Raw genomic sequence first — 60,948 nt, 5'->3', positions numbered from 1 at the left:
CCCTGTTGTTCCCCTCATTGAGAGAAGGGCCCTGACGCCTATCAAAGCACCCAGAGAGTGATGCTGGCATCATCGGAGGCTCCGCCCTCCCCCTCCCCTCCACCCTCTGTCCCATTGGTAGACCAAGGCCAATCCACGAGATTCCGACTTCATTCTCTCCCTACTGCCACTGGCTTCACCCTAAACTCACACTATTTGGCCGGGGTATCGTGACATCCACGTCACCAGCTCCTGGGCCCTGCCCCTCCGGCTGGTTCTCCATAGGGAGCCAAAGGCTTGCATGAACTCCTTCTCATGCAAACCTGACTGTGCCCCTCTTTAGCTCAATGCCCTTTGCTGGCTTCCCACTGCCCTCCAGGCCCCGCCGGGCCCTCTGTGGCCTGGTCCTTTCCCACCTTTCCAGCCAGACCTTATGTTCCGTCCAACTCCCCGGGTTCATCACTCCTAACGGTGCCTCACTGATCCTCACTCCATCTTCTCCCGACCATCACTGCTGCCTGTAATGAACCTTCCTTCACTATTCCACAAACCACCTTGCCAAGTCAAAAGACTCTGTTGGAACCTTACTCAAGATTCCTGCTTCGGGACGGGGCCGCCGCCAGAGACCACACGACACGGAGATCACAGCAAAGAGACACTATTTATTACTAGCGCGCTAGGGTCCCCAGCACATGAGGCCAGGAGACCCCGAATGACTGTTACAGACTGCTTATAAAGGCAAAAACCACAAATTCAAACAGGGGGAGGTTACAATAAGCTGATTGGGTCACACATTTGAACAGTTTTAGGGCGCGAAGTTTGGAAGCAACTGATTGGTTCTAATTATGGTCTGAGCTAGCTGGCTCATACTGGTTGGTCAGGGGGCTTATAGGCGGGAGGAGGTATTTCCTGGAAATGTTTTTCTGCTTTAGTTCCGGGAACATTGTGGGTGGGGGGGGGGGGCTCCCTGTCTTACCCTGGGCATCTGGTGTTTTTGATAGCCATTAACGCACCCTGACTCCTGGCCATCTGGTGTTTTAGTGGCTATGTTTTCTCTATAGTTTCTCATTCCCTCCTCTTTTTGTGACTTAGAGGCTCAATCTTGAGTCTCTTCGTCAGTCTTGACTGCCTGGTACCGCTAAGTCAGGACCATGGCATGCACTATGTTTAATTTATCTTTAATTAGGGTAAGCAAGCGGTTAAAAATGCAGGGCCCGAAAGTTAAAATGAGCATAAGCAGGATCAGGGGCCCTAGGATGGTGGAGATGAGAGTACTAAACCAGGGGGATTGGTTGTACCAGGTTTCAAACCAGCTTTGTTGGGATTCTCTCTCTCTTTGTCTATCATCTAGTCTTTTTCTAAGTTTTGCCATAGAATCTTTAACTACTCCTGAATGATCAGCGTAAAAGCAACACTGCTCTTTAAGGGCTGCACAGAGCCCGCCCTCTTTTAGAAAAATTATGTCCAGTCCCCGTCGATTTTGGAGTACTACTTCGGACAGGGAGGTTAGAGATTCTTCAAGTTTGGTAATGGAGTGTTCTATGGCCCTGAGGTCTTCATCTACGGCTGCCCTGAGTTGTTGTAGGTGGTAGCTGCCACGCACTAATGCCGCGGTTCCTGTCCCGACCCCAGCCGCTACTCCTAATCCTAGCATAACAGCGAGGGTGAGGGAGACAGGTTCTCTCTTTATTCTAGTGAGGTATCTTTGCTCAAACTGGGATTCAAAAGACTCTCCAGTTTGATAATAAACTCGGGGCACAACTTGTACTAATATACAGTAATCTTCACTGTTGTTGAAGACAGCTGCGGATACACAAGGGGTAAGTCCAGTTTTGCAAGCCCACCAGTCTGGCCCGGAGGGTATTAGATAGTGACTAGTTCTGGGTACTGCCAGGGTTTTATTACAGAGATGTTGGTGACTGGGGGGCACCCGGCCTATACAGGTTCCCGACCCTGACACTTCTGCTAGGGTAAGTTTCTTGTGCTGGTCCCATGCACATCCAGAATGACTAGTGGAGTTAGTAAGATTACCAACAGAGGCAATACCTTCATAGTAAGGGGGGCCTGTGGCCAGGCAGAGCCAGCAGGAGGTGGTGGATTCAGGCGTTGTCTGGTTCAGGGCGAGGTAAGCGCCTCTGACGAGGTTGAAGAGTCTGTTGCTTGTTTCCGGGTCGGGAGGCAGGCCGGTGGTCCCCGGGAGCGTTGATGGGGCCCTCGGGAGTGCCGATGGGGATTCGGATGGTGGAGGAGACGGGGAAACGGTGGTCGGGACTTTTTGCTGGCTCCCTGACTAAGAAGGTGCTCTCCCTGTTAGAACCGGGTTTGGCCCTACCGGGACCGAGGCTGAGACCGGGTTAACTAGTAGCCTAATTTGGATAGGGAGTCCAGATGCCGGAGTTTGGTATAAATTTAGGCCCCAAATTAGTCCGGTTGTCCAACGGGGGTCAGTTTTTGCGGCCTCCTCAAATTTGACACGGATTAAGTTACAGGTGGCCGAATACCGTGTCCTGGTGCAGGGCTGGACATAGGACATGGTCAAATACCAGGGTTGGGTTTCCCATTTCCATTCCCCATCATTAGTAGTTACACATGACCAACTTGCACAGTACAGGGACATTATTTCACCACAGGTCTTTTTCATCGGTCCCGTCCGGAATCCAGGGCAGACATAAAACCCGTTTCGACTTAGGGAGACCCTTCTCGCTTGCTTTCTCCACTCGCCACCCTCCATTTCATCTATCATGGCTATTTTGTCAAGATTGAAGTAGAGGTCAGGGAACCAGGTGTTTAAAGGGGCTACATGTGAAGTCTCGTTGAGGACTTCATGGGTTTCAAAATTAGTTATTTGCCAAGTCAATCGATAGGGCTGATGGGGGTTGCTGCTTCCGATAACCCAGGGAAGGAAAAGAGCTAACAGTAGGTGGGGGGTTAGACACGGGCGAGTCTTATCTTGAGGGGGTCCCTGGAGCGACGAAGTCTCCATTTCTCAGGCGATGCTGATCCTGGCACCTTCGGAGCAGCTTTTACGTGGGATGCGTGGATCCAGGCGGCGACCCCGTCAACTTTCACGGCAGTGGGTGTGGTGAGGAGAACGATGTACAGTCCCTTCCACCGGGGTTCTAATCCTTGGGAGCGATGTCGTCTGACATAGACGGAGTCTCCCACTTGGAAAGGGTGACTGGTTTGTGGGTGTCCAGGCTGGTACAGTTCCGCCAAAGGAGCCCAAATTTGGGCTTGCACCGCCTGTAGTCCTTTTAGCCGAGCCTGCAAGTCAGTTTTAGGGTTAGAGGGGGAGAAAGAATCAAGCAAGGTTGACAAGGGAGGTGGTCCCCCGTAGAGGATTTCATAAGGGGTGAGCCCAAAGCGATTAGGCGTATTTCGGGCCCTCAAGAGAGCTAGGGATAGGAGACGTCTCCAATCTTTTAAGCCAGTCTCTAAGGTCAATTTTGCTAAGGTCTCTTTGATAGTTCTGTTTACCCGTTCTACCTGTCCTGAACTCTGGGGCCTATAAGCACAATGAAGTTTCCAATTAATCCCCAGTATCCTGGCAAGTCCCTGACTTACCTGGGAGACGAAGGCTGGCCCATTGTCTGACCCGATTACCTTGGGGAGTCCAAACCTGGGGAAAATTTCTTCTAATATTTTCTTGGCCACTATGTGGGCCGTTTCTTGCCGGGTGGGGTAGGCTTCTACCCATCCTGAAAATGTGTCTATAAATACTAACAAATATTTATACCCCGCATGGTGAGGCTTTATTTCAGTAAAATCTACTTCCCAATAGGTCCCAGGGCGGTTGCCCCGTGTCCTTATCCCCGCCGGGACTCGCGTGGCCCCGGCGTTTACTTGTTGGCAGGCCTTGCAAGCGAGCGTTATTTGTTCCAGGAGGGTGCCGACCCTGGGGATTAGGAAGTCAGTCTTTTCAATGAGCAGTTTTAGTTTCCCACTACTTAAATGTGTCCAGGCGTGCATCTGCTGCACCATGGCCATGGCCTGTTTTTGTGGGAGGACTGTTTTCCCGTATTTTTCCCAATTTTTAGTCTCTTGGTTTTCCGTGGCTCCTAAGGCTATTGCCTCTTCCCGGTCCTCTGGTGTATAGGTATAACTTGTGGAAGGGGGTATCCGGTCAGCCTTTTTGGTTTCCGAAATTAAGGTCAATGTCTCTATTCTAGCAACCTGCCTGGCCGCTTGGTCAGCTTGCCTGTTACCTTGGGCGACGGGGTCATGTCCTTTTTGATGTCCAGGACAATGAATTATGGCCACCTTTTTAGGGAGGAAGAGGGCCTTTAATAAGGCGATTATTTCGGCCTTATTTTTGATTTCTTTTCCTTCTGATGTTAGGAGACCTCGCCTCTCGTAAATGCTCCCATGGGTGTGGGCTGTCGCAAAGGCATACCGACTGTCTGTGTAGATGTTAGCCTTTTTTCCCTGCGATAGCTCTAAGGCCTTTGTTAGAGCAATTAGTTCAGCCTTTTGAGCAGACGTTCCGGGAGGCAGTGCCTGCGCCCATATCGTGGCATGTCCATCCACTACCGCCGCCCCCGCCCTCCGGGTACCTGCGTCCATGAAGCTGCTACCGTCTGTGTACCAAGTATGGTCTGCGTCTGGGAGTTCGTAGTCCTGGAGGTCTTCACGAGTCCCGTGGGTCTCCGCCAGCACTTGTCGACAGTCGTGGGGGCTCAGCGGGACCTCCGGTACAGGTAGCAAGGTGGCAGGATTCAGAGTGACCGGAGGGCCAAAGCGGACGCGGTCCGTGTCTAGTAGGAGGGCTTGGTAGTGGGTTAGACGAGCGTTGGTGATCCAACGGTCCGGGGGCTGTCGCACTATGGCCTCCAAGGTGTGCGGGGTAATGACAGTCAATGGTTGCTCAAGGGTTAACTTAGCAGAGTCTTTGACTAGCATAGCGGTGGCTGCCATAATGCGGAGGCAAGGGGGCCACCCAGCCGCCACAGGGTCCAGTTTCTTAGATAAGTAGGCTACCGGTCTCTTCCAGGGCCCCAGTTTTTGGGTTAAGACCCCTTTGGCTATCCCCCGTCTCTCGTCTGCATAGAGGGTAAAAGGCTTGGATGTGTCAGGTAGCCCGAGGGCTGGGGCAGAGAGGAGTGCCTTCTTTAAAGTTTCGAAGGCCTGTTGGTGTTCCTCCAGCCAGGTAAAGGGGTTGTTCCCTTTGGTGAGGGCATAAAGGGGGGCTGCCAACTCAGCAAAACCGGGTATCCACAGGCGGCAGAACCCAGCAGTCCCCAGAAACTCACGCACCTCCTTGGGACTCCGAGGTGGCGGAATGCGGGCTACAGTCTCTATCCGCCCAGGGGTGAGCCACCTTTTTCCTTCACTTAAGATGTATCCCAGGTAGGTTACCTTAGTCTGGCAGATTTGCGCTTTTTTGGCAGATGCTCGGTATCCTTTTTCACCGAGCTCCCGGAGCAGTTGCCTGGTGCCCTGTAGGCAGGCTTCCTTAGTGGGGGCGGCCAGGAGAAGGTCATCTACATACTGGAGCAGAGTTAAATCTGGGTGCTGGGTGCGAAAATCAGTCAAGTCCCGGTGAAGAGCCTCGTCAAAGAGGGTAGGAGAATTCTTGAACCCTTGGGGAAGCCGAGTCCAAGTTAATTGGCCTGAGATTCCCCTCTCAGGGTCCCTCCATTCAAAAGCAAAAAGCTCTTGGCTTTGGGGAGCCAGGGGTAAGCAAAAGAATGCATCTTTTAGGTCTAGTACTGTATACCAGTTGTGGTCTGGTCTCAAGGTACTGAGCAGGTTGTAAGGGTTGGGGACTGTGGGATGTATGTCCATGGTTCTCTTATTAATTTCCCTCAAGTCCTGGACGGGCCTATAATCTTGGGTACCAGGTTTCTTTACTGGAAGGAGTGGCGTATTCCAAGGTGAGCGGCATGGCCGTAGGACCCCTAATTCCAGAAATTTATTAACATGCTGTTGGATGCCCATACGGGCTTCTCGGCTCATGGGGTATTGCTTAATGGACACGGGCACTGCGGTGGGTTTGAGGTCAACTATAATCGGGGTTTGAAATTTTGCCAGTCCAAGTCCCCCTGTCTCTGCCCAAGCCTGGGGAAATTCTTGCAGCCAATTATCAGGAGGGCTGGTGAAAATAGGAGTCTCGAAAAGCCGGTACTCATCTTGCAAGGATACGGTCAGAATTTGGATAGGCCGACCATCCTCACCCAGCACCTGGGCCCCTCTCTTCGAGAAATGTATCTGGGCTCCGAGCTTGGTCAACAGATCCCGCCCCAGAAGGGGATATGGGCATTCAGGTATTACTAAGAATGAATGAGTCACCATACCTCTCCCAAGGTTTACTGTTCGGTGGGTGGTCCACTTGTGCAGCTTTCCTCCTGTTGCTCCTTGGACCCAAGAGGTGCGGGATGAAAGGGGCCCGTCGGCTTTTGTCAAAACTGAATGTTGGGCCCCGGTGTCCACTAGAAAGGTGGTGGGGCGCCCCCCTATAGAAAGGGTTAACCGGGGCTCGGGGGGAGCTTCAGAGCCCTGACGCCCCTAATCGCTGTCTTCTCCCAGGGTCAGGACGGGGGCGGGTTTCTTCCGGTCCTTAGGGCGTTTAGGACAATCTTTAATCCAATGTCCTCGTTCTTTACAATAGGCACATTGGTCTTTATCCACCTTTGGGTGCCTTCGTTCTCCCCCCTCTCTCTCTGGCCCTTTCCCTGTCACTACTGCTGCCAGGATTTTAGTTAAATGCCTATCCCTCTTACGATCTCGTCGATTTTCTCGTTCCTCCTGTTCCTTTGCCAGCCTAGCTTCTTTTTCCTCAGTAGTCTCTCTTTTGTTATAAACCTTTTCTGCCTCTCTAACTAGTTCTTGCAGTCCATAGGTCTGGATCCCGTCCAATCTTTGGAGCTTTCCCTTTATGTCTAGCGCTGCCTGGTCTATGAATGACATAGCTACGGTGGCCTTGTGCTCTGGGGCCTCGGGATCGAATGGAGTGTACATTCGAAATCCCTCTAGGAGCCTTTCCATGAAGGCTGCTGGGCTTTCGCTCTTTTCCTGAGTAATAGTTCTTACCTTAGCCAAATTGGTGGGGCGCTTTCCGGCCCCTTTGAGACCTGCCAACAGAGCCTGGCGATAGATTCGGAGACTCTCCCTACCTGTTGCTGTTTCATAGTCCCAATCTGGGCGGGCGAGGGGAAATCCCTCATCTATCTCGTTGGGGAGCTGGGTCGGGAATCCTCCTGGCCCTGGCACATTTTTCCGAGCCTCGAGGAGGACTCGTTGCCTCTCTTCTGTGGTCAGAAGAACCTGTAAGAGCTGTTGGCAGTCATCCCAGGTGGGTTGGTGAGTGAGGAGAATAGATTCTATCAGAGAAGTCAGGGCCTGCGGGTCTTGGGAGAAGGGGGGGTTATGGGTCTTCCAATTGTAGAGATCTGAGGCCGAGAAGGGCCAATACTGGACCGTGCGATTTACGGTGCGGAGGGGAAAAAGGGAGGACTGCCAGGTGGACTGGTCGCCAGGGTCCTTGGCCCGCCGTAAGCGGAGGCGGGGTGTCTGAGGCGGGGTCTGAGGGGTGAGTTCGGGTGGGGCCGGAGAGGGGGATGGGATCAGAGAGGGGGTGGAAGAAGAGGTTGGAGAAAGAGTAGGAGGCGGAGGAGGGAGGGGGTCTAGGAGGAGGAGGTCCCTCTGACCCTCATCCGGGAGGACAGGTTTCAGGGGGACCGGGGTCTGGTTTCGGGGGGCTTCCAATGCGAGGAGGGTCGACTGGGAAGGGGGAGCTGAGGGGAGGAAGGGCTTCACCCAAGGGGGGGGATCCCGAACCAGGTCTTCCCAGGTGAGGACATAGGCCACCTGGTCAGGATGGCCGCGTGGCCCTGGATCCATCACTTTTATCTTGACCTGTAAGATAATTGAGAGGTCAAAGGTCCCACCTTGGGGCCACCCAACGCCGAGGGTGGGCCATTCAGAAGAGCAGAAGGCTTGCTATCGCCCTTTGCGAATTTCCACAGAGAGATTGTGGGCTCGTGCCCGTACGTCAGGGAAGTGAGCCAGGGTCAAAGATAGAGGAGTCGTCAGTGTCTGTCCCATAGTCGTGTCTACAGATTCCAATGCACAGGCAAACAAGACAACGGTAAAAACAGAGACTATACACACACAGAGAAGCCGCGCGGCGAGAGATCGGCGCCACAGTCCTACGAAGGATTCAGATGGCAGGGAGAACCTGCCTTCAGATGTGAGGAGATTGACGGAATCGTCAGTCTTCCTCCAGACAACCGCCAGGGCGTCCCCCGGGGCGTAAGTGGGAAGGTGCCGGGCACGTCTGCCCCCCTTCCACACTTATACAGACTGAGTACTCATCCGGTTTAGCCGGCAACGCAGATAGACGATCAAAACAAAACGAAAGTACCTGAGGGTGCCTGGTCGTCAGTCGATGGCCCGGGCCGAGTGGGTCTTCGCCGTGCGGGTCGGGGGTCGTCAGGCGGCGACCAATCCCGGACGAGCCCCCAAATGTTGGAACCTTACTCAAGATTCCTGCTTCGGGACGGGGCCGCCGCCAGAGACCACACGACACGGAGATCACAGCAAAGAGACACTATTTATTACTAGCGCGCTAGGGTCCCCAGCACATGAGGCCAGGAGACCCCGAATGACTGTTACAGACTGCTTATAAAGGCAAAAACCACAAATTCAAACAGGGGGAGGTTACAATAAGCTGATTGGGTCACACATTTGAACAGTTTTAGGGCGCGAAGTTTGGAAGCAACTGATTGGTTCTAATTATGGTCTGAGCTAGCTGGCTCATACTGGTTGGTCAGGGGGCTTATAGGCGGGAGGAGGTATTTCCTGGAAATGTTTTTCTGCTTTAGTTCCGGGAACATTGTGGGTGGGTGGGGGGGCTCCCTGTCTTACCCTGGGCATCTGGTGTTTTTGATAGCCATTAACGCACCCTGACTCCTGGCCATCTGGTGTTTTAGTGGCTATGTTTTCTCTATAGTTTCTCAACTCCTCCTTGGTGAAGCGCCCCAGGATCTTTCCCATTCCCGTGGCACCCTTTACTTACCATGCCGGATGCCACCGCTGCCCCACGGTGTCCCCCGCTGCATTGGGACCTCTTTGAGAGCAAGGCTGTGCCTGATCCTTCTGCTCTCTCTGCAGGCTTGGAGCAGAGGGAGAGCAAGAATTTACTGAACAAGGCTGGGTGCAGTGGCTCACGCCTATAATCCCAGCACTGTGGGAGGCCCAGGTGGGTGGATCACTTGAGGCCAGGAGTTCGAGACCAGCCTGGCCAACATGGTGAAACCCCGTCTCTACTAAAAATACAAAAAATTAACCAAACGTAGTGGAACATTCTTGTAATCCCAACTACTCTGGTGGCTGAGGCAGGAGAATCGCTTGAGCCCCAGAGGCGGAGGTTACGGTGAGCCGAGATCTCGCCACTGCACTCCAGCCTGGGTGACAGAGTGAGACCCTGTCTCAAAAAAAAAAAAAAAAAAAAAAAAGGAAAGAGTTTACTGAACAAACAAATGAAAGAATGCATGAATAATGAATGAATGATTCCCTGAGGGTCGTAGTCCTCTCTCTCGGGACCCTCCTGAAATGGTGCCATCTGAGTCCAGGCTGCACTCCCAGCCCTGGGCCCTAGCAGGTCCAAGTTCTCAATGTTTCTGAGCACTGGTAAGTGTGGAAAACTTTTGCTCCTCCAGGATTCTTAACTCCATGGGAGAGGGCAGGGTGGGTGAGGGCCTGGGAGCCAGGAGGGCTGGCAGCCGAGGGAAGGGAGGAGGAATAGTCAGGGGACCAGACACTTGGCTGTGTCTCTGGGAGCAGCAGGGTCTTGGAGCCCAGGGAGGGGCATGAGACCTACCTTCTCACCCTTAGCCAGCCCTGCCCTGGAAGCCCAGGCCAGGAAACCAGGGAGTAAGGAAGCCAGGGGAGAGACGGAGTTTGTGCAACAGTATTCAACGTGTTTGCAATAAAGGGGAAATGGAAAAAATGTTAATTTACTTTTGATGGTGCCCTGGGGGGTGGAAACATACATGACTGTGAAGTCTCCAATTGCCACCCATTCAGCCCTGCTCTGGACACTCAAGGGAGGGAGGGAATGTGAGGGTGAAGGGTGAGATGTTCCAAATACCCTGTCCCCGAATCTCCCCCTTACACCCTGTCACTGTTGCAAATGCTGTCCATGAAGAAGCCCGCTCAGGGCTTCTAGAACAACGTGCCTTTCAGCTGAGTGAAGGCCACGGACCAGGGAAGTGGGACCAGCCGGCTCACTGCTTTTTTCCCCCGCTAGGAGGCCCTGGGGCTCTAGAAAAGATCCCCAGCAGGGAGGTGCCAGCCCCTTCCGGCATGGGGGGCCTTGAGCCTGGTATTACCTGAAACTCCCATGATCCTTGCCTCAGCCCTCAAGCCTGGGGGGTAGGGTCCAGCCAGGACGTAGGTGCCAGGAGCCAGCTGACTTCTCAGCAGCTGTGTGGACTCTGTGGAATCACTTCCTTTTTTGGAGTCTCCATGTCCTCCTTGGGAATGTGGAGGTTCCTTAGGAGGGAGTTCCCATCCTAGGCTCAGGGGGATGTAGGACATCAGTGCTTGGCTGCAGAGAGGGGTGGGTGGGAGTTTTAGGTGGGAGGCGGGTGGGGAAGGGATGACCAGGGCCTCTGACTTCCCAATCCCACCACTTAGAACTGGAGGGGCTGTACTGCTCGGCACCAGATCTCAGGATTGTTGACCTTCCTGTGCAATCTCTGCCCGTCCCTTTACCTGTCACTTTTGGAGAGGTGACGGCAGGAACACAGTCCCTCAGCTCCTTCATGGTGATGGTTTTGGGTAGGAACAGCTGGCAGGGCCACTGTGCCTTGGAGCCACCCCAGCTGCCCCCACCTCACACCAATATCACTCAATGCACTCGCTGAGGTTCTTCTTACCTTAAGACAATGCTGTAGGTGCAGAACTTCTACATGGGAGGAGATGCCAGGAAGCATGGGTAAGAGAGGGAGGCAGGGAAAGGAAAAAAAGCCAACAAAGGGTCTGCTAATGAGCAGCAGAGGCCCAGTGCCCAAGGGACCTTCCGAAACAGCACTGCCCAGTTGAACTTTCTGTGATGATGAAACTTCTTAATCTGCCAATGCAGATTGTTCAGTATGGCAGCCGGTAGAGCTACCGAGTGCTAGAAATGTAACTAGTGCAACTGCAGAAATGAAACAAATTTATACACTTTTATTTATTTATTTATTTATTTATTTGTTTGTTTTTTAAGAAAACAGGGTCTTGCTTTGTCACCCAAGCTGGAGTGCAGTGGCACCATCATGGCTCACTGCAGCCTCAACCTCCTGGCCTCAAGTGATCCTCTCACCTCAGCCTCCACAATAGCTGGGACTACAGATGCATGCCAGCACACTTGACTAATTTTTTTTTTTAATTTTGTAGAAATGGGATCTTGCTACATTGCTCAGGCTGGTCTTGATCTCCTGGGCTCAAGTGATCCTCCCGCCTCAGTCTCCCAAAGTGTTGGGATTACAGGTGTGAGCCACGGTGCCAAGCCTTAGCTTAGCCTGTCTTAAACATGCTCAGAACACTTACATTAGCCTTCAGTTTGGCAAAATTATTGAACACAAACCCTATTTTGTAATAAAGTGTTGAATTTCTCGTGTAATTTATTGGATACGCTACTGAAATTGAAAAACGGGAGGGTTTTATGGGTACTTGAAGTACAGTTTCTACTGAATGCATATTGCTTTTGTTCTATCATAAAGTTGAAAAAATCCCAAGTCAAACCATTGTAAGTCACAGACCATGTGTATATGTTTTTTGGGTCCAATTTTTTTCACTCAGCATATTTTTTGACACTCATTCATGATTCTACATATATTTTGTTCTGAGTACTATCCCACTATATGGATATACCATCATTTATTTTCCACTCTTCTGGGTACAGACATCTGGGCTGTGTACAGTTTTGTACTTTTAGGAATAAAGCTGCTTTGAATACTTGTGTTCAAGTCTTTGTGTAGATGTATATTTTTAATTTCTCTTGAGTAAATGCCTAGGAATATATAGAATTATGTACAGTATGGGAGGTGTACAACTAACTCTTTAAGAAACTGTCAAACTGTCTGTCAGTGTGGTTGCTACTAGTTTACAGTTCCACCAACAATATATGAGACTTTTCATTAATCCATATCCTCTGCAACATTTGGTGTTGTCATTTTCTTTTTGTTTTTTTGAGATGGAGGCTCGCTTTGTCGTCCAGGCTGGAGTGCAGTGGCACGATCACGGCTCACTGCAACCCCCGCCTCCCCGGTTCTGGCGATTCTCATGCCCCAGCCTCCAAAGCAGCTGGGATTATAGGCGCTCCCCACCACACTCGGCTAATTTTTTTTTTTTGTATTTTTAGTAGAGACAGAGTTTCACCATGTTGGCCAGGCTGGTCTCCAACCCCTGACCTCAAGTGACCCACCTTCCTCAGCCTCCCAAAGTGCTGGAATTTTAGGGGTGAGGCACCGCACCTGGCCTTATACAATCCTTTTAATAACATTCTGCTAAGTTCAATTTGGCAGTGTTTTCTCTTTTTGTAAATTTAATTTTTTAAAATATTTATTTATTTATTTTATAAGATGATGTCTTGCTCTGTCACCCAGGCTGCAGTGCAGTGATGCAATCATGGCCCACTGCAGCCTCAACTTCCCAGATCCTTTCACCTCAGCCTCCCAAGTAGCTGGAACCACAGGCATGTAACACCACACCCAGCTAATTTTTGTATTTTAGGTAGAGATGGGGTTTCACTATGTTGCCCAGGCTGGTCTTGAACTCTTGAGCTCAAGCGATCCACCTGCTTTGGCCTCCCAAAGTGCTGGGATTACCAGCATGAGCCACTGTGACCAGCCAGTTTGGCAGTGTTTTCTTAAGAATTTTTTATCAGGCCGGGCGCGATGGCTCACGCCTGTAATCCCAGCACTTTGGGAGGCCAAGGCAGGTGGATCACGAGGTCAGGAGTTCAAGACCAGCCTGGCCAAGATGGTGAAACCCCGTCTCTACTAAAAATACAAAAATTAGCCGGGTGTGGTGGCACTTGCCTATAATCCCAGCTACTTGGGAGGCTGAGGCAGAGAACTGGTTGAACCTGGGAGGCAGAGGTTGCAGTGAGCCAAGATCGCACCACTGCACTCCAGCCTGGGCGACAGAGCGAGACTCCGTCTCAAAAAAAAAAAGAATTTTTTATCAATGTTTATAAACAATATTGATCAGTTGTTTTCTTGTAGTGCCTTTGTCTGGCTCTAGTTATCAATGCAATGCTGGCCTCATAGAATGAGTTGGAAAGTATTTCCTCCTCTTCAAGTTTTTGAAAGAGTTTGCAAAAAACTGGCATTAATTTTCCTTTAAATGTCTGGTAGAAGTCACTGGTAAAGCCACCCAGTCAGGGGTATTTCTTTGTTGGGAGGATTTTAATTAGCAATTTAATCTTCTTACTAGTTATAGGTTTACCCCTATTTTCTTTTTTTTTTTTTTTTGAGACGAAGTCTTGCTCTCATCCCCCAGGCTGGAGTGCAATGGTGCAATCTCGGTTCACTGCAACCTCCGCCTCCCGGGTTCAAGTGATTCTCCTGCCTCAGCCTCCGAGTTGCTGGGATTGCAGGTGCCTACCACCATGCCCAACTATTTTTTGCATTTTTAGTAGAGACAGGATTTCACCATGTTGGCCAGGCTGGTCTCGAACTCCTGACCTCAGGTGATCTGCCCACCTCGGCCTCCCAAAGTGCTGGGATTATAGGCGTGAGCCACCTTGCCCGGCCAGTTTACCCATATTTTTTATTTATTTGTGATTTAGTCTTGGTAGGTTTTGTGTTTCTAGAGATTTGCCGTTTCATTTGGTTATTCAATTTGCTGCTGTACCTATGTTTATAGTATTCTCTTATAATCACTTTAATTACTGTAAAGTTACAGTAATGTCCTCATTTTCATTCTGATTTTGGCTATTTGAGTTTTCTTTTTTTTTTTTTTCTTAGTAAATCTAGCTAAAAACTTGTCGATTTTGCTGACCTGTAAAAAACTTTTAATTCTACCTATTCTCTTCTTTTCCTATTCTTTATTTATTTTCACTGTAATCTTTGTTTCCCGTATTCTGCTAGCTTGGGTTTAGCTCTTCTTTTCTAGATCCTTTAAAGTGTATAGTTAGGTGACTGATTTGAGAGCTTTCTTTTAATTTTTATTTTTATTTATTTTTTGAGATGGAGTCTCACTCTGTCACCCAGGCTGGAATGCAGTGGTGCAATCTCGGCTCACTGCAACCTCCCTCTCCCAGGTTCAAGGAATTCTCCTGCCCCAGCCTCCCAAGTAGCTGGGATTACAGGCCTACACCACCATGCCTGGCTAATTTTTGTATTTTTAGTAGCAATGGGCTTTTGCCATGTTGGTTAGACTGGTCTTGAACTCCTGACCTCAGGTGATCCTCCCGCTTCGGCCTCCCAAAATGCTGGGATGTTGACATGAGCCACCACTCCTGGCTTTCTTATTTTTAAAGGTAGATGCTTACAGCTATACATTTCCCTCTGAGCACTGCTTTAACTGCATCCCATAAATTCTGGTATGTTGTGTTTTCATTTTCATTCATCTCAAAGTGTTTTCTAATTTCCTGTATGATTTCATCTTCAACCAGTGATTGTTTAAGAGTGTGTTTACTTTCCATATATTTGTGAGTTTTCGAGTTTTCCTGGTTACTGATGTCTAGTTTCATTCCATGATGATTATAAAATACTTAGCACTTTGGATACTTTCAATCTTTTAAAACATTAATACTTGTTTTGCAGCCTAATACACTATATACTCTGGACAATGTCCCACATGCTCTTGAAAAGAATGTGTATTTTGCTGTTGTTGGGTGGGTATCTGTAAATGTCCATTAGATCTAGTTGGATTATCATGTTGTTCAAGTGCTCTCTTTCCTATTGATCTGGTCTCTGATTGTTATAAAGTTGAGGTAGTGAGGTCACCAATGATCACTGTGAAACTCTATTTCTCCCTTCAATTCTACCCTTTCTTGCTTCATATGTTTTGGTGCTCTGTTGTTAGGTGCATATATGTTTAAATTGTTATATCTTCTTGTTGGATTAAACTTTTCATCAGTATAGAATTCCCTTGTCTCTCATAACCATTTTTGGCTTAAAACCTATTTTGCCTAACATATGGCCACTCCTGATGTCATTCGGTTACTATTTTTTTTTTTTTTTTTTTGACACAGAGTTTCACTCTTGTTGCCCAGGCTGGAGTGCAATAACACGATCTCAGCTCACTGCAACCTCTGCCTCCTGGGTTCAAGCGATTCTCCTGCCTCAGCCTACCGTGTAGCTGGGATTACAGGCATGCACCACCACGCCTGGCTAATTTTGTATTTTTAGTACAGACAGGGTTTCTCCATGTTGGTCAGGCTGGTCTTGAACTCCCGACCTCAAGGGATCTGCCCGCCTCAGCCTCCCAGAGTGCTGGGATTACAGGCATGAGTCACTAAGCCTGGCCTCATTTGGTTACTTTTTGCATGGAATTTATTTCTTCATTCTTTTGTTTTCAATCTCATTGTGTCTTTGTATCTAAAGTGAGTCTGTATTTATAGACAGTATATAGATGGATCATGTTTTATTTTATTTAACTAATTTTTTTACATTTCCCAAGGCTCTGTCATCCACCTATTCATTTAATACATTCCACCAATCTCTCCTGGGCTCAAGAGATCCTCCCACCTCAACTGCCTGAGTAGCTTGGACTGCAGGAACATGCCACCACTCATAGCCTATATTCTTCTTCTTCTTTTTTCTTTTTTTTTTTTTTGGCTTAAACAACAGAAATTTACTTCTCTTGGTTATGGAGTCTGGAAATCCAAGATAAGGGCTGGGCGCGGTGGCTCATGCCTGCAATCTCAGCACTCTGGGAGGTCGAGGAGGATGGATCACCTCAGTTCAGGAGTTTGAGACTGACCTGGCCAACAAGGCAAAACCCCATCTCTACTAAAAATACAAAAACTTAGCAAGGCATGGTGGTGCATGCCTGTAATCCCACCTACTGGGGGGGCCGAGGCAGGAGGACTGCTTGAACTTGGGAGGCAGAGGTTGCAGTGAGCCAAGATCGAGCAACTGCACTCCAGCCTGAGCAACAGAGCAAGACTCCGTCTCAAAAAAAGAAAAAAAAAAAAAAAAAAGCCGGGCGTGGTGGCTCGTAATCTCAGCACTTTGGGAGGCTGAGGCTGGCAGATCACGAGGTCAGGAGATCGAGACCATCCTGGCTAACACAGTGAAACCCCGTCTCTACTAAAAATATAAAAAATTTGCCAGGCGTGGTGGTGGGTGCCTGTACTCCCAGCTACTCGGGAGGCTGAGGCAGGAGAATGGCTTGAACCCGAGAGGCGGAGCTTGCAGTGAGCCGAGATCGCGCCACTGCACTATAGCCTGGGCAACAGGGGAAGACTCCATCTCAAAAAAAGAAAGAAAGAAAAAAAAAGTTCTACTATAAATAAAAATTAGACTTCCTATCCCACTGACGGTCACTTCATTGAAAACAGGAATTTCACAGGAAACTTGAAAACAGCACCAAAAACTATAATGTTTTCCTACAGCATTTTAGGAGCTTTATCCAACATCAAACAAATAAACATAAGTTAAATAGTATTAAATAGGATAGCTGTTGTTTCACATGTTTACGTATTATAACAGTCTAGATTATTTAAACTCACTTCAGCCATGTGAAATAACACACGTTTCTACAGTGCTCTATGATAAAAGTGTATATTTAATAAGATTTTCAAAGTGTTCGGCCTGTACTATGAAACTTCTTTTTATGGAGACGGGGTATCACTCTGTCACTCAGGCTGTAGTGCAGTGGCTTGATCACAGCTCACTGCAGCCTGGAACTCCCGGACTCAAGCGATCCTCTGACTTTGGCCTCCCAAAGCACTGGTATTATAGGCATAAGCCACTGCACCAGCCTGAAACTTTTGGTTTTAGTGTGATCACTTTTTTTTTTTTTTTTTTTGAGACAGAGTCTCACTTTGTTGCCCAGGCTGGAGTGCAGTGGCACAATCTCGGCTCACTGCAACCTCCGCCTACTGGGTTCAAGAGATTCTTGTGCCTCAGACTCCCGAGTAGCTGAGATCACAGGCACACACCACCATGCCTGGCTAAGTTTTCTGTATTTTAGTAGAGACGGGGTTTCGCAGTCTTGATCCAGGCTGGTCTCAAACTCCTGGCCTTAAGTGATCTGCCCACCTCAGCCTCCCAAAGTGTTGGCATTACAGGCGTGAGCCACCGCACCTGGCCTATAGTGCGGTAACTTCACTGATGGGCTAAGAAGCCACTTGGTACCATTTCTATTCTGAGTCACAGGTGTTAGGTTTACACAGGTATTTCCTACATTTGAGGGATAGGTCATCTCTGCTAGAGATGTTTGCTCTGCAGCCGATAAAACCCCACGTGCCAGAAATTAAACTCACACAGTCAAGACTGAAATTCTATGTCTCTAGCCAGAGACTGACATAGGTAAACAGAATCTTAGTTGTATATGTAAACATCACAATGAGTAAGTGCTGGTAACATTTTGTTCACTGAAAACCAGCAACAAAAATCAAAGAAATCAATGAATTTATTCTTATCAAATCAGTTAAATACTCATTAAACACTTGTGTGCCCAACTGGGGTTGAGAATGCAAAGACAGAAATGAATGCAGAATTCCTGTTTACAAATTAGCTGGGTCAGACATCCTTACAGAAAGAAACAACTAGGAAATGAGTATACATTCACTTCAAGCATCTTTTTTTTTGTAGAGATGCAGTCTTGCTATGTTGCCCAGGCTGGTCTCCAACTCCTGGCCTCAAGTGATTCTCCCACCTTGGCCTCCCAAAGTGCTGGGATTACAGGCGTGAGCCAACATGCCTGGCCTCACTTCAAACATCTAAAGAGCAGAGAAGATTAAAATACAAGACAGCAGTAATTAGCTGGGCATGGTGGCGCGTGCCTATATTCCCAGGTACTCAGAAGGCTGAGGCAGGCGAATCACTTGAACCCAGGAGGTGGAGGTTGTAGTGGCCAAGATCAAACCACTGCACTCTAGCCCAGCGACAGAGCAAGACTCCATCTCAAAAAAAAAAAAAAGCAAATAATCCAGCACTATACCGAAAACATTTGTCCTTATCAGCCATATAGCAGCCTGTACGTAAGAGCTACATAAAATTCCATTTTAAGGCCGGGTGCAGTGGCTCATGTTTGTAATCCCAACACTTTGGGAGTCCAAGGCTAGAGAATCACTTGAGGCCAGGGGTTGGAGACCACCCTGGGAAACATATAGGGATTCCATCTCTACAAAAAAATTTAGGCCAGATACAGTGGCTCACGCCTGTAATCCCAGCACTTTGGAAGGCCGAGGCGGGCAGACCACGAGGTCAGGAGATCGAGACCATCCTGGCTAACATGGTGAAACCCCCGTCCCTACTAAAAATACAAAAAATTAGCCGGGCATGGTGGCGGGTGCCTGCAGTCCCAGCTACTCGGGAGACTGAGGCAGGAGAATGGCATGAACCCTGGAGGCGGAGCTTGCAGTGAGCCGAGATCAGGCCACTGCACTCCAGCCTGGCTGACAGAGTGAGACTCCGTATCAAAAACAAACAAACAAACAAAAAATTTAGCCAATCAGGCTAAATTACTAGGTGGGAGGCCTGTGTTCCCAGCTACTTGGGAGGCTGAGACAAGAGGATCACTTAAGCCTCGGTGGTAGAGGCTGCAGTTAGCTGTGTTCCTGCCATTGCATTCCAACCTGGACGACAGATAGAGACCTTTTTTTGTTTTTGTTTTGTTTTGTTTTGTTTGAGACGAAGTCTTGCACTGTTGCCCAGGCTGGAGTGCACTGGTGCAACCTCGGTTCAGACAACCTCCGCCTCCTGGGTTCAAGTAATTCTCCTGCCTCAGCCTCCTGAGTAGCTAGGATTACAGGTAGGCGCCATCATGCCCATCTAATTTTTGTGTTTTTAGTAGAGACGGGGTTTCACCATGTTGGTCAGGCTGGTCTTGAACTCCTGACCTCGTGATCCAACCGCCTCAGCCTCCCAAAGTGCTGGGATTACAGGCATAAGCCACCGCAGCTAGCCAGGGAGACCCATTTTAACCACATAAGGACCCAGCTAAAAACCCTTCCCTGGTTCTGTCACCATCAGATTAAAGCCTAAGCTCCTGCATCTCTGTCCCGTACTTTTTCTCTTTAATAACCACCCTCCAGGCTCGGGAGCCGATGCCTGTAATTTCAGCACATTGGGACACTTGAGGCGGGAGAATTGCTTGAGTCCAGGAATTCAAGACCAGCTTGGGCAACACAGCAAGACCCCATCTTTACAAAATCTTTAAAAATCAGCTGGGTGTGGCGGCACCCATTTGCAGTCTCAGCTACTCGGGAGGTTGAGGTGGGAGGTTCACTTGAGCCCAGGCAGTTGAGACTTCAGTGACTCGTGATCGTGTCGCTGTACTCCAGCCTGGGTGACAAAGTGAGACCCGCTCTCTCAATAAATAAATAAATAAATAAATAAGCACCTCCTTGTAGTTACTGGCCTCCCCTCCTTTGGTTCCCCCCTCTCCCTCACTCCACCCTGTTAGTCTGAATGTTACTCATTCTTCAAGACACATGCAGAAAGTATTCCCTGATCCCTTCCAGGCTCCACGCCCGACAGCACGGCCTAAATGCCCGGCTCCTTCCTCGGTGCTCCATCTTAGCTCACACTCCTTACCACACTGTTTTGAAAGTATCTTGACTGTCCCTTCTCCTCAACTGGCTAACTTCTAGAGAGCAGAAACATGACTGCTTGGAAGGTCATTAAAAATTCAAATCCTGAACATTTCTTAATCCTGCAGATATGAATCAGTAACTCTTAAAAGCAAAATGTTATTTATCATTAAATATTAACAATATAATCACATTTTCTTGCATCCCTGGCAAGTTTCTTGGTACAACAATTTTAAGGAACGGACTCTTTAACAGCAGTTAAAGCTGCGCGATAGCTGACGCCTATAATCCCAGCACTCTGGGAGGCCGAGGCGGGAGGATCGCTTAAGGCCAGGAGTTTCACACCTGCATGGGTAACATTGTGAGGTCCCATCTCAAAAAATATAATAAAGAAAAACAAAGCAGTTCTAGGTTTAGGGGGGAAAAGTAGCTCTCCAAGCCAAAAACCAACTCCCAAGGTGCTCCGGTAAACTCGTCCTGGGAAAATTCCCTATTTAATCTCAAAGGCAAAACGAGCCCACGGGCGCCCACGACACATTTCCCAACCGCAAGGACTGGTCACCCGCGCTGAGACACCGCCAGCTGCCTATGACCTAGCCTCCAAAGCGGCAGAGTCCCTCCCTCTCTCTCCCTAAACTGCCGTGATGGACATCCCTCGGCTCTCCTCCCAGACGGTTCGGAAGTAGGGACTTCTGCTCCTAACCCCAGCCCCGCAGCCTCGCCCTCAGCCACGGGGTGGAAGTCAGGACCACAGGCTTCAAATCCCCTCCCAACTCCGGGACGCTTCTGCCCCCCCAGGGCGACGCGGGATCAAGTCCCGGCGCCCCTGTCGCGGCCAAGAGCTGTGGTCTGGGTCCGAGCGTCCCAGCTCGGCGCGTTCCGGAGAGGTCCTGGGAGGGGCCCCGCGCGACCACAAATGTTGCTTCGGAGCCAGCGTCCTGGACGGGGAACTGAGAGCCGGGACGAGGCGAGCCGCCGAAGAGGGAGGCGGCCGGGAAATGCTCCGCGTCAGGCCTTCAAGGGCTTGGCCGGGCGCTGGAGATGCCGGCAACGAGCACGTTAGACGGAGAAGCCGCGCACTGTGAGGATTAAGGGAGCCGAGGGCGGCCTGGAACTGGGAAGGCGGAGCTGACGGGGCTGGAATGTGGGAAGAAGGACAGCGGGAGGCACCGACGCGCAACTGCCCCAGCCGCGCGGAGGGCACGGACCGACCGCCCCGCCGCCCACGGCCCGAGACGCCCGGCCGCCCCGCTCCCGTAGCTGACAGCCGCGACGCTCTTACACCAGTCCGTCCGTTCCGTACCTCGCCCGCGGCTTCGCCGACATCCACACAGCCGCTCGCCCGCGTGGCTGCAGTAGGTCTAGTCTCCGTTGTCCGCTCCCGCCCCACACAAACCCTCCTGCTAGCCCCGCCCTCGGCACGGCCTGCGCACGCACGATACGCAAGCCGCGCAAACGTCCCTTCCGGGGCCTTTGGCTCTTCACCGGAGGAAATGCGAGCCGGATCCAAAGGGTCGAGGGGACTGGGGTGTCCCCGTGACGTGTAAGAGCAAATAGAAGAGGGCGGCCTCCAGGCTAAAGCTAGGGCACTGGGGAGCCCCGGAGAAGCCTGCCTTTCCTAGTTTGTGGCTCAGTCCCTGCTTCCGGCTTCCGGCGCGCAGCAGCGGGAGGGCGACGCTGGCCCCCTGGCGATCCTGGCGCTGCGACCGCGGTAGTAGCGCGAATGGGAGGTGGAACGGAGCCACTGCGCTGAGGGACGCTTCAAAAACTCTTTGAGTTTCAGCCCTTCGCGGATCCGAGGATGTGACAGTTGTTCGAGTTAAAGGGTCTTAAGGCGATCGGTTGATCCAAAAGCAGCTGAATCTTTAGAAGGCCCACGCAGGAGGATTCCTTGAGGCCAGGAGTTCGAGACCAGCCTGGGCCACAGAGCAAGATCACTGTCTCTACAAAAGAAATTTTACTTGCTGGGCGCGGTGGCTCACGCCTGTAATCCCAGCACTCTGGAAGGCCGAGGCGGGCGGATCACGAGGTCAGGAAATCGAGACCATCCTTGCTAACACAGTGACCCCGTCTTTTCTAAAAAATACAAAAATTTAGCTGGGCGTGGTGGCGGGCGCCGGTAGTCCCAGCTACTCGGGAGGCTGAAGCAGGAGAATGGCGTGAACCTGGGACGCGGAGCTTGCAGTGAGTCCAGATCGCACCACTGCACTCCAGCCTGGGCGACAGAGCGAGACTCTGTTTAAAACAAACAAACAAACAAACAAACAAACAAATTTTACAAATCACCCGGGCATGATGGCGCGCACCTGTGGTCCCAGCTACTGGGGAGGCTGCGGTGGGAGGATCGCTTGATAGCCCAGGAAGTTGGGGCTGCAGAGATCCCTCCACTAAACTCCAGCTCCGGTGACAGAGCAGAGCGAGACCCTGCCCTCCCCTCCCCCCAAAAAAGCATAACCGAGACCCAGAAGTGCAATAAATTAGCCAGTGTCACAAAGTATTAATGGTTGAGTCACAAATTGAATCCTGTTGACGTGATTCCCATGTAAGGAATGTTAAAAACAGTACCTAAATACTGACTGCTCTGCGTCCTGGATGCCATCTATGCCGTAAGGTGCAGTCACAGCAAGAAAAAAAAGAAAATACTATGCTGTGGCTGTGAGATAGGCCTGGGTTGGAATCCCAGCTTTGCTAATTATCGCTGCTGTGTTTTGGGGCAGGTTGCCTAATTTTTGTCTTTTTTTGGTGGGGGAGTCTCGCTTTGTGGCCCATACTAGAGTGCAGTGGTGCGATCTCGGATCATTGCCTCCTAGGTTGAAGGGATTCTCCCACCTCAGCCTCCCAAGTAGCTGGAATTGCAGGCGCCCACCACCACGCCCAGCTAATTTTCTTGTATTTTTAATCGAGACAGGGTTTCACCGTGATGGCCAGGCTGGTTTCGAATTCTGACCTCAACTGATCCGCCCCCCTTGGCGTCCCAAAGTGTTAGGATTACAGGTGCCCGCCACCACGCCTGGCTAATTTTTGTATTTTTAGTAGAGACGGGGTTTCACCGTGTTAGCCAGGATGGTCTCGATCTCCTGACCTTGTGATCCGCCCGCCTCGGCCTCCCAAAGTGCTGGGATTACAGGCGTGAGCCACTGCGCCCGGCCAATTTTGTATTTTTACTACAGACGGGGTTCCTCCATGTTGTCAGGCTGGTCTCAAACTCCTGACCTCAGATGATCCACCTGTCTCAGCATCCCAGGCATGAGCCACCAAGCCCAGCCTCATTTGGTTACTTTTTGCATGGAATTTATTTTTTCATTCTTTTGTTTCAATCTCTTTGTTTCTTTGTATCTAAAGTGAGTCTCTTATAGACAGTATATGGATGGATCATGTTGTATTTTATTTTACTTATTTTTTTTACATTTCCCAAGGCTCTGTCATCCACCTTTTCATTAAATCATTCTACCAATCTCTCCTGGGCTCAGGTGATCCTACCACCTCAACTGCCTGAGTAGCTTGGACTGCAGGCACATGCCACCGCTCATGGCCTATATTCTTCTCTTTTTTTGGGTGGGGGGGTGGTGCTTAAACAACAGAAATTTATTTCTCTTGGTTATGGAGTCTAGAAATCCAAGTTAAGGGCTGGGCGCAGTGGCTCACACCCGTAATCTCAGCACCTTGGAAGGCCGAGGCAGATGGATCACCTGAGGTCAGGAGTTCCAGACTGGCCTGGCCAACATGGCAAAACCCCGTCTCTACAAAAAATACAAAACTCAGGCATGAAAAACCAAAAGAAATCCAAAATCAGATCACAGAATTGGCAGGTTTGGTTTCTCCTGAGGCCTCTCTCCTTGGCTTATAAATGGTCACCTTTTCACTGTGTCCTCACATGGCCTTTTCTCTGTGAACATGCATTCTTGGTGTCTGTGTGTGTGTCCAAATTTCCTCTTTTTATAAAGTCACCAGTAGAATTGGACTAGGGCCCACCCTAATGGCATCACCTTAACTCACCTCTTTAGAGACCCTATTCCTAAATACAGTCACATTCTGAGGTATTGGAGTTAGGACTTCAACATATAAATTTGGTGGGGATCACAATTAAGCCTATAACATAATCATAGTTACTTAAAAAATAAATAACATGGTGATATAGAATAAGCAGGCAGGAGCGAGGGTTTGGGAGCCTAGGGAGAACCTGATAAGATGGCACCAAGTTGACACCATAAGGGACTGTGAGGGTGAAGCCACCTGGGAAGGAAGAAGAGAAGGAAGATGCCAGACAGTCTTGGAGGTTAGGCAGGACTTAAATGACTTTGAGACTGGTCACTCATCCAAATATGAAAACTCTCGGGACTCAGAAAATGATAGGACTAAGCAAAAATCCAGCACCAGGGCGGGTGGCTCATGCCTGTAATCCCAGCACTTTGGGAGGCCGAGGTGGATGGATCACCTGAGGTCAGGAGTTCGAGACCAGCTCTGGCCAAATGGTGAAACCCCACTACTAAAAATACAAAAATTAGCTGGGCATGGTAGTGCACACCTGTAATCCCAGCTATTCAGGAGGCTGAGAGAGGAGAATCGCTTGAACACGGGAGGCAGAGGTTGCGGTGAGCTGAGGTTGCGCCATTGCACTCCAGCCTGGGCGACAAGAGTGAAACTCCCATCTCAAAAAAATAAAAATAAAAATGCAGCACGAGTGCAAATGTTTTGGCTTCTTCTTGTGTAGCTCATCTCATATCTCCCAGTTAGAAACTTTCCTTGTAATGTAGAATCCCTATTGCTGGGATATAAACCTGTATCCTCCCTGTTCTGTCCCCAGGGAAGAGATGTCACAAGTCTCTTCATTCATTAGAATACTATTATTTATCTTTTCTGTAGACTTATTTTCCGCAAGTTGTTTTGGCTTCTTTTCTGTAACTGGATCTGGGTAACCTGACAGTGCAGAACCAGGCCCTGGGCTTCAGCACAGGGACATGCCGAGGCTCGGGACACAGACACGTCCCCACTCTGCTACCCACTAGCCTAGGGACTCAACTGGGCTAGTTAGTCGGCTTTCTCAAACTCTTCATCTGGAAGATAATGTTAGATTCTGGTTAAATTTAGCTCTGAATATGATCATATCTATTTAAGCATTATTATTATTATTTTTTTTTTGGAGATGGAGTCTTGCTGTATCACCAGGCTGGAATGCAGTTGTGCAGGCTCTGCCTCCTGGGTTCAAGCGATTCTCCTGCGTCAGCCTCCTGAGTAGCTGGGATTACAGGCATGTGCCACCATGCCCGGCTAATTTTTGTATTTTTAGTAAAGATGGAGTTTCACCATGTTGGCCAGGCTGGTCTTGAACTCCTGACCTCTTGATCCGCCCACCTCAGCCTCCCAAAGTGCTGGGATTACAGGCCGGAGCCACCGCGCCTGATCTATTTAATCATTTCTAAGGTTTTCTAAAACTCAAGCCCTCTGTATTACTTCTCTCAAGCTTTGGAGCCTAAACTAGAAGAAATAAAGGTCTGATTTCTGCCTCTTATTTTTCTTTACATTCTATTTCAGCTCATGATGCTTGTTCATTTTTTGGACAGTTAAATAGCAGCTTGGACTCAAGTTCACTATAAAGTTCACAATTACTCCTCGGCCATTTCTAGCCAACAGTGGTGTGGTCCAGCCATTCCCTTCCTCATTTTGGTCACCCACTGACCTCCAGGTTGCTCCTCAAATCCAATAGTTTGTGGGCACTTGGCACATAGTGGGTCTCCATGCTGGACATCCATGACAATGGCCCATTTGATTTTGTTTTGTTTTGTTTTGTTGTTTGAGACAAAGTCTAGCTCTGTTGCCCAGGTTAGAGTGCAGTGGCGTGATCTCGGCTCACTGCAACCTCCACCCCCTGGGTTCAAGCAATTCTCCTGCCTCAGTCTCCTAAGTAGCTGGGATTACAGGTACGCACCATCACGCCCAGCTAACAACGGCCCATTTGATATTCTCACCTTCTGGCTTCTAACTGCCACCTCCCCTCATAGAGTTAGATAGAGTTGATCCCATCCAAAATCCAGTCTTGTAGAATCCGCATCTGATGACCATCATCTCACTCCCTCAACACCCTTGTGTCATAAGCTTGCTTTCAGACCCTATCAGGCTTTGGACCTGTACACCTTTCCCAGTTGCTGAGTCCAGAAACTGGCCCCTGTCTTATTTCTTCTTTACTTCATCCAGGTCCCATAATTCCAACCACACTCCTGCAGGTTAGCCCCATCCTTTGATGCTCACTGCTTGAGCACTGCCTCTACTCGTCATCTTGCCAGGACCCCCCAGCTATCTGGCTTTCTCGCTCTCTCATGCTGATCGCTGAGCCTTGTGAGACAAATGAAAAGCTGATCTGATCTGAGTTACTACAACTCATCAGAGCTGGTTTTCTCACTTCATCCAGGTCCTCAGTGCTGCTTGGCAGTTACTCTGTTTGTCCTCATGCAGTTTCCTCTCTCTCACTCCCACAATGGCTAGCCCAAAATGTCACCAGTTTACTCCAGCCCCTTTCTTGACCTGCCTATTTCTTTATAGTTATCTTTATTTGCTGATCCCTCACTTCTCTAATTAAAGGTATAAGTTATTCAAATTACTCTGTGATTTCTATCTCCTAATACAAATGATCCTAAATACAATACAGGCCAGACGACCCAAGGAGACAATGACCAATGACGGTGTAGACTTTTTTTTTTTTTTTTTTTTTTGAGACTGGGTCTCACTCTGTTGCCCAGGCTGGAGTGCAGTGGCCTGATTACAACTCACTGCAGCCTCGACCTCCTGGGCACAGGCAATCCTCCCACCTCAGCCTCCTGAGTAGCTGGGACTACAGGCATGTACCACCACACCCAGCCAATTATTATTATTTTTTGTATTTCTTGAAGAGACAGGATTTCGCCATGTTGCTCAGGCTGGTCTGGAACTCCTGTGCTCAAGCAATCTGCCCACCTCAGCCTTCCAAAGTGCTAGGATTACAAGTGTGAGCCCCTGCACCCACCCCAATGTGTAGGCTGGTCTTACATGTCAGATACAAGGTTCCAAGAATGCCATGTTATTTTGAATGGGTGACACGTGAATGCACATGGGATGCATTTGGGCAGAGCAACAGCGCCTCAGCTCATCTTCCTCTCTTGGGTGGGACATCAGGAATAGTCCCCGCTGGTGTCCACTTTGGGAAGCTCTGGGATTCAGCTGGCCTCTGCTGCACATGGGTACCTAACTGCAACTTCCAGTGGCTCTTCTCAGTCAGGCATAAGAGCTGGAATTTGTTAATCTCTCAATATTTGCATGTGTAATGAAGTGTATTCTGAAGCCAAAATATTTGAAAAAGAATGGCCCCCCCTTATTGTGTGGGTCAAAATCTCAGGTTCACCTTGGCTGCTCCAGGCTACTGTGGATAGATATCCCTGAAGGGGTTCTTTCAAAAGGTACCTCTAGATCTTGAAACTGTTAATTATATTGCAACTGTCACACCTACAAGGATTGCTGGCCTCAGTCAACCCCTCATCATGGAGCTGTAGAAACAAGGGAGAGGCTGCCCCTGCTCATGGCCCTCTCTATAGCCTTACTGAGGGGTTCAAGTGTGTCTTGGGTAAGGCAGAATAGGAGAAAAGCTATAACAGGGTTTTCAGCTATTGGAATTCTGGATCCTTTGCCAGGGATCGGGTAAAACCATGTCCTAAAAAGACAGAATGATTAGGTAAAAAACAGGGTCACAAATGGCCAGTACTGCTTACAAACCCCAGAAATCCTGGGACATGGTGAGAGCCTTCCACTCTGGAAACATCACTTGATACCTTGGTTGGACTGTCTGGAAATTCTACCTTTGGATCTCAATCTACAAATCTGGGTTGTCCCAGGGGTGTTGTTGCCATAAAAGGGTCAGAATTGCCATGCAGAGAACAGTGCTGACAGGTGTTCAAAATCAAGACGTAAACCCCATCTCAATGGAATCCTCTAGCCCATGAAGTGTTGGAATACTCCTGCAGGTAACTGGACAGGGGATTTCTTCTCATTGTTCTGTCTCTCTGGACCAATGGGAGTTTCCAAATACAGCCGCCTTTGAAGAATAAAATTAGATAATTGGGTGGAATATCCCCTGAATATGTCTGGAAGCAATTACATTCTGCCTTGACTCCTGGGAGTGCTGAGTAAATAATGCCACCCTCATTTCATCTAATAGCGATGTGGTCAGCTCATTGGTTAAGTTCATATTTTTGTTAAGAAACTCATGGTGAACTCGGTTTCCAAGCAAAATATTTATTTATTTTACTTTTTATTTTAGAGACAGGGTCTTGTTCTGTCACTGAGGCTGGACTGCAGTAGTGCAATCATGGCTCATTGCAACCTCAACCTCATGGGCTCAAGTGAACCTCCCACCTCAGGCTCCCAAGTATCTGGGACTGCAGGTGCACACCACCCTGCCTGGCTTATGTTTTTGAATTTTGTTTTTTTGGACATAGGATCTTGCTATGTCACCCAGGCTGGTCCTGGACTCCTGGCCTCAGGCAATCCTCTTGCCTCTGCCTCTCAAAGTGCTATAGGATTACAGGTGTGAACCACCATGCCTGGCCAGGCAAAATAGATTCTTCCTTTCTGGTGCAGAAGATGAAACTAGTGTGTCTGCTCAGTGGGATCCTGCAGGCATCCTCTGCAGCTGTTGTGGAGGTAGATACAGAGCTTCCAGGATGTGTATCCACCCTACCTTAACTTAGGTGGATACAGAGCCTGCAGGATCCAATGCTGCTGCTATGAAGACTGAAAATGCTCTCCAGTTCCTAGCAGGCTAGATGTAAAATAAAAGCTGACTTGGAAAGCAAGAGACATCAGTGCTGAGAGCACCTACCTGCCTGAGAACAAGAAGCAGACAGTCCTGGGTATGGCATCACTGTCATGGTTGGCTAACAGGTACCAGATAAGGCATGGCCAGAAGTGGCCAACTAGCTTTTAAATATCAAAGACAGGACAGTTACAAACAGAGGGGAGAGGTGGAGGAGGACATGGTGAGAGGGACAGTAAACACCTGCAACGTGTGCACACATGGGTGGGCCCTTGGGGCAGTCAGCTGAGGTACAGTTGGTGATGAAGATGCTATGTTGAGAAACTGGATACCCAAGGCATTTATAAAAGTTCACACAGACTGTAGTGACTTAAGCCTACTCATGATACCACCCTGACCTCTTTACAAAAATACTGGAGATACAAAGATTTCTTCAACTGGACTCTGAACCTGTAAGTTTCTTTTAATGAGGGTCAAGCTCCAAGTTTTGTGTTGCTATGTGATTCTATTTCTTGATTTTAATAATGACTGAGAAAAGTATGGATACCTCCATTCCAAAAATCTACTGGGGCTGGGCCATCTGCCAGGATCATATGATACGGGGAAGAAATGAGGGTCTGTATTACATTAAGAGAATCCTGGCCAAGTGCGATGGGTCACGCCTGTAATCCCAGCACTTTGGGAGGCCGAGGTGGGTGGATCACAAGGTCAGGAGTTCAAGACTAGCCTGGCCAAGATGGTGAAACTCCATCTCTACTAAAAATACAAAAATTATCCGGGTGTGGTAGCGAGCACCGATAATCCCAGCTACTTGGGAGGCTGAGGCAGGGAATTGCTTGAACCCGGGATGCGGGGGTTGCAGTCAGCTGAGACTGCACCACTGCATTCTAGCCTGGGCAGCAGAATGAGACTCCGTCTCAAAAAAAAAAAAAAAAAAAAAAAAAAAAAAAAGAGAATCCTCAGAAGTCATGGTTTGTTGAGGTGTGAATAAGGTTGACATAGAGGCCAGAGGTGGCTAGAAAAGGTACATCATAATCTGATGACAGGCCCCTGTTACGGAGTATTTCTGGATGGTTCATGGTTCAGTCTTTCCCACAGTTGACTGGATCTTCTCCTGGTGTACAACAGCTCTGTGTCCACCTGGTGTCAAGTGGTTGGAGAAGGGGGATACCTAGGATCTCCAGATCATGTCATTCCTCAGGAAAAACAAGTGTGTGTGAGAGAAGCAGTCCTTTGCAGTCCAGGAATTGAACTGCCCTCTTCCTAAGGCTGCTCTGTTTATTATTTCGTGTGTGTGTGTGTGTGTGGTGTGGTGGAGGGTCAGGGGTACATTTTGGAAGAAGACATAAAATTCTGTCCTTTGAATATACCTAGATAATGAACATCTATGGATTTTATAGTAATACTGTCACTCTTCCTTTGCATTTAGATTTTAGAAGCAGGTATTCATCTGAGAAAAAATGAGGTACCTAAGTTCACAGCTAATAAGATCACTGTAGACATGACTGGGGAAGGGAAAAGAAAAGCACCTAACTATTCTTTCTCAGAACAAAAACTACTAGGCTCGGTGTGGTGGCTCATGCCTGTACTCCCAGCACTTTGGGAGGCCAAGGCGGGTACATCACCTGAGGTCAGGAGTTCGAGACCAGTCTGGCCAATATGGTGAAACCCCGTCTCTACTAAAAATACAAAAATTAGCCAGGCTTGGTGGCGCGTCTGTAATCCCAGCTACTTGGGAGGCTGACGAAGGAGGATTGCTTGAACCCAGCTGGTGGAGGATGTAGTGAGCTGAGATTGCACCACTACACTGCAGCCTGGGCAACAGAGCAAGACTGTCTCAAAAAAAAAAAAAAAAGAAAGAAAGAAAGTTTAAAATTATGTTTAAAAAACAGAGAAATTAAGCTAAAGTACATGATAGGAAAAACAATGTGGTAAGGAATTAAAAGAAAGCTAAAGGTAAGTAAATAAAAGCTAAGGGAACATGCTATAAGTTCAACAAACCAAAATTAAGTAGTGAAGAGGTCATCTACACAAGAATGAAGATGGGACACTTGGCAGTATAGAGATCTAAGTCCAAGGGCCATGAGTCCCAAGCCAGGCACATGGCATCCCCTGAACTACACTAAGGAGTCTCCCATTCTGTTATGCTTTTGATGTTGGAAGTAGGCTATCCAGCTTGTCTATGCAGGGATACCTGCAAGGCTTCAGGAGTGTCATTAACTCAGGTGGTTCCAGATCATCCCACCCTTGGGGTCTAGCCAAGGAGCCATGACTCACCTACTCTGTCATACTCCATTCATCATCCTGTGAGCAGGGCCTCCTTCACCTAGCGGATATGTGTCCCTCACTAAGGTCAGTAAATCGGGAGCCCCATCTACCCCCTTAACACAGGGGCTACATAAGGACTACACATTTGATATGGTTTGGCTCTGTGTCCCCACCCAAATCTCACGTTGAACTGTAATCCCCACTTGTCAGGGGAGGGACCTGGAGGGAGGTGATTGGATCATGGAGGTAGATTTCCCCTATGCTGTTCTTGTGATAGTGAGTTTTCATGAGCTCTGATGGTTTAAAAGTGTAGCATTTCCCCACTCTTTTTTTTTTTTTTTTTTGAGATGGAGTCTCACTCTGTTTCCAGGCTGGAGTGCAGTGGCATGATCTCGGCTTATTGCAACCTCTGCCTCCTGAGTTCAAGTGATTCTCCTGCCTCAGCCTCCCGAGTAGCTGGGACTACAGGTGCACGCCACCATGCCCAGCTAATTTTTTTGTATTTTGTTTTTTAATAGAGATGGGGTTTCACCATGTTGGCCAGGATGGTCTCAATCTCTTGACCTCGTGATCTGCCTGCCTCGGCCTCCCAAAGTGCTGGGATTATACAGGCATGAGCCACCATGCCTGGCCTCCCCATTCTCTCTCTCTCCTGCCTCCATATAAGATGTGCCTTGCTTCTGAACTTCGCCTTCTGCCATGATTATAAGTTTCCTGAGGCCTCCCAGGGATGTGAACTGTGGGTCAATTAAACCTCTTTTCTTTATAAATTAACCGGTCTCAGGTAGTTCTTTACAGCAGTGTGAAAATGGACTAATACAACATCTATGGGAGATTTTTTTTTCCTTTTTTCCTAAAATCCTTTCCTGAAGTATGAAGACTTTCTAATACTTGTCCTAGATATGTGCTTTCAAATCTTCACAGGTCAGGTAGAGTGAAGCCCTAAACCTCAGGAGGAGGATACGAGCTGTCAAGAGGAAGGGAGGATCATGCTGTTGAACACCTCTGAGGATTTCAGAAAGGGGCTCTGGGTTTGAATCCTGACTCTTCCACTTACTAGCTCTGCACTCTTGGGGAAACTACATACTTCTATGAGCTTCAGTTTCCAGCCTGTATTATTAGTGTACTATAACTATGTGACTGTACTCAGTAATTAGTCAGGGAATACATTTGGCACAGATGATACAGTGCTTTTGTTTAAAAGCCAGAATAATCAGAGGTTTAAGGGAAGCAGTTGGAGGGTATGAAGCTACTCAGAGCTTCAGAACTCACCTTTCTGCGTTAATCCATGATGTGACTCCAAGGGGCATCTTGATGAGGACACTCATTAGCCAGGAAGGTGTCAAGCTCTGCTTTCAAAGGAAGGGCAACTTACGTCCATTTTTCTTAAGGAAGGGTCTTAACCACTGAGGCTTACATAAATTTAGAGCTACTTATTTCCCCCATTGAAAAGGAAGTGGTGATATGACAGGAGGAATTTATTTTAGAACTACCTGACATGGTTGTGAGCCACACACGTGACTGCACCTGCAGTCTCTTCTTTCCTTGGAGAACTCCCAAAAGAAGAGGACAGAGATTTTGCCTAGGCTGGGGTGGGCACATGCCTACATGAAACAGGGACAAGTCTAGAGTAACTCTAGAAGGGACCTCAAGAGGCCCACCTCCCTTTCAGGGCAGAAATTCAGCTGCTGGTCTCAGGAAAAAGCCTGTCTTGTTGTGTGGGGCATCCCCAAACATACCACATTTTAAGCAGAAATAAAAAATATTTGCTGGCAAAGTGGGGGTCAGAGAAGAGATGAGAGCACATCTCTAAAAAAGAAAGGCACAGCACCCAGGTTCTAGTTCTTGACTTTAATGCCCTTGGAGTGTACTGAGGCTCAATACACCAAAGCACTCACAGACAGGTACATGAACTCACACAGGAAGTGTTATAGTGTGTACATAAACCCAACACCATACAGAAGGAAGACGACGGACCCAGGTGACCTCCCACACTCGAGGTGACTGCCTGTTCCCATACTCACTGTTTGTTCCCACCTCCCTCAACCCCTGCCAACCCCCATCCTTCCCCACTCAATATGTATATACACAGATATGATTCTTTGAGAATTCAAAAAAGTGCCTCTCCCACCCCAGTTCCCAACACTCCAGCTTTGGATGAAAAAAGCCTCTCTCTTTTAAGGATCATGAGACAGGCACCACCTTCACGCAAGAGCCCCAGCAAAATAGTACCCAAGAAAGCTTAATAATGTATATTGGAATCAAATATGGATAGAACATATGCAGAAGGACAATATTTGAAATATTACTAGGATCAAAACGCTCAGCATCGGTAGTTTTTGTTTTGTTATTGCTGTTTGCTTTAACCTGTTCAAGAGCTGGTTTAGACCAAGACCACACATGGATGCTCACACCGCCTGTGTCTTATAAATGTCACTTCCTATTCCTCCAGCAAGCAGCCCAGAACAGGAAGATTATATCACCTGATAAGCCTTAGGCACAAGGCTCAGACAGCTCCCAGAATATCCTAAGCCCCAGGAAAGAAGAACAGAAACTTCCAGAGTACAGCTGACTGCTTTCTGCATGGTAAGCACTGGGCAGCCTGGTGAACAAGGCAGAGGTAAAATAAGGAAGGTGATGATTCCTTCCATTTATTTAGAGTGTTACGCTAAGAATTCCTCTCCTGGAGTGGGATGTATTTCAGTGTGGTTTTGCTTCAGTCTTTTTTTGTTGCTATAACATTAACTTTTTTATTTTTAAGGAATTTTGTTATGGCGAGCATTGCACCATTGGTCCCATCTCCTGAAACTTTCACTTTGCTTTGACTCACTGATAACTACTGGCCCGTCTCAAGGCAAGATGAATCCAGTCCCTTGTCAAGTGAGAGGGATTTACTGACATTATGCACAACAATTCTATAAAGATGCACTTCCTTATGATCAGGGAGAAGCTTTCATCCTTTGGAGCCTTCCTTCCAGACCCAACCCTTCTTCTGCTCTGGGCCGGGCCATTTAGAGTTGAAAAGGGATCAAATGGGGAAAAGTCACTTCCACAGGGATAACCCCTTTATCTGGAGGCCGTTACCACAATCCACCACATCTAATTGCACTTTTCAGCCTGGCCTTGGTTTCTCATTAGAGAATGGCGAAACTAGGCCACTGAATTCCTTCACTCCATTTAGAAAGAGCTCTCAGCTTGCTGCCCAGTGTCACCTCTCTGCCTGTTCTATTGGCCCAGAGCCTTGTGTCCTACAGTGGCACAGAATACATTACTGTGAGGATCACAAAGGGAGTCAGAGAAACAGGGATTTCTCCAGCGAGAGACACAGGAACGGTGTTCTTACCCAGCATCCCTGTAATCCTAAGCAAGCCTTCAGGACCTGTTTTTGAGCAAACTTGCATTTGAGCAAACAAGTCTCTCAATGGCTTGCATGTATGGACTCTAAATAACCAAGCCCTGCCATGCTCCATGGGAGAAGGGGGAAGCAGAAGGGGTCAAGGCCACATTACTGAAAGCAATGGGCTTAATGAACTGCTCTCTGTTCACACAGACTTTTTCAATAGTCTGCCTCTCTGTCAAAAAATGAACACATATTAGGCAGTAGGTAACACCAATCAGAAGAACCAAAATGAAAGACTTTTCTCTTAGAACAATACAAGAGCCATGTTTTGGGGCTAACCTCCAAGCAGGGACATCAGCTCCAGAAAAGAGACTATCCCTTTGTGTATGAGAACAATAGAGAGAGCGCATATCTCAGAACGTGAATGACTATCCTTTCCTCTTAGATCTCAGTATCCACCTCTTTTCCACCGCTAAAAGAGTACAACAGGAGTGCAAAACCACGCCCTGGAATCTTTGTTTACACATAGGGAACAGAAGATCACTGCCGTCCAGCCCCACGGAGGAATTCAGCCAAAGTCCCAGGGCTTGGTCTTCTCTTCCTCATATGAACACAGACTTCAGCTCCCCTTATACCCATCTTGTCTATCTGGTCCTGTAAGTCTGATACCAGTGAGGTTGTCCTCCCCAATTTATTTATTTATTTATTTATTTTTACGATGGTGTTGCCCAGGCTGGAGCACAGTGGCTAGCCACGGGCACGATCATAGTATACTACAGTCTTAATCTCCTGGGCTCAAGTGATCCTCCTGCCTCAGCCTCCAGAGTAGCTGGTACTACAGGTGTGTGCTTGAGTGGCCTGGACTACAGGCGTGTGCCCAAGTAGCTGGGACTACAGACATGTTCCTGGCTCGCATCAATTCTTTACACATTAAAAAAAAAAATCTCCCTTTACCCAGGAAGAGACAGGTACAATCATGATTAGAGAGAGACACCCTTAATGCAGCATGGAAATGTTACATTGTGATCAATGGTGCTACACAGTTCTTCCTTTAGGAGATGCATGTCCAGACCCTGACTAGTTGGCCCAGGCTGTAGACAGAGCAAGAAGGAAATGCAGTAGTAACAGATCCTTGGGGATCTTTTTCAATTTCTGAAATAGAGGAGTAAGTAAACCAAAATATACAGGAGTGAGGAGTAAAACAAAATATAAAGAAGTGAGTAAAACAAAAATAGAGGAGTGAGGAGTAAAACAGAAGGGAAGTTTTGTCTTCCTACGGCTCCTAGGATAGCTGTGTGTCTCACCCAGCCCTTCCTTTACCTTCTCAGAAGAGATGCTCTCCTAGAAGGAGAATGTTACCAGGACAGAGCAACAGGGTTTAAAGAGAGGGGGTCCCCTTCCAAAGAGGTTCACCACAAACTGGATTCTAACACGAGATAGCAGCCAAGGAGGTGTTCTGAGCCTCTAAAAAGGATGTTACATGTCAAAGATAACAGAAGATCTAGGCATCTTGCCTGCTTGACTTGGGGAATCTTCAGAAGAAGCCTCTGAAATTTGCATTCCAGCCCTGTGAGAAGATAACCCTGCAAGCAAGGAAGGTGGTGGAAGATAGGAGAAGCCGCGGCCCTAAGACAGGGCTGTAAACATTGTGGTTTTCTAAGGCCAACTGGGTGCATAGCTTTGGCAGCTATGGTTAAATCTCCAAAAGGTGGTGAAGAACATGTTCCGGAAGGAAAAGAAAAGTCTTTCCACATTTTGGGAATGTGGGCAACTATTCTTGGAGGAGAAGGGGTGCAGTGGGAGAGAAGATGCTCTTTCTTCTTCAGCCAGGGGCTATGGGGTGGCTGGTCAGGTAAATCCCCCATCATGTTCCGTGTTCACACCAACATACTGAGCACAAGGGAGGGACGCTTGAACAGGGTTGAGGAAGTGATTAGGCCTACATCGATTTGGTAACGTGGCTCTAAAATGGGCAGAAACTCTCTTGCAAGGTCAAGAAGGTGACAAAACTTCTCGGGACTTCTGGTCAAGCCCTAGCTATCAGCCTCAAGGAAAGACTACCACGCCTTGAGGAAAGGCCAGGTGAGCGCTGGCTGGAGTGCCTGCAGGCCGCAAGCCCTGAGCCCAACCCTGAGGTGCAGTCAGGGAGATTGGAGCTACACCTCTGTCCCCTGGGAGTTGTGCCTCAGGATGCTGTTCTCACCTGGGCAGATTCTGGGGCAGTCAGCAGCCCCTTCAGGGATCTTACTCCCAGAGCCAACAAGCAGGGTGGACATCCTCCCTGATGGGACTCTCGCCTACCAGGGCTACTCACCACCATGTGATCTTGAACTCATAGATGGGGCGCTTGCAGTAGTAGTGGTTCACGAGGTGCTTGTCACACACCCCGATGCACTGGTGGTCCACGGTGAGACCCTGGGCCGAGAGGTCCGTGACCAGGCAGTGCAGCAGGTCATAAACATCAGCCACAGCCTCCCAGGGCCCAAAAGACACATCCACTTCACAGTGGTGCTCAAAAAGCTGCCCGTCACTCTCACTCCGCTCAAAGCGCAGGGAGTTGAGGAGCGGACACTCATAGGGGGTGATGGGCATCTCCTCCTTGAAGACACAGACCTTGAGCTTGGCAAAGCGGGCCTTCCGCTGGACCGCACGCAGCCGGGCGATCTCCACAATCCGCTCCAAGTGGTCTATAAGGATGAACACAACACCTATCACTAGGGTGAAGAGGCAGGACAGGGCGGCAGAGATGCACAGAGAAACAGTCCTGAAGATGGCAGGATGCAGGAGGGGAAAGACAGATTTCCCGGGGAAGGGACTCAGGGAGCCAATGAAGGGCACAAACTTAAACAAGGGTCACGGTTCTCCACAGCAAAGGGAAGCCAATGGGACGAGGGCTGTCCTTCTGAAATACAATTTGCTAACTGTCATAGGCCAGGTAGGCCCACCTTAACCTGAATCTCCCCAGCGTGACTGGGAAGGGATGACACTCCATCGCATCTTGAGTAATCTGGATGAATGCTGCCCCCGGTGTTCTGATGGAGACCTAAACACTCACAGATGCCTTGCAGACCTCCTCCCACATACCCACCATCCTGGGCAGCTGACCCTCACCTTTGTAATAGGGCATGAGTCCCAGAAACGCTTGGCGCACCTTCTCGCCCTTCAGTGGCTGCATGTTCTCCAGCTGCTCCAGGAGGGGCCCGATGGCATAGTACTGGGCCTCTTTGTACACAGCTCGAACACGCTCCCTGGGTGGGAGGTCCCCTGAGCGCAGGAAATTCAGCACATCTCTAAGCAGGAAGGAAAGAGGGTCGGTGACAAGGAGCTTATGCTCCTGGGCAGTGCCACACAGTGTGCATTGGACAAAATCTAAAACCAGACTGCCAGCTGTGTTACACTGGGTAAATGAACTTAACCACTCCATGTCTCAGTTTCCCTGTCTGTAAAATTGGAGAAAACAATAAAACCTCATAATGTGTTAGGGAATTAAGTGATTAGAAAATCCCTGGCACAGAGTAGGGCCTCAATAAGTGTTATTAGTTGTTGTTATCAGTAAGCAACTATAATTACTATCATTAGGTATAATATTAGGTATTATTAGGTATATGTAAGTATAATGGAAAGATATGACACCTAGCCCTTTATATATATATAGTTTTAGAATTGAGGTGACATATTCAATGAATGTACAAATATTAACTGTACAGTTCAGTTGTTTTTTTAAGTATGAATATACCCATCCAACCATCACCTAGATCAAGATGAAACATTTCCATTCCTTAAGGTTCCTCATGCCACTTCCCAGTTAATCCCTACGGAAGCAACCACTCTAACTTCTCCTTCGATCAGTAAAGATGAGTTTTGCCTTTTCTTGAAATATATATATAAACAGAATTATATAGTATGTTCTCTTTCATACCTGGCTTCTTTCCTTTAACATAATGTTTTCGAAATGCATCCACCAAATACATAATAAAAACAAACCAGTAGTTTGTTTGTTTTTATTAATTATTATTCATTATGTAAGTATACCCTTGCATGAATATGGTATAATTTATTTACCCTGTTGTCTTATTGATGGACATTTGGGTTGTTTCCAGTTTTTGGCTATTATGAGTAAAGCTGGGATGAACATTCCTATATAAGACCTTTAGGCCAGGCACGGTGGCTCACACGTGTGATCCCAGCACTTTGGGAGGCCGAGGTGGGTGGATCATCTGAGCTCAGGAGTTTAAGACCAGCCTGGCCAAAACGGTGAAACTCCATCTCTACTAAAAATACAAAAATTAGCCGGGTATGGTGGTGGGCGTCTGTAATCCCAGCTACTCTGGAGGCTGAGGCAGGGGAACTGCTTCAACCTGGGAAGTGGAGGTTGCAGTGAGCTAAGATCACGCCACTGCACTCCAGTCTGGGTGACAGTGTGAGACTCCATCACAAAAACAAACAAACAAAAGAAACCTTTAGTGGACACAAGCACAAATTGCTTTTGAGTAAGTATTAGCAGTAGAGTCATTCAGTCATAGGGTAAGCATGTGGTTAACAAAGTGGTTGCAGCATTTTACATTCCCAGCAGCAATGCAGAAGAGTTCTAGGTGTTCCCCATCCTTGCCACTAGTATTATTCTGTAGCTATGCAGAGCAGGTAAAATGCCTAACTCTAATGTCTGAACAAACTGGTTCCAGGGCTGAATAAAATCACATATTGCATTTTCTTAAAATAAAAATTCAGTCCTTCTAATTCACTTTTCAGATTTTTTTTTCTTCTTTTTTAAGAGATAGGATCTTGTTGTGTCACCTAGGCTGGAGGGCAGTGGTGCAATCATAGCTCACTGCAGCCTCTAACTCCTGGGCTCAAGCAGTCCTCTTGCCTCAGCCTCCCGAATAACTGGGACCATAGGTGCAAGCCACAAGCTTTTTAGATTATTTAGTGCTCAGAGTAATCAGATACATCACCGGTACGTGCGGAAGACAGTGAGTAAACCCCAAGATAATGCTGCTACCTCAATAACAGCTTAGTCTATGACCTAATACAACACCAGCTAACACTTGCTAAGTATTACTCCGTGCCAGCCACTATTCATGGGTTATCCCATGTAATCCTCTCAATGACATTGGGGGTGTGTGCTATCTTATCTCTATGTCATAAATGAGGCTCAAGTGGGGCCCAGACAGGTTCAGGAACATGCTTGCTCAAGTAGCCACCGCTGCCAGAGGCTCAGATCCAGCCATGGCTGATTCTACACCCACATCTACCATGGTCCAGCTTCAGCAGAAACATTTAGACCAGAGTGCAGCAAGCTGATGACAATGGGGAACGACCCCAGATTGAGGCCCAAGCAGCCTTCACGGTGGACGCTAGGGATACATAAGCTGTATAGTAAGAAATGTACCCTACGAAATGCCCTGAACCGCCTATTTTATCTGAGTCATTCAACAACTTCATCTGCTGCTGATGAATCATAGGTCACAGGAGCTCATCAGCCAAAGTAAGAATGTCGCCGTCTCCTGCTTTCTGCCATGCCCTTGCCTGGCGCTGTCACTCTCTAGCTGTGGCCACCTGGGCATGGGCACATCCACCTCAAGTCAAACCCAGAACCCCTCCCCAAAATCCCTTCTAGATCTTCAGCAAACCTTGGTGAGCTCTGAAAAATAAAACCCTCGGGCAAGGCCCAGCTAAGGGTGCTGTGGGAGCTGCTAGCTGGGGCTGGCACTTTCCTTCCCCAAACAGCCTGCAAACAAACATCTTTTTATAGTTCTGCAGAGCGATGTGACACTTTGTTTTCTCAGCATTGGAGGCAGCTGATAGCCCACTGGGGGAACCCAGATGCTTCCAAGCAAGTTATTTGACCAGCGTCTCCTTTCTGAGAATAAAAATGATCTTTCCCACAATGTGGGCAATCCTTCTTGGAGGCCAGCACAGAGATGTAGTGGTTGGAGAGTTTCTGCCTCCTGGGCACTTGGTTCAATGTCTCTAGTCATCTCCAATGTCAGACTGAAGGAGCTAAGAGTTCCAGCCACGTACTCTGAAAAGGACATGGCTAGGGGTCACACCAAGGCTCTTTATATAATCCTCTTTGACAAGCCTGTGCAGCAGCTATAATTATTTCTCATTTCACAAACATGGAACCCCTGAGACATAAAGTCTTTAAATTGTTTACGTGTAAGACTGTCAGAAGTCCTTTCTTGGGAAAGGTTTTGTTTTCTTTTTTAAGACACAGAGTCTCGGTCGGGCCGGACACAAACTACAGGCTGGGCCTGTAATCCCAGCACTTTGGCAGTCTGAGGCAGGAGGATCACTTGAGTCCAGGTGTTCGAGAACATCCTGGCCAACATACTGAAACCTCATCTCTAAAAAACATCAAAAATTAGCCAGGCGTGGTGGTGTGCACCTCTAGTCCCAGCTACTTGGGAAACTGAGGCAGCAGAATTGCTTGCACCTGGGAGGTCAAGGCTGTAGTGAGTTGTGCTTGCATCACTGCACTCAGCTTGGGCAACAGAGCAAGACGCTGACTCAAAAAAAAAAAAAAAAAAAACAGTCTCACTCTGTTGCCCTGGCTGGAGCACAGTGGTAGGATCATGGCTCACTGCAGCCTCCAACTCCTGAGCTCAACCAATCCTCCCACCTCGGCCTCACAAGTAGCTGTGACTACAGGCAAGTACCACCACGCCTGGCTGCTATTTTGCTGTTGTTGACATTGTGTTTTTCCACATTTTAGTGTTAAGTGACAAGAACAACAGAGGGTTTTTTTTTTTTTTTAAAGACTTTCCTTGGCAAAATTAAAGGAGAACAACACTGTATCAGTCTTTCATCTCTTTTTATTCCTTTAAACTACTGAAAGAAGTCTGGTAACCACTGCTACACACCATGCCTCCTTCCCATGGCAACGCTGAGCCCCAAAATCCAGGTCAAAAGGTACTCTCCATGTTGTTTTAGACTACCCCCCTATGTGGGATTACACTTATTCCTCTCCACACAGATGACAACTTCCTGGTCTCATATTGCATAGGACAGCCAGGTGCGGTGGCGCACACCTGTAGTCTCAGCTATTCAAGAGGCTGAGGGGAGAAGACTGCTTGAGCCAGGAGTTTAAGGATGCAGTGAGCTATGATGGCACTGGTGAACAACCACTACATTCCACCCTGGGCAACATAGCAAGACCCTATCTCCAAAAAAACAGCCCCCCCAAAAAAAAACAACACCTAAAACTTAAATAAATACTGTAATACCAGCATTTTAGGAGGCCAAGGTGGGAGGACTGCCTAAGGCCAGGAGCTTGAGACCAGTCTGGGCAACACAGCAAGATCCTATCTCTATTTTTATATATAGATAGATAGATAGATAGAATCACACACATCAAGACCAGTGGAAGCCTCAGTGCATCAGAGCTCATATATATACATATACATATATATATATATATATATACACACACACCCATATATACATATATATATGTGTGTGCATGTATGTGTACATCTGTGTGTGTGGATGTATAATGAGATAAATAAATAAATAATAAATAAATAAAAATGAAATTTTGTTTTGTTTTTTGAGATGGAATCTCGTGTCACCCAGGCTGGAGCGCAGAGGCGTGATCTCGGGTCACTGCAACCTCTGCCTCCTGGGTTCAAGCGATTCTTCGACCTCAGCTTCCTGAGTAGCTGGGATTGCAGGTATGAGCCACCACACCCAGCTAATTTTTGTATTTTTAGTAGAGATGGGGTTTCACCATGCTGTAATGAGCTGGTCTGGAACTCCTGGCCTCAAGTGATCTACCTGCCTCAGCCTCCCAAAGTGCTGGGATTACAGGCATGAGCACCGCGCAGAGCTGAAAATAAAAATTGTTTAATTGTCTATGATTGAAGCAATTTCATCCAGCCAGTGTGTGTTATTTCGAATTTCTCTGGCTGTCTTTGTCTCCTTTGGCAAAAAAAAAAAAAAAAAAAAAATTGATCTCTTTCAATAAACCCATTTATTAAATTTCATCAATATGCTATCTCCTCTTCTAGGTACTATGGAAGATATCAAGGTCCCATACTCAAGCCTACACTAATCACCTGCTAGGACTACAAAGTTGATTGTAGAGGGAGAGACATACCCAAAGTGTGTGCCATCTCGGTCGATGAAGTACCGGCCCTCGGAGTCCGTGGGGATGTAGTGCCGTCCACTGAACATGGCTGCCAACATGGTGTCTTCGTAGCACCGCAGTGTGGACAGGCGTGTAGTGAAGTGAGTCCCTCCGATGTTAAGGGGAACAACCTCAGGAAACTGGAAAGAGATCACCAGGGCTCTCAGGCAGGCAACGGGGAATGAGAGCTGGGGCTGCTCCATCTTCAATCCCTGGGGTCTGATTGGTGCCACACCATTCATTCAGTCACTCAAGCCCAGAGGTCCATCTGAACACTTTCTTCTCTCTCCTCCCTCTGCCCCACCCTCATCATCTGCCAAGTCCTACCCATTCTAACCCTCATAGCTCTTTTTTTTTGAGATGGAGTTTCACTCATCTCCCAGGCTGGAGTGCAGTGGCGCGATGTCGGCTCACTGCAAGCTCCGCCTCCCGGGTTCACGCCATTCTCCTGCCTCAGCCTCCCCGAGTAGCTGGGACTACAGGCGCCCTCCACCACACCCGGCTAATTTTTTGTATATATATATATTTTTTTAGTAGAGACGGGGTTTCACCATGTTAGCCAGGATGGTCTCGATCTCCTGACCTCATGATCCACCTGCCTCGGCCTCCCAAAGTGCTGGGATTACAGGCATGAGCCACTGTGCCTGGCCCCCTGATAGCTTTTAAATCAGGTCTCTCCACCTCAACTCCATTATCGCTGCTCTAGAGCTCAAGCCTTCAGTGTCCTTTCACTTCCTGAATTTACTATCTTAGTGCTCTTGCTCACATTGTCTTCTTTGCCCAAAATGCTCTTACCAGTCTCCTTCTTCTGTCTATATGGCAAGTTAAATGGACCCATACAGTGTTATAGGTTGTTCACTGCATAAAAGCACCTGGATGAGAGTCATCTGCTATGTGCCCTTTTTCTTTTCTTTTTTTTTTGAGACAGAGTCCCAGCCTGTGTCGCCCAGGCTGGAGTTCAGTGGCGCGATCTCGGCTCACTGCAACCTCTGCCTCTCAGGTTCACACCATTCTCCTGCCTCAGCCTCCCGAGTAGCTGGGACTACAGGTGCCTGCCACCACGCCTGGCTAATTTTTTGTATTTTTAGTAGAGATGGGGTTTCACCGTGTTAGCCAGGATGGTCTCGGTCTCCTGACCTCATGATCCGCCCGCCTTGGCCTCCCCAGGTGCTGGGATTACCGGCGTGAGCCACCACGCCCGGCCTGCTATGTGCCCTTTTTCTAATTCACACCAACACACCATACAGTTTAGTGGCATCTACTCATTCTAGAAATTTCTATTCAAGTTCCCCTCATCTGTGAGCATTTGTCTACTGTCCCTCACCTGCCCCTAGGACAGAGTTAATGACACATTCTTCGACTGTGCCTTCACCGTGTGTCATATTCTCCTCTATAATAGCACCTAGCACAATACATCGCCAATTATTTCCCTCTGTCAATTCACTCCACTAGACCCCAAGCTTCCCAAAGACAGGGAAAGCATCTTGGTCACCAATCATGGGCTGCCCACAGCAGAGCTCAGTAGTTGTGTGTTGAATACTTCCAGGCATCTACTCCTCTCCTAATCTGTAGAGTGAGCCTGGTTTCCGGTCCAGCTAAGGTTCTGGAGGTAAGGGTTGAGTGAGGAACATGAAAATGATGGTATAAATGTGCCCTAAGAAGCTCGAGGTTTCCCTTAAAATGCAAGGTGTTTTTTTTTTTTCCCTGTTTTGCACTGCTTGTGGTTTCTACCAAACTGCATTTGAAAAAATGAGGTCAGTTTAAGTTCTCTTTAATCTTCCCACAAACTTCCTCCAGATCAATTCAAATTGTATCGCTATGCATCTTTTTTTTTTTTTTTTTTTTTTGAGACGGAATCTCATTGCAACACCCAGGCTGGAGTGCAATGGCACGATCTCGGTTCACCGCAACCTCTGCCTCCCGGGTTCAAGAGATTCTGCTGCCCCAGCCTCCAAAGTAGCTGGGACTACAGGTGGGCATGGCCACACCCAACTAATTTTTGTATTTTTAGTAGAGATGGGGTTTCACCATGTTGGCCAAGCTGGTCTCAAAGTCCTAACCTCAAGTGATCTTCCTGCCTTGGCCTCCCAAAGTGCTGGGATTATAGCCATGCATCCTTTTCAATATTACATCTCTCCTGCTCCAGTGAAAGTCTGCTTATCTACACAGTACCTTTCCCAGCTTTCAAATCCTTTGTGAAATAAAATAGGGTACAAATACATTAAATAAAGCTGACCCAGGGCCTTGTGCAGCGCCTGGCTCAAATAAAGACCCAAAATTCACTGAATGAATGAAAGAAATAGACAGGTAGTTACACTTCCGTGTGTGTATGCACTGTTACTCTTCTGCACCCACAGGACATGAAAATGCCTTGCGCTTATTCTGTAGGTCCTCTAAAACCATTTTATGTGTATATCAAGGGCTCAGATATCATTTTGGAATAACAATACTTAACATTTCTGGAGCTCTTTAAACCTTTTCTAAAGATACTTCATACCAATCCAAGTGCTTGCTCCATATTAGAGATGAGAGGATTGAAGCAGAGAGGACAAAAGCCATTGGAAACAGTTTTGGAGCTCACATGGGGCAATGTCATCAGTGGGGGGAACTGGTGGTGGGGCCCTGGTCTGCAATCTGTGGTCTTGTGCTCTTTACCTCAAATCACATCATTTTCCCAATGACAGTGCACAAAAAAATAGCACCACTGTGACTAATGACTTTTTTCCAATTGCAGAGATTACTTCTAGATTTTTGCTCATTTTCCCATGGCATTGTGTGTATGGGGCTTGCAATCCCAGCACAACACTATCTGCTTCCCAAGAGCATCACCTAGCCCAGCCTATTGAGGGCCTCAATTGTTGAGGGCCTCCATTGTCCTGGGACTCCGCATACCACATGCTCCTGGATCTGGCACTACCTTAGTCCCTGCCTCCTAGAAGCCATCTTCGGTGTCCAGTAATGCTTCACCTTCCCTCCTCTTTATTTTTTATTTGTAGAGATGGAGTCTGTGTTGCCCAAGCTGGTCCCAGACTCCTGGCCTCAAACCATCCTCCTGCCTTGGCCTCCCAAAGTGCTGGGATTACAAGTGTAAGCCACCACACCTGGCATCGTTTCCCTTCTCTTGCTTTTTTTGTTTTTGTTTGTTTGTAGGTACGGTCTTACTCTATCACACCCAGGCTGGAGTACAGTGGCACAATTACAGCTCACTGCAGCCTCAACCTCCAGGGCTCAAGCAATCCTCCCAACTCACCTTCCTGAGCACCTGGGACTACAGGCACACACCACCAAGCCTGGCTAATTTTCATTTTTGTAGAGGCAGGGTCTCACTGTTGCCCTGACTAGTCTCCAACTGCTGGGATCAAGCAATCCTCCCACCTCAGCATCCCAAACTGCTGAGATTACAGATGTGAGCCACCATGCCTGGTATCTTTTCCCGTCTCTTGAGTGTCATTTCAGGTGTTGACATGATAGTATCACACACATTAAGTAAGACCCGTGGAAGCCCCTCTGCATCAGAGCACAGCAGCCTGTGAGTGAAAGCCATGGGATGCCAGGTGACCGTGCCTACATCTATGAACTGGCCTGCCCCTTATGTGCAGACAGCTCCTTGTCTTGTTCCTTAGGTAGCTGGAGACTAGGTGTGGGCAACCACTACAGCATCCTGTTGGATTCTCTAGAAGACATCTTTTTCTTTTCTTTTTTTTATTCATCCAACCCAAAATGCCTTTGTTTTTCCAGTCGTAGTAGGGACGGGGCCTCGCTATGTTGCCCAGGCTGGCCTCCAACTCCTGCCCTCAAGCGATCCTCCCTCCCAATGTGTTGGGATTACAGGCTCGAGCTACGGTGCCTGGTCAGACACACCATCAGCTCTCGGGGCTCCAGGGTCCCCCTCCCACGGCCCACCCTCCCTCCTGTCTTCGGTAAAGGTGGGACATGGCGATGGGAGTAAATCACCCCAGTGACTACTGGGCGGAGGGTGTAGGGGGTGGGGAAGCACACCTAGTGGGTGTAATTGACAGGGGTTGAAGGTGGGTGGGTAGGGGTGCAGGTGGGCGGGGGAGGTGCAGGTGGGCGGGGGAGGGGCGCAGGTCCGCGGGCCCCGCCCCCAACCCCGGCCCCGCCCACCCGCCAAGGACCGCTATGCCCCGCGCCCGCTTCTCCCCCGCGCCCCTCCCCACGCCCCGCGGCCCGCCGCCCGCCCGGGTACCTCCTGTGGCAGCAGGGGCAGCGCGTGCCCCGCCTGCGTGGCCGTCGGCGTGGCCGGCTCCAGAAAGTCGTCTTCGGCGTCGGAGCTGGACATGGCACCGTCCTGGCGACGGCTGTCTGGCTCCCGCCCCGTGACTACCACCATCCCTCTGGCTCTGGGCAGTGGGCGCGGCTTCGGGCGGGCGGAGGCGGCGGCCCCGGGCACTCCCTACCGCCGAGCAGCGCCTGGCATGACGCGGCCGGCTGCGGGCTGGCCGGAGGGGGGCGAGAGGCAGTGCGCAGGCGGGAGGGCGGTGGCTCCCTCAACGCCGACCCGCTCGCGCCCAGCTGGGGCCTGACCCGACCGCCTCCCGCTACTGGCCGACGCCGCGCTGGTTCCGCCTTGATTGGCAGGAAGCTCGCCCAGTCGAAGAGCAGGCAGCGCCAGCGGCCGGCGCCTGAGTGGTCCCTGGGTTGGGGGGGGCGGGGGGCGGCCTGCGAGCCTGCCGTGCACTGATTGGTCCTCTGGCCAGCAGGCGCGCCCTTTCCGAGAGACCCGGCGGTGGTGCGCCGCTACGCTCTCATAACTGGGTGTCGCAGTCTGCCGTGAAGAGAGTTCTCACCCCCGTCAGGGTCGACGCCTTATCCCTTCACACAGGGGCTCACGACTTACTCGTGTGTCTGGCCCCAGAGCAGCGGGTCCTTGTCTCCTCAATGGAAGGCCTGAGCAGCCTTTCCTGGAGGATGTGGCGGGAGGAGGGCTGAGGTGGCTGCGGACACGCGACCGCGGCTGGCCCCGCCCCGAGCCGCAGGGCACCGCCCGGGTGTCCAGTTCTTCCTCACTCGCTCGCGCAGAAATCCGAACGAGAAAACCCAAAATAGGAGCACTTGAGTTCAATGAATAATGACAGTGACTCCCCACCGTGACCGTTTTTCCACCGGGACACACAGATGGAGACAGGCCCTTCCCCAAGATGCTCCCGGCTCCCTGGGAGGCGGAGTCCAGCCCTAGAGGCTCGATCAGCGCAGGGAGTCTCCTGGGGGGTCAAGGTTCTTAGCCCGTTCAAGCCATTTTCTCCTTTCTTTAAAAGACAAAGTCTCACTCTGTTACCCAGGCTGAAGTGCAGTGGCGCAATCATAGCTCATTGCAACCCCTGGGCTCAAGCAATCCTCCCGCCCCAGCCTCCCGAGTAGCTGGGACCACAGACGCGCACCACCACACTCAGCTGATTTTTTAAAATTTTGGCCGGGCGCAGTGGCTCACGCCTGTAATCCTGGCTCTTTGGTAAGCGAAGCGGGTGGATCACCTGAGGTCAGGAAGTTGAGACCAGCCTGGCCAACATGGTGAAACCTCATCTCTACTAAAAATACAAAATTAGCCAGGCATGGTGGCACACCTGCAATCCCAGCTACTAGGGAGGCTGAGGCAGGAGAATCGCTTGAACCCAGGAGATGGAGATTGCAGTGAGGCGAGATCACGGCCACTATACTCCAGCCTGGGCAACAAGAGCGAAACTCCGTCTCAAAAAAGAAAAAAAAAATTTTTTTTTTTTTTTTTAAGAAATGGGGTCTTGTCATGTTGCCCAGGCTGGTCTCAAACTCCTTGCCTCAAGCTGTCCTCCCTCGTCAGCCTCCCAAAGTGCTGGGATCGCAGGCGTGTGCAACCATGCTTCTCCTTTTCAAACCGTTTTCACACCCAGTTCCTCATCTCATTCTCACAGTGTAGTGACAGAAAAGAAAACTGAGTCGTAGATTAGACAGCTCCAGGATGGCAAAGATGAGCTGGTGGCATAGCACTTCCTCTGTTAGACCATCGCACTCCCAGCTGCAGGAGTGTCCTAGGTCTGTGTTTTCTCCAACTTCAGTTGCATCAAAATCCCTGGAGGGAGACCTTGTTTAAACACAGATGAAAAGGAATGAAATCACGTCATCTGCAGCAACGTGGATGGACGTCATTATGTTAAGTGAAATAAGCCAGGCACAGAAAGACATAAATATTGCATGTTCTTATCTGTGGCAGCTAAAACAAATCGATCTCATAAATTTAGAGAGTAGAAAGAAACCAGAGGCTGGGAACGGTTGGGTGAGAAATGAAGAGATTTAGTTTAATGAAGGACATACAGTTAGATAAAAAGGTTTATGTTCTATGGTTCGAAAGCAGAGTAGTGACTATAATTAACAACAATGGATTGTATATTTCAAAATAGCTGGAAGACACTTTGGGAAGCCAAGGCAGGAGGATACCTTGAGCCCAGGAGGTCAAGACCAGCCTGGACAACGTAGTTAGACCCTGCCTCTACAAAAAATAAAATATATATGTAGCTGAGTGTGGTGGCTCACATCTGTAGTCCCAGCTACTAGGAGGGTAAAGCAAGGAGGATCGTGCGAGCCAGGGAGGTCGAAGCTGCAGTGAGCTGTGATTGCACCACTGCATTCCAGTGCCTTGGTGACAGAGACCCTGTTTCAACAACAACAATAACAAAAATCTAGAAGAGAGGACTTAAATTGTTTCCAACACATGAGTAAATTCCCAAAGTGATGGATACCACTAATGCTCTGACTTAATCATTACACATCCTATGCACGTAACAAAATATCACAGATATCCCATACATATGTAAAATATTATGTATCCATAAAAAGTTAAAATAAAAAAATAAACAGAGCCCCAGTCCCACCCTCAGAGAATCTGAGTTGATCAGTCTTGGGTGAAGCACTTGGTAATTTGCATTCCTAACAAATCCCAGGATAATTATGATGCTGCTGGTCCATGAACCACACTTTGAGTAACACTGCCCTAAAGGAGGCCCCTTGAGGCCCTCTCTTGTCTTCCATTATACTCTAGTCTTTCTCAAAAATACCTGTAACAAAATTTCCTCTTTCAATCCTTATGCCAATTGGGATGTTTCAGCTGTACCAAGAAACTGCAACCAAAAGTAGTTTAAGCAGTCAGGGAATTTTATTTTATTTTAATTTAATTTATTTATTTATTTTGAGACAGAGTCTCTGTCGCCCAGGCTGGAGGGCAGTGGTGCAATCTCGGCTCACTGCAACCTTCACCTCCTGGGTTCACGCCATTCTCCTGCCTCAGCCTCCCGAGTAGCTGGGACTACAGGCGCCCGCCTCCACGCCCGGCTAATTTTTTGTATTTTTTTTAGTAGAGACGGGGTTTCACCGTGTTAGCCAGGATGGTCTTGATCTCCTGACCTCAGGTGATCTGCCCGTATCGGCCTCCCAGAGTGCTGGGATTACAGGCATGAGCCACCGCGCCTGGCCTACACAGCAACTTTTATTGAAGCAGCAATGTACAGCAGCAGCAGAGATACTGCACCTTGCAGAGCAGGGCTACCCCATAAGCAGTGTGCCCAGCGTAGCAGCTCAGAGGCAGTTCTGCACTTATATTTATACCAACTTTTAATTATATGCAAATTGAGGGGCAGTTTACATAGCAATTTCTAGGATGAGGATGGTAACTTGAGGGTCAGGTCATTGGGTCACTGCTGTGGAAAGGGGCAGTGTTGCTATGGCAATGGTAAACTGACCATGCACACTTGTGTGTGTATTTTATGGAAAGCTGCTTCCACCCCAGACCTGTTTTAGCTAGTCTTCAATTTGTTGTGGTGTCTGAGTTCCACCTCCAGAGTCCAGTCCTACCTCCTTTCTCACTCCTTTGTTTTTTTGTTGTTGTTTGTTTTTATTTTTTGAGATGGGGTCTCACTCTATTGCCCAGGCTGGAGTGTGGTGGTGTGATCTTGGCTAACTGCAACTCCACCCCCTGAGTTCAAGTGATCCTCCATCCTCAGCCTCCCAAGTAGCTGGACCACCAATGTGTGCCACTATGCCTGGCTACATTTTTGTAGTTTTGGAAGAGATGGGGTTTCACCATGTTGTCCAGGCTGGTCTTGAACTCTTGACCTCTGGTGATCCACCCTCCTCGGCCTCCCAAAGTTCTGGGATTATGGGCATGAGCCACCTCACCTAGCCCTACTTCACTTCACTCCTTTGAATTTCACAACCCTCTTCTGGCTCTCCTCTGATCTCCATCTCATTTCTATCTTTTTTGCAGATCCCATTCTCCCCTCTCATCAATTTTTTTTTTTTTTTTTTGAGGCAGGGTCTCACTGTCACCCAGGCTAGAGTGCAGTGGCGTGAACTCAGCTCACTGCAACCTCTGCCTGCTGGGCTCAAGGAATCCTCCCACCTCAGCCCCCAGGTAGCTAGGAGTACAGGTCACCTGTACTCAGGTGACCTCAGGTGATCCACCTACCTAGGCCTCCCAAAGTGCTGGGATTACAGGCGTGAGCCACTGTGCCTGGCCAAAAAACACTTTTTAAGGATGAAAGAGCAAGTGAAGGCCAAACTTCTAACTCCACCCTCTCAACTGATATTTCTCCCTTCATTCCCCTTGGATAAGGGACAAATAATTGAAAGAATTGAAGGAACTAGCCAAGCGTGGTGGCTCACACCTGTAATCCCAGCACTTTGGGAGGCTGAGGCAGGTGGATCACCTGAGGTCAGGAGTTTGAGACCAGCCTGGCCAACATGATGAAACCCTGTCTCTACTAAAATACAAAAATTAGCCAGGCGTGGTGGCAGGCACCTGTAATCCTAGCTACTCAGGAGGCTGGGGCATGAGAATCAGTTGAACCCAGGAAGCAGAGGTTGCAGTGAGCCGAGATCACACCACTGCACTCCAGGCTGGGTGACAAGAGTGAGACTTTGTCAAAAAAAAAATTGAAAAATTGAGGGAAATAAAGACAGATGAAAATATTTGGTGGGAAGATGATGTTAGATTTGGACATGGTAAGTTTGAGGTGCCCCTGGGGACATCAGTAGGCACTGTCGGTTTCACGTAGGATAAAAATTTGAAGTTCAAGAGAAAACTCTGGGTTGGCAATTTGAATTTAGGAATCTTTACTATATACAGGTGGTAACTGAAACCAAGAAAGCAGATGAAGTCACTTTGAGAGAATATGCAGAATGGGAAAGGAAGCAAGCCAGTGACTAATTCTAGAATCCAACACTGCAGAATCCATGAGAAGGGGCTAAACGCGGTACCTCACACCTGTAATCCCAGCACTTTGGGAGGCAGAGGCGGGCAGATCACCTGAGATCAGAAGTTAGAGACCAACCTGGCCAACATGGTGAAACCTGGTCTCTACTAAAAATACAAAAATCAAAAATTAGCCAGGTGTGGTGGTGACTGCCTGTAGTTCCAGCTACTCAAGGGGCTGAGGCAGGACCATCACTTGGACCAGGAAGGTGGCGGTTGCAGTGAGCTGAGATCATCCCATTGCACTCCAGACTGGGTGACAGAGTGAGACCCCGTCTCAAGAAAAAAAAAGAAAAGAAAAAAGTTTTTTTGCCAGCAGCCTCCCCTGGCATAAAAGCTTGGCTAAGGGCCTACTGCTCTCAACTCCCCCTCAGTCGCTGATACACCCCCATTCATTACCCACTGTTATTCCTTAGCTTGGACTTTTCTTCCAATTGTCCACTTCGTAAATGTGGCCAATAGTTCAGATTGGCTTTCTCATCTCTTTTTTTTTTTGAGACACAGTGTCACTTTGTTGTCCATGCTGGAGTATAGTGGTATAATCTCGACTCACTGCAACCTCCGCCTCCCTGGTTCAAGGGATTCTCCTGCCTCAGCCTCTCGAATAGCTGGAATTACATGCGCACACCACCACGCCCGGCTAAATTTTTTTTTGTATTTTAATGGAGACGGGGTTTTACCATGTTGGCCAGGCTGGTCTCCAACTCCTGATCTCAAGTGATCCACCTGCCTCGGCCTCCCAAAGTACTGGGATTACAGGTGTGAGCCACCTCTCCCAGCCCTCTCATCTCTTTTCTGGCCTCCCTATAGTGTGCCTCACTTGAATGCTGGAAGCTTGAAATCTAAAAGTTACTTTTTCCCAGAGTACCTTGTGTTCTGGGTTCTGCAGGTGACCCAGCCTTCACCAAGCGGATCAATGCCCTGGAGATTTGGAGGGCAAATGTGAACACCGGATTGAAGACCATATACTTTTTGCTCTTTCTGCAGGCAAGCTTGGACACGAATATGTTAAGGCTTTTCTTTTTTGCTGTGGCTGTAGCAGAGGTCCCAGTGTTGGTCTCCAGCTTTCTGGATGTCAAAAGACTGGATGGATGGATGGGTGCCATGTGGCTCATGCCTGTAACCCCAGCACTTTGGGAGGCCAAAGCGGGCGGATCACCTGAGGTCAGGAGTTGGAAACCAGCCTGGCCAACATGGCGAAACCTCGTCTCTACTAAAAATACAAAAATTACCTGAGCATGGTGGTGGGTGCCTGTAATCCTAACTATTCAGGATGCTGAGGCTGGATAATTGCTTGGACCTGAGAGGCAGAGGTTGCAGTGAGTGGAGATCGCACCACTGCACTTCCTGGGTGACAAAGCAAGACTCTGTCTCTAAAAAAAAAAAAAAAAAAAAAAAAAAGACAGATGGAAGCATCCATTTTGCTGTTCTATTCATCTCTGTAATATCTCCGCAGTCTAGTACAATGCCTGGCGCATAGTAGAAACTCAATAAATTGATATGTGAAAGAAGTTTGTGCTATGATCAAGCTCAAATAGTTACCAATGACCATAGATTTTTTTTCTCATCTATTTCATTAGTGCTATTAGCATATAGAGGAATAAATTGCTGTTATTAATATCATAGAGGTAGGGAATCCCAGGATACTATAATGCTCGGCTGGTGGGAAGGGTCTTAAGTGGTGAACGTCCTGGGAGTATTAACCAGAGCAAAGCATTCAGGGAGGGCTCTTTGGTTTGGGATGCACCGTTAGTCACCATAGATATCTTCACTGTGCACGATGACACAGGTCCTGAAGTGCTCTCAACTCAAGCTCTTTACATGTAGGCTTCTTTTCCTTTTGTTGTTTTTTTAAAAACAGAGTCTCACTCTGTTGCCCAGGCTGGAGTGCAGTGGTGTGATCATAGCTCACTGCAGCCTCAAACTCCTGGGCTCAAGTGATCCTCCCATTTTAGCCTCCCGAGGAGCTAGGTCTTGCAATGCTTTTTCATACAATGTGTGGAATTTACAGATAACACAAGTAGTTATTATTATTTTTTAATTCCTAGGGCCGGATGGTGGTGCCAAGGTTGTCTGGCTACTTATCTTCTGTTTCTTTCCAACTTTTTGCTTTCTCTCTTTCCTCCCGTTTTGTGAACTAGGCAATGTGGTGGGAGAAGGGCAGCAGGAGTAGTAGTGGGCTCCTTCCTTATCTTTTTTTTTTTTTTTTTGAGACGGAGTCTCGCTCTGTCGCCCAGGCTGGAGTGCAGTGACGCGATTTCGGCTCACTTCAAACTCCGCCTCCCGGGTTCACGCCATTCTCCTGCCTCAGCCTCCTGAATAGCTGGGACCACAGGCGCCCGCCATCATGACCGGCTAATTTTTTTTGTATTTTTAGTAGAGACGGGGTTTCACCATATTAGCCAGGATGGTCTCGATTTCCTGACCTCGTGATCCGCCCGCCTCAGCCTCCCGCCCAGCCTCCTTCCTTATCCTGACCTTGTGATCCATCCGCCTTGGCCTCCCAAAGTGCTGGGATCACAGGCATGAGCCACTGCACCCAGCCTTTTCTTTTTCCTTTCTTTTTCTTTCCTTTTTTTTTTTTTTTTTTTTTTTGAGGCAGAGTCTCACTCTGTCGCCCAGGCTGGAGTGCAATGGCACAATCTCAGCTCATTGCAACCTCCGCCCTCCGAGTTCAAGTGATTCTCCTGCCTCAGCCTCCCAAGTAGCTGGGATTACAGGCGCCTGCCACCGTACCCAGCTAATTTTTTGTATTTTTTGGTAGAGATGGGGTTTCACCATCTTGGCCAGGCTAGTCTTGAATTCCTTACCTCATGATCCACTCGCCTCAGACTCCCAAAGTGCTGGGATTACTGGCGTGAGCCACCGCGCCCGGTCTTTGTTTTCCTTTTTTTTGTTGTTTTTTGAGACAAGGTCTCACTCTGTCACCCAGGCTGGAGTGCAGTGGTGTGAACATGGCTCACTGCAGGCACGACCTCCCAAGCTCAAGTGATTCCCCCACATCAGCCTCCCAAGTAGCTGGGATTACCGGAGTGCACCACCATGTTCTGCTGATTTTTAAACTTTTTCATAGAGTTGGAGTCTCACTACGTTGCCCAGGCTCGTCTTTTTTTCTTTGAGACAGGGTCTCGCTCTGTTGCCCAGGCTGGAGTGCAGTGGTGTGATCATAGCTCACTGCAGCCTCAAACTCCTGGGCTCAAGTGATCCTCCTATTTTAGCCTCCCGAGGACCTAGGTCTACAGGCATGCACCACCATGCCCAGACAATTTTTAAAGTTTTAAAATTTTGTGTACAGACAGGGTCCCACTATGGTGCTGAGGCTGGTCTCGAACTTCTGGCCTTAAGTGATCCTTTTGTCCTAACCTTCCAAAGTGCTGGGAATACAGGCATAAGCCACCATGCCCAGCCTACATGTAAGCTTTTGATGAATTCTGTTTTCTATTTTTATTTATTTTATTTAATAAAATTATTAATATAATTATATTGAGGTGGCTCATGCCTGTAATCTCAACACTTTGTGAGGCCTTAGGAGGTGGATTGCAAGGTCACTAGTTCGAGGCCAGCCTGGCCAACATGGTGAACCCATCTCTACTACAAAAAAATACAAAAAATTAGCCAGGCGTGGTGGCATGAGCCTGTAGTCCCAGCTACTCAGGAGGCTGAGGCAGGAGAATCGCTTGAACTCGGGAGGCAGAGGTTGCAATGAGCTGAGATGGCGCCACTGCACTCCGGCCTGGGTGACAGAGTGAGACTTCATATCAAAAAAAAGAAGAAGCAGGGCGCCGTGGCTCATGCTTGTAATCCCAGCACTTTGGGAGGCCAAGGTGGGCAGATCATGAGGTCAGGAGATCAAGACCATCCTGGTTAACATGGTGAAACACCCGTCTCTACCAAAAATACAAAAAATTAGCCGGGCATGGTGGCGGGCGCCTGTAGTCCCAGCTACTCCATAGGCTGAGGCAGGAGAATGGCGTGAATCTGGGAGGTGGAGCTTGCAGTGAGCCGAGATCGTGCCACTGCACTCCAGCCTGGGCGACAGAGCGAGACTCCGTCTCAAAAAAAAAAAAAGAAAGAAAGAAAATAGTGTTCCTTGAAGTTAGTTTGAGAATCCATAGTTGTCTTGCATAATATTGCATGTTACTTTTTCATCATTATGTTTCTTTCTCATTTATTTATTTATTTATTTATTTTTGGAGATAGGATCTCCCGCTGTCCTCCAGGCTGGAGTACAGTGGCACCATCATGTGGGGAAAAGAAAGAGAGATCAGACTGTAATTGTGTCTATGTAGAAAGAAGTAGACATAAGAGACTCCATTTTGTTCTGTACTAAGAAAAATTCTTTTGCCTTGAGATGCTGTTAATCTGTAACCCTACCCCCAACCCTGAGCTCCCAGAAACATGTGCTCTGTCGACTCAAGTTTTAATGGATTAAGGGCTATGCAGGATGTGCTTTGTTAAACAAATGCTTGAAGGCAGCATTCTTGTTAAAAGTCATCACCACTCCCTACTCTCTTGTACCCAGGGACACAAAACACTGCAGAAGGCCGCAGGGAGCTCTGCCTAGGAAAGCTAGGTATTGTCCAAGGTTTCTCCCCATGTGATAGTCTGAAATATGGCCTCGTGGGAAGGGAAAGACCTGACCGCCCCCCAGCCCAACACCCATAAAAGGTCGGTGCTGAGGAGGATTAGTAAAAGAGGAAGGCCTCTTTGCAGTTGAGATAAGAGGAAGGCATCTATCTCCTGCTTGTCCCTGGGGCAATGGAATGTGTTGGTGTAAAACCCGATTGTATATTCCATCTACTGAGATAGGAGAAAACCGCCTTAGGGTTGGAGGTGAGACATACTGGAAGCAATACTGCTCTTTAAGGCATTGAGATGTTTATGTATATGCACATCAAAAGCTCAGCACTTTTTTCTTTACCTTGTTTATGATGCAGAGACATTTGTTCACATGTTTTCCTGCTGACCTTCTCTCCACTATTACCCTATTGTCCTGCCACATCCCCCTCTGCGAGAAACGCCCGATAATGATCAATAAATACTAAGGGAACTCAGAGACTGGGGCCAGCGCTTGTCCTCCGTATGCTGAGCACCGGTCCCCTGGGCCCACTTTTCTTTCTCTATACTTTTTCTCTGTGTCTCTTTCTTTTCTCAAGTCTCTCATTCCACCTGACGAGAAACGCCCACAGGTGTGGAGGGGCAGCCCACCCCTTCACCATCGTAGCTCACTGCAGCCTCAAACTCCTGGGCTCAAGGGATCCTCCCACCTCAGCCTTCCAAGTAGCTGACATTACAGAATGAGCCACTTCCGCATGGGTAGTTTAAAAAACTTTTTGTAGAGATGAGGGTCTTGTTATGTTGCCCAGGCTTGTCCTGAGTTCCTGGCTTCAAGTGATCCTCCTGCCTCAGATTCCCAAAGTGCTAAGATTACAGGTGTGAGCCACTGTGCCTAGCTCAATCCTTACATCTCTAAGTGAGCTCTTGTTCTAGCCACCTCTGGAAGCACTGTGGTCAAATCCCACTCATGGGTGTAAGTATATTGGAGCCACTTCTTCAGTTCTCGTCCCACACCATAGCCAGTTTCTGTGTCATTTCCACTGGTGCATCATTTCAGATTTAAGCACCAAACAACTTCAATATCTATTACCTCAGTATGATTCCATTAAGTGGAAAAAGAATTTCGCTGGAAATATAATCCCTGACACCCAGATAAAATGAACCCTGTCTCCTAATGTCCCCATCTTCTAGGGCTTCTCCGCTCTGCAGGCTTCCTTCTCCCAGCCCTCCCAACCCTCTTAAGAACAGCATTGGATTTGAGGCTGGGATGCACCTGCTTCTCTCAGAGGCAGGAGTAGAGTACCAGGGAAAAACAAGTTGCCATTTGGTGGCTTCTAGCTCTGGAGTTCTGACATTTGTTGGGAACTGCCAGCTGAGAGTTCTCTTGGTTGGCTAGAAACATTAAGGCATAGTGAAATATTAAAATATCCCAAGGCAGTATAGGATTTAAATAATCTGTAAGAGCAGGGGGGGCTGGCGCGGTGGCTCACGCCTGTAATCCCAGCACTTTGGGAGACAGAGGTGGGTGGATCACTTGAGGTCAGGAGTTTGAGACCAGCCTGGCCAACATGGTGAAACCTCGTTTCTACTGAAACAACAAAAATTAGCTGGGTGTGGTGGTGGGTGCCTGTAATCCCAGCTACTTGGGAGGCTGAGGCAGGAGAATCACTTGAACCTTGGAGGCAGAGCTTACAATGAGCCGAGATTGTACCACTGCACTCCAGCCTGGGCAACAGAGTGAGACTCCGTCTCAAAAAAAAAAAAAAAAAAGAGCAGGGGTCTGCAAAACTTTTCTTTTTTTAAGAGACAGGGTCTCAGAGTGCAGTAGTGCGATCATGCTCACTGCAGCCCTGAATTGTCGGGCTCAAGCTATTCTTCCGCCTTAGCCTCCCAAGTAGTTGGAACTACAGACATGCACCACCATGGTCAGCTAATTTTTAAATTTTTTGTAGGGACAGGGTCTTGCTATGTTGCCTAGGCTAGTCTCCAACTGCTCGCTCAAGCAATCCTCCCACATCGGCCTCCCAAAGCATTGGGATTATAGGCGTGAGTCACCGTGCTTGGCCTGCAAACTTTTTCAGCAAAGAACCTGATAGTAAATATTTTCAGTTTACCAGGCCATATGGTTTCTGTCTTAACTACTCAACTCTGCCCTTGTTGCAGGAAAGGAGAATGGACAGACAAGACATAGATGAACAGGCATGGTGAGACTGGGCTCACTCACTGTAGTTGCCAACCCCTGCAAAGGAGAACGAAATAAATCTTAACCACACTGTGATATTTTCAAGTGTACCCAGTCTAATGTCCTAATAGCTGACACACTGCTTCATTTCTGATTCGAGTTTCAGTTATTCAGGCCAGGCACAGTGGCTCATACCTGTAATCCCAGCACTTTGGGAGGCTGAGGTGGGTGGATCACTTGAGGTCAGGAGTTCGAGACCAGCCTGGCCAACATGGTGAAAACCCGTCTCTACTAAAAATATAAAAATTAGCTGGGCGTGGTGGCACATGCCTGTACTCGGGAGGCTGAGGCAGGAGAATCACTTGAACCTGGAGGCGGAGGCTGCAGTGAGCCGAGATCGTGTCACTGCACTCCAGCCTGAGCGACAGAGCGAGACTTCATCTCAAAAAAACAAATAAAAAAAACCTTTCATTGTTTTTGTACTTTTTTCACAAAAGTAATTCATATTCATCATAGCACATTTAGAAAACAGCATTAGGGTCAGGTGTGGTGGCTCATGCCTGTTATCCAGCACTTTGGGAGGCCAAGGCGGGAGGATTACTTGAGCCCAGGAGATGGAGACAAGCCTGACCAACATAGCAAGACCCCTGTCTCTATTTAAAAAAAAGAGAGAAGAAGAATAGAAAACAGAGTTAATCAGTTAACAGCCATCAGGGTCTGTTAATTTTTGATTAACAAGGTTTATCAAAAATCCTTACAGCTTCACCACTAAGAGATACCACTGGCAACATTTTGCTTTAATGTCCATCAATTTAGTTATGCTATTTATTTTTCTTTTCTTTTTCTTTCTTTTTCTTTTTCTTTTTTTTTTTTTTTGAGACAGAGTCTTGCTCTGGGGCCCAGGCTGGAGTGCAATGGTGCTATCTTGGCTCACTGCAACCTCCACTTCCTGGGTTCAAGCGATTCTCCTGCCTCAGCCTCCCAAGTAGCTGGGATTACAGGCACCCACCACCACGCCTGGCTAATTTTGTGTATTTTTAGTAGAGATGGGGTTTCACTATGTTGGCCAGGCTGGTCTTAAACTCCTGACATCGTGATCCACCCTCCTCGGCCTCCCAAAGTGCTGGGATTACAGGCATGAGCCACCACACCTGGCGTTTTCTTTTTCTCTCCTTTTTTTTTTTTTTTTTTTTTTGAGACAAGGTCTCACTCTGTCACCCAGGTTGGAGTGCAGTGCAGTGGTGTGATCTCGGCTCACTGCAGTCTCAACCTCCACAAGCTCAGGTGATCCTCCTGCTTCAATTTTTGTATTTTTAGTAGAGATGGGGTTTCACCATGTTTCCCAGGCTGGTCTAGAACTCCTGGGCTTAAACAATCCTCCTGCCTTGGCCTCTGAAAGTACTGGGATTGCAGGTGTGAGCTACTGTGCTTAGCTTCTATTTGCTTTTTTGTCTATCCTTTAAATAATAAAAATGGAGAGCCAGACATAGTGGCTTGCATCTGTAATCTCAGTGATGCTTGAGACCACAAGTTTGAGACCAGCCTGGGCAACAGAGTGAGATCCCATTTCTACAAAAAAAAAAAAAAAAAAAAAAAAGTCATGCAGATGTCGTGGAGCACTTGTAGTCCCAGCTACTCAGGAGGCTGAGGTGGGAGGATCTCTTCAATGCAGGAGTTCAGAGCTGCAGGGAGCTATGATCGCACCACTGTGCCCCAGCCTGAGAAACAGAGTAAGACCATGCCTCTAAAAATAAAAATAGTAATAATTATAACAATAATAGAATCATACTAAACAGCTTTGTGACCTCAAATTTTCACTTAATATAATATAATATGAACTTTTTTTGTGAGTTAGTAGATATTTTTCTACATCTTATTTCTGAGGGTTGTTTTAATGTTATTTCTTTATTTATCTATTTTTTAAAATTTATTTATTTATTTTTTTTATTGATCATTCTTGGGTGTTTCTCGTAGAGGGGGATTTGGCAGGGTCATAGGACAATAGTGGAGGGAAGGTCAGCACATAAACAAGTGAACAAAGGTCTCTGGTTTTCCTATGCAGAGGACCCTGAGGCCTTCCGCAGTGTTTGTGTCCCTGGGTACTTGAGATTAGGGAGTGGTGATGACGCTTAACGAGCATGCTGCCTTCAAGCATCTGTTTAAGAAAGCACATCTTGCACCGCCCTTAATCCATTTAACCCTGAGTGGACACAGCACATGTTTCAGAGAGCACATGGTTGAGGGTAAGGTCATACATCAACAGCATCCCAAGGCAGAAGAATTTTTCTTAGTACAGAACAAAGTGAAGTCTCCCATGTCTACTTCTTTCTACACAGACACAGCAACAATCTGATTTCTCTATCTTTTCCCCACCTTTCCCCCTTTTCTATTCCGCAAAACCGCCATCGTCATCGTCATCATGGCCCGTTCTCAATGAGCTGTTGGGTACACCTCCCAGACGGGGTGGTGGCCGGGCAGAGGGGCTCCTCACTTCCCAGAAGGGGTGGCCGGGCAGAGGCGCCCCCCCACCTCCCGGACGGGTCGGCTGGCCGGGCGGGGGCTGACCCCCCACCTCCCTCCCGGACGGGTCGGCTGGCCGGGCGGGGGCTGACCCCCCACCTCCCTCCCGGATGGGGCAGCTGGCCGGGCGGGGGCTGCCCCCCACCTCCCTCCTGGACGGGTCGGCTGGCCGGGCGGGGGCTGACCCCCCACCTCCCTCCTGGATGGGGCAGCTGGCCGGGCGGGGGCTGCCCCCCACCTCCCTCCCGGAAGGGG

At 48.4% G+C, this 60,948-nt stretch overlaps 1 protein-coding gene across 7 annotated transcripts; it reads right to left on the bottom strand.

Annotated features, from left to right (window-relative positions):
* Positions 1-621: 621 nt before the first annotated feature.
* KCTD7 (potassium channel tetramerization domain containing 7) lies at positions 622-46,778 on the bottom strand. 7 transcript variants are annotated; one of them, XR_008625957.2, is made up of 6 exons: positions 46,404-46,778; positions 42,167-42,336; positions 37,180-37,358; positions 36,682-36,755; positions 20,985-21,916; positions 17,539-20,818 (listed from the first exon to the last, which is right to left on the bottom strand). XR_008625957.2 is itself a non-coding variant. In XM_034964208.3 (5 exons), exons 1-5 carry the CDS (start codon positions 46,545-46,547, stop codon positions 3,234-3,236), a joined length of 876 nt encoding a protein of 291 aa, XP_034820099.1. In that variant the 5' UTR covers positions 46,548-46,769; the 3' UTR covers positions 622-3,233. The 7 variants fall into 7 exon arrangements, 5 of the variants coding, with proteins under 5 accessions (XP_034820099.1, XP_063461834.1, XP_063461835.1 ...); XR_010112594.1 differs by having other exon boundaries at positions 17,539-17,866; XM_034964208.3 differs by lacking the exons at positions 17,539-20,818; positions 20,985-21,916 and adding an exon at positions 622-3,243 and having other exon boundaries at positions 36,383-36,755; positions 46,404-46,769.
* Positions 46,779-60,948: the final 14,170 nt, after the last annotated feature.

The sequence above is a fragment of the Pan paniscus genome, chromosome 6, assembly GCF_029289425.2.
Source record: "Pan paniscus chromosome 6, NHGRI_mPanPan1-v2.0_pri, whole genome shotgun sequence".
NCBI lineage: Eukaryota > Metazoa > Chordata > Mammalia > Primates > Hominidae > Pan > Pan paniscus.
The sequence above is the reverse complement of the archived record's forward strand: the minus strand, read 5'-3'. Positions and strand labels throughout refer to the sequence as shown.

Coding starts and splice junctions, on each gene's coding strand:
- KCTD7 (XM_063605765.1), bottom strand. CDS start 6,270: ATGGTGACTCATTCATTCTTAGTAATACCTGAATGCCCATATCCCCTT.